The 72,089-nt window shown below is 38.7% G+C and overlaps 1 protein-coding gene and 2 pseudogenes across 1 annotated transcript; 2 read left to right on the plus strand and 1 right to left on the minus strand.

The window, feature by feature from the left end:
* The first annotated feature begins 3,067 nt into the window (after positions 1–3,067).
* LOC143220235 (uncharacterized) lies at positions 3,068–4,504 on the plus strand. The gene is given in 4 exon segments (XM_076445928.1): positions 3,068–3,075; positions 3,986–4,066; positions 4,068–4,470; positions 4,472–4,504. Coding segments are annotated over 4 exon segments (525 nt in total).
* Positions 4,505–6,043: 1,539 nt separating this feature from the next.
* LOC143220236 (activin receptor type-1-like) lies at positions 6,044–8,064 on the plus strand (annotated as a pseudogene).
* A 1,508-nt stretch (positions 8,065–9,572) lies between these two features.
* On the minus strand, positions 9,573–28,333 carry LOC143220237 (phenoloxidase 1-like; annotated as a pseudogene).
* Positions 28,334–72,089: the final 43,756 nt, after the last annotated feature.

Consider the following 72,089-nt stretch of genomic DNA (forward strand, 5'->3'; position numbering starts at 1 on the left):
TGGAGAATCTGGAATTTTTCGCGATATAACATTGCAACACAGAATCTTTTAAAAAAGTCGAAAGATTTAGAAAAAGTAAAGTCGCTAAAGTAAACATTAACCGAAACTAGAAAATAACATGCAAAAAACGTAAAATTGTCTTGAAATGATATTCAAAAAAGATGAAAACTTTTCTGTTACAATGGCATTCTACATATTGTAAAAGATCATGATGAAAATCTCTCTACATATTTATACTGTCTGCTATCGTTCGACAATTATATCAAGTGTAATTCTATATATGCGTATCATAAACATCGATTACTATTAATATTCTAAGTACTTGTGGTTTTACCTTACAATTAGTACACAAACACTACAATATTTTGTACAATATATGAAAACAAAAGAAACAAATAAATATATTAATTACTTACGCTGTTTCAAATGCTACGAACGGTGGTTGCCAATGTTTGTGAGAAATGCCAGATATATTTACAAGCGCCATATTTATATCACGATGTTTCTATCGATATGAATTGTTTCGTCACGTGATAAAATACAAATTAATTAAATAATATCCTGCAAAAAGTTATGAAAATATTTTATTAACAAGTGATATAGCAGAAATTTAATAAAAATTGAAAATATGAGAAACATAATACAGAAAAATGGATCTACTGCTTATTAATATTCTAATAATCGTAAGGTACAAGAATGTATGTACAAACTGTAAAAATATTAATTCGTATATTGAATCTCTTTGTATACATAGAATATATATTAGAATATAACGTTTTAATATTACCTATTACAGCTTACACACGATTTCCCTCTATTACTCTCACTCGCCCGCTCATTCCCGCGTTTTTCCCCCACCATTCTTCTTTTCAATCATACCAACTTAATATCCCTTACGCAAAAATATATCCTTAAATTTCATGAAATCATAAAAAATCATATATATATAAGATTAATTTAAAAATTACTACTTTAATTTTCTCGTTATTCTTATTGAGTTCGCCATACTGTAATTTTGTATAATATGATATTGTATTGCAACAACTTAATACAATTAGTTGCATTATTTAGACTATTTGTATTATTATATAATGTATAATACATACAATATTACAACAGAAAATGTGTACTTACAGTGTTGTCCCTTCGACGTTCTGGAATTAATTCAATTATACCCTCTAATCGATATCCAGTATAATTATCTCGATATACTTATTGTAATTACGTTAGTTTCCATCTATGTAGTTTACGTATAGCAAACTAAACTAGATAAACAAAATCAATAAAACATGCACTTAACTTTCGTCGGTTATAAAGATCGTATCCATGAAACAATAAACTACCACAGGAATTTTCACCTTATACAGTTTCCGTGCCAAATTCAAAAGGTGGTCAATGAATTGGATAAAAATATCTCATTACACGTGAATTGAAGAAAAAAGAAAAAAGGAGAAAAAATCCTATTTAATATATTCAAATAAAAAGGAAATATATCAAATATAAATATAATCTCAAAAGTACACAGTTTTCAATGATATTTTTAAGAAAGAGAAATTATACATAATTTTCATGTTTGTGAATATTTATGAGTTAATCTTAGAAACCTGAACAAAATAAAATATATATGAAATTGCAAAGTAAAATAGTGGAAAATGCTTTATTCAAATTATTAATTTTATTATATTTGTTAAGTATGATAGTTATAGTTATCGAATTATTATTAACAATAATAGTCATATCTACAAATAATCACTTCTTATGATGAAATCACGATTAGCAGTTAGTAATAATTAATAATAAGATTACGATTAGCAAGCAATTTGAATGCGTGAGCCTTTCAAATAAGTATCTTTATAGATATCTTTAGATAGCCAGGATATTAACTTAAATAAAACGTAACTTAATTGGATGATATAGAGTACTCACGTAGTTATATTATAGTTGGCTTACTTGTCAATAGACGTCAAGCGGAGAACTGCATGCAAACTAGAGCGAGTGCAATATTTAAAAAACTCCAGTTAGGTTTGAATATTAGATTCACCCCTTATGCAAAGGGCTCTATTTTGATCGATATAACGAAATATTTCCGAAATTGCTGAGTAAACTCGTTCTAGGTAGGCGCATGATGGACACGAAAGGCAACTTTATTTTTTTTATTGAAATATAATATAATATAATATAAATAGAAGAATTAAGTTACGAGTTCATTAATTTAAGGCTGTCTTAATTATCTATCTCGAATTTTTTAAATTCCTCTTCATAGCAGATTGATAATTTGGGTTCCCTTCTAAACGACCCTGTTTAAAATTTTCTTTTTCAGTGAAATCAGATCACCAAAAAATAGCCATTTTCTATTAACCCATGCTCTCTACCACTTTGCTCTTTATTAATTTGTAATCTTTCTTCAAGTCTTTCCGCAATTTATCCTATCGTTGTAAGATGCCGGCTGTGGCAGAGCTATCTGTATTTTGATGATCCATTACTTTTGCGAACAGTACTTCCTGCTTCAGATTATTTTATCAGAATTTTACATTTACACTAAAGAGATTTTATTATGAAAACTGCATTAGCGTAATAGGAGTGAAAATGAGGAATCTTTGATTTAAAATATCGTAAGTGAAAGAAGTTGTGAAAGACAAGTGAAAAATTTGAATGTGTAAGTTCGATATCTAAATAAGGGATATATGGTCAGCCAAGATTTTATAAATGCAAAGAAAATAATTTAAAGAGAAAAACATGGCATATGATACGAACTATGTTTGAGTATTGATATAGGGGGTAATCTCCTGAGACAAAAATGCATATGTAGTAAATTACTTGTCAAATTTTCGAGGTATCATACAATGATTTAGCGCATATCGTATTGTCAAGAAATAACAATACATAGAAATGGGTTTATTGAATAAAATTAATAAATACGCGATGAATACCATCGTATATCGTAAGAAAAGTAAGGCACAATAGTCCAAGTCAAATCTGAATATTTATCGTGACCTGGAAACCTTTACTTCATTATCTGTTTTTTTCAATGAATTCGTTGGAATTTAGTTTGTTATCCTGCTCCACAATGGTCAGGTATGTAACTTGATATTAGTCGTTAATTCCTTATCGAATATATTCTTCCCTCTTCTTTCATTCTATTTATTCGTGTAGTTTTGTTTTATTTATAGTGTATTATTCTGATATGTCGCATAAAAGGTATGTATTACGGTACGTATTACATAAGAAATAATAATAATATTAATTTACGTATATTCATTTTGTACGTCATTATTTGATTTTTGTGATTGTCAGCTAATATCATTGGATTTTTAGGACTTTCGATCTATGCAGGAATAATATTCTACGTAATTTTATATTTTTTTTTACGACAAATATATTTTTATCTTGATATAATTACTATCATCTACGTTAAACCTTATATAAAATATTAATAAAATAAATCATTGACGATTGTGCTAATAGTCGTTCCTAAATGTCAATCTATTTGAATAGTATTTCTAGATGAAGATAATTATAATAGAAGTTCATAATGTGCGACTTGTATTTTATCGTGCTACGAAGCTATGGTAAATCGTAAAATACTTTTTAAACATATTATGTCCAAAGGCAACTTGAAACTATAGTTTTAGAGATTAAAAAAACATACCAGAGATTTAAAATTAGCGCTATTTACAGTGATATTATTTTGATGAATATTCCATCCATTCTCTGATTTTCATTATATACTTTTATAATAATATACATATATGTGTACTATGGACGTTCTTTTGATTTCGTTTGACTCTTTGATGCACAAAATCTACTAATTTGATAAAGAAAAAAACGGAGTACTTTGATGCAATTTGTCAAAACCGTATAACACTAATTTCCAGTTAAAACATTCATACTATAAACTACAATTCGCATATACACGATACATTGCTTTCAAACGTTACACGTTTCTGTTGTTCTCGTTATGTATCTTAAGTCTCGTCCATTTTAGGTCAAATCTGAGGAAATTGCCTAAAAACTATGTTTCTGGATCTAGCAATGCTTCTATTTTCAATATCATGGAACGATTTATTCGATTTAACCGTAGGCGACTCGGAAGACAGACTTGGGCTTCACTTGGAAGGCATACGCGGTTCTATTGTGAAAGCAACTATCGACAACACCGATTTATATCGGCTTTATAAGATGATTAGTCAAATGAAAAGCAAATTGCTATGGTCACAGGATCATATGAAAAGTTTTCAATACGAAAACGAGGATTTCGAGTCATCGGAGAGATTTAGGCACAATAAAAGTTCGAGTAGTATGCGAAGTAGTATCTATATTTCCTCTAATTCAGAATCCAACATTACGATTGAAAATTATTCCGAAACGGACGATGAAGATGCCGCTAGCCTTGCTGTGCGGTCTTTTAAAAGACATTTGCACGGATTATATTATAATGTTGAAAAGATGACATTGGCCGCTGAATATTTAAACACTTCGATATCAGAATGACATTGACGCTTAAATATAACTATTTATTGACCGACTAAAAGTATATAGTAGTAAACACGTTATGAATTATATTTATTATTATATTTAAAAAAAGTATTTGAGTTAAATAAATTGTATTTATAGCGTTTCGTCAATTTTTGTTTCTTCTATCTTCTTGATATCACATATTATAGAATGTCTGCTGTTACGCTTTTTAAGGCTAAAAGTTTATATTAATGTTATATTATGAAAAAGCAAATGATTGTCAACAAGCAATTTTAAAATCTAACTTGTAAAAGAAATACATGTAAACAACGTGCAACCATATTAATTGGATGTAACGATAGTAGCGACATCTTTAGATATTTCTTTTTTTAATATGAAAATAAAATACCGTCAATTCAATGTTGATCGCATGTATATTTAATTTTTCATTGATATTGTAGAAGTGGAAGTTACTCTTGATTTCATTGTACATAGGTACACATAAGAAGAAATTTTAAAATAGTGACGATTTAATTTTAGCTCCTCAATGTTTTGACGTGCGTGGCAATGACGGATTTTATGTTTATCACATATTTTATATTATCGTTGACGCTCGAGTTATGTCCAGGTGGGCAATATATTTTTTAATTAAACATATACCCTACTTTAATGATAATTTAATAATTCAAAAACAAAATCTCTATTGTTTTTCTTCTTGACATTCTGTGCTAACCTTTAACATTTATTACTATTCTTTCAATTTAATTTTTTCTGATTTTTTTGTTGTTGATTGGGTACTACTATTTAATTTCGTGTATATATTATTAAATAACTGCATACATGTATGCATATGCATTAATTATAAATAATACTTCATAATGTCTTGAAATATATTTCAATGGTTAACAGGACTCATTTTTAGAAGAGGAAGAGAAATTTACCTTATTAGAACATGATTTTTCTGTTGAAAGAGAGGCACCACAAATCTATAGATATCATGGTTTTTAATGGTAGTTCAATTGGACAACATTTTAAATGTCACATTTGTGATGGATCAGATTGTTTATATTCGGGAATCTGTTATAATTCAGTTACTGTAATATCTCTTATATTATTATACAAAAGACATTACATTAAAGGATATTAGAAGAAGTTAAATATCTTTCTTAATATTCAATAGTGCTGGAAGTCTAAAGTAAGACAATTAGACGGTACGGAAAGTGTAAGCAGAGGATTTACTTCATCGATAGGTCAAATGTTATTGATATGCAATAGACAGATGTCCCTATGTGTCGTACAAAGTAATAATAAAAAAAGACACGTGAGTGGGTCTTTATGAAGTGCATAATATTATGTTGAATGTTGTCAAACAGATTTTTGTAATGGCGGAACATTTCCAATACTACATTATTTTAATGGAGGTAGATATATATCATGCATATATAAATATATGCATACACACGTATACACATTCACATACCCCTATATATATTTACATTTTTATCTTCTTCAATAAAATTATATTTTAATTTTTAGATATGTTGAAGAGGACTATGTAGTTAAATTAACGTTAGCAATTTTTGGTCCTATGGTTGGATTTTGTATTATTGCTGGAATAGTACTATTTTATTTATTGGTATGTAGGACTTGTAGAAAAAGGACTTTGACTGCAAGACGTAATAAACTTGTTATAGGTTCAGAAATGGAGCCATCTATCCTACATTTCTCATTTTCTTCTTCAATATCCACTACTACGTATCATTCTCATTAGCTAAAAGCAACTGCAGCTAGTGATAGTACATTAAAGGTATATAATAAAATATTACTTACAGTAATTGCTTATATTTAAATTACTCTGCCTTAATACAAGAGTTTATTATAGGTAAATGTTCTGATTTAGACAAACTTTTATTATATATAGTTAGATCCAAATATATTAATATAAGATTTCTTTTATTACCCTACATGATAAATCTATCTATTATCTAAATTTTCTGTTTCTGTATGTAATTAAATATCATATTTATATAGCCGTTAAAAAATTATTGTATTCCAGAGATATGAAATTTTCCATTTTTATTATATTTATTCATTCTTTTTTTTTGTATTACTCTTTTTGGTTTGTTTTACAACTTTATATTTCATATAAATGGTATATTCAAATAGGAATAATTGGATGGATTAAGCTTAACAAGTGGATCAGGATCTGGTTTACCACTATTGGTACAAAGAACTCTGGCTAAACAAGTAGCATTAGTGGAATGTCTTGGTAGTGGTGGTAATGTGGATTTGGTGGAGAAGTTTGGAGAGGAATATGGCACAGTGAAAATATTACTGTATAAATATATTTTTCACGAGATGAAGTTTACAGAACTTCACAGAAGTTTATTCTCAATTATTACCATCAAGACATGATAATATATTGGACTATGTTGGAAGTAATACGACAAGTAGAGCAAGTTGCATTCAACTTTGGCTAGTGACACATTATCATCCAGTGGGCTCACTCTTTGATTATTTAAATTGAACACTACATTCATTGACACATCATCAAACAGTCAGTATGTGGTTGAGTATTGTAAATGGATTGCTTTATTTATATACAGAAATTCATGGAACTAGAGGAAAGTCAGCTATGGCACATCATAATCTAAAATCTGAAAATATTCTTGTTAAAACTAATGGTAGTTGTGTGATTGCTGATTTTTCATTAGCGGTTACGCAAGAACGTTTGACTACAGATAGAATTGATTTCAAACAAGGTATAAAACTATTATATATATGAGTCTAGAAATTCTTGAACAAACGTATGTAATATATCATCTCTTAATTTATCTTTTAGAATTAAATATATTTAAATTACTTAATTAATAATGCCAATTATTGAAATTATATATTATTATGCAGTATAATCTGTTACATATGCAATACTGATAAACACAAAAACAATTTTGCCGTTTTGCTTGTTACAATAATAAAACTAACATTATTACACCTACAAATATTTTGATTTATATTAGCAAAAATAAATCATCAAAGCTTAAATTAAAAATTAAAACAGTATTTCGTATGGTTTTAGGATAAACATTGAATGTTTGGAAAACTTCCAACGAGCAGATATATAGTTTAGGATTGATATTGTGGAAAGTTTGCAGGATGGGTATAAGTAATGGTGTTGTACTAGAATATGTAGCTCCATATTCTGAATGGCTATCTAACAACCAAGAACCCTCTATTGAAGAAATGAGAAAATTAGTATGTTTGGATCAACATAGACCACCTCTTCCTAATAGATCGCACTCTGATTCAGTAAATATCTATTCTGTTTATTACACACACACACATATATATATAGCAACAAATTTCTTATTTTTGCAACCCATATTGTTATCTGCTACATTAGTACTTTCTATTGTACAAGAATTAAATGTTTAAATAGATATGTATTAAATAGTAATATATATTTTACAGACATTGGCTGGTTTGGGAAAATTAATGAAAGAATGCTGGCATGGAAAACCTGCAACGCGTCTACCAGTTCTTGGAGTAAAGAAAGAACTTGTTCAACTGGCAGCTAATAATACACGCGTTCATTTGTCTCTTGCTTAAGTAGCATCTATGGATATGTATTTTCTTATGCAAATATTTATTAGTATGAAGAAAATAAGCAGTGTGGCTTGTTCTGTAAATTTATTTCTTCTTTGCAAAAATATGAAAGACAATTATCTCAAGTTTCTTCTGTTCATTTATTTTATTATTCATATATTTATAAATATTTTGAGTTGAAAAATGATACTTGATACAAAATGAAAAAGTATGAGTTTTTGTTTAATATGATTTTAGTATGATCACTATGATTCATAGGGTAATATTTGCATAGTATATTCTGTGTTCTTGTATAGTGTATTTAGTAGTTTAATTTGTAAAAATAGTTTTTCTTCGCAAAAACAGTAAAGTTACTATGTCTCAGATAGTCTGACTAAGTTGATGAAAATTATGTTCATCACTTCTTGAAATCAATGACTGTCTATTTGTATTCGATACGTTAATCGGGTGAATGAGTTACCACTCTGTGATGAAAAAAATGAAATTCTGATAATTTTCATTTTAATTGATTGAGAGAGAATTTTTAGGTATTCTGATATGATCATCTACCGTGGTTGATGATTAAACACTACTGATGTGTTCGTTATAACTAACGTGCGTAACTTGATTATTCTTGTAATTAACTTGACAATTATGACAGTAATTGATAACTGAATTCATACAAGACATGCGTTCTTGCTGGACAAATCATATATCATGTCATTTTATATCATTAATTATCATTGTAGTAGCAATTATAAATATAATTGGTGATACAAATTTTACAAAAATAACAATAGTTCTTTTACATTATGTGAGTACGTATCGCTAGAAAATGTCTTGCATTACGTAACGGCCGTATTGGAAACATTAATAAGCAAACAAGATTACTAGTGTATCTTTTCTGCATAATATTATTTTTATATGACATGTATGAATGTTAACAAAATGTGTAATAAAAATCATGGTTAGTATCGTTATTTATACGAAGAGAGATTTTATTCATAAAATTCATCAGTATTTAGATTGTAATAATTTTTAGTATTCTATTTTTGAAAACAATCTATTTTTTTCGTTTAAGATAAATTAGTACGTTCATATTTATCGGCATTATATTTTTTGTATTTTATTAATTTTGTAAATTAAAAATATTTTGCAGTGTACTTAATTATAAATGTAATATTTAAATAATTAATTAAAAAATTACAATTAAATAAATTTTATGCAATTTTTAAATTAAAAATATTTGGTAACAAATTTATATTTTTTAATGTTAATATAGTATCTTATACTAAATAAATTGAAATTAAGAAGTCTCTGGTGAATTGTTACACATGTGTACATAAAAGAAAATGATAAATTATCGTTAGCTCGGTAATGCTGTCGTTCAAAAACCATTATTACCACGATTATGGTATCTTTGATAGATGTACATATGTACATCGCGTACGTATTCGTATTGTTTTATTCATTTTGAAAAAATTCAATGTACGTATTAGATCGATTTTTAAGCAATTGTGAATTCATTACCATTACCTAATGGTTAAAGCGTTGCTCATGCTTTCAGATTGAGGGTCTCGATAAAACGGTGGCGGAAAATCGGACTGTTATTTTGGTTACCGCCATATTTCCGGTAAGAAATTCGATTAAAGTTTCGGCTCCTGGACGATGTTTACGATCAAACGGATATCCCATGGCACGTGCATCCGGATATTTTCTATCTCTGAATCCGCAGTAACTCGCAGCATCTTTGCAACCAGTTACTTCAGCTTGTTCAACCTGCGTTAATAACAGGAAGATGTTTATTAGTTTTATAAATTCGCGTTTATAAAATTAAGGATTATTTGAATAGTACTCAGAACGTCGCCGGTGTAGTCGGACACCATAAAGAAGAATTTCATCGGAAAGCCTTCATTGCTTTCCTTTGGTACCAGCAGATGTTGCGGCCAACCGCAACCGCAAAAATCAAATCTTTGCAAACTCCCCCCCCCCCCCCCCTCCCCCCGGCTGGTCTCTCATCTAAACTACGGAATGTTCTTTCGAATGGTATAGTCACCGAAGATTCGGTCGATTTACGTTCAATTACGTCCTTTCCTGGAGAAAAACTGCAATCAAATATACGATTGCGAATTGTGCAATTGTAATTGGAAAGATAAATAAATTAATTCTTTTGCTACGATGGGCCTCGCCGCGGAAAAAAGCCGCGTCGTGTCAAGGGTGGAGAAATATTATGCGAACCAAGTCTTTAACATTCGAGACCAATTTTTTTGAAAAAAAAGAGATCGGAAAGGTAAATCATCGCGATACTACTTGCAACTCCTGGCAAAGAGAGCTAAACGTTTGCAATTCTTTGCGATGGGAACTAAACGCTTACGATTCTTTTCAAAGAGAGCTAAATGCTTGCAATTCTTTACGAAGAAAACTAAGCAGAACGATAACACATGTTTTAATTTCTGGAACCATTTTGATAGTTGATGATCACCCATAGTAGCGAATGGGTTAATAATTGACACCGTTTTATGAGTATGAATCACTAGTTATATCTCCGAGTATGAAAGATTGCTATATTCTTAGAAGACAAATCTTCAAACGTTTATCAATAAAAATGGGTATTCAAAATCCAAGCTCGACCAAGCTCAAAAATATTTCGATTCCTCTACTCTACTCTGATATTAATTCTATTATTAACCATTATTTTAATCTTTCCGTTACAATGAATTATTATTTTTCACTAAAGTATAAAACACTCTGAGATTTACTCGATGCGATACACGCGTGTCCTTATTAATAAGTATTTTCGAATCAATTTTAATATCGATGAAAAAAAGAAAAAACGCATAACGATAAACTTGTCCATTTCAATCATCAAATTCTTTTATTGCCTGTAAGTAAACGGTAGCCCACGCTCGTCCTCGGCAGGACCAATGAAGATACGAACGGTGCCTTTTCGTGTTGCATTGTTACGATTATTAACGACAATTTTGTATGTAAAATCAGCGTGATTCAAGCGCGTGAATCTGACTAAAACAACTCCACGAGGAGTGAAATCCAGTTCATGTAATATATCCACGTCGTTTTTTCTCCAAAAAGTGTGTAGGATATTGTGATGGTTATTGGTGATCAGCTTGATATACGCTATTTCGATGCCAGGGAAGTCTAACTGTAACCAAAAAGAAATATTTTGTACTCAGTTGCAAGCTTGCTTTACTAAGAATTTAATTCCTATTCGAAAAACTATCGGTTCTTACAAAATGAACTTTCCCGTGTTATGCGTATTTAATTTAATTTTATATTTAAGTGACAAACTTTCAAATATCGTTCGTGTACCTATTTGATTTATTGACATTTATTTCTATTACCTTTATGTTAGTTTCGTAATTATATCTAGCGTAAACGTATTTATTTTTAAATGTCATTAATTTTTTTTCTCATGTTTTTGTGTGCATCTTATATACAATCTATATACCAAAATAGATTTAAGAATATTTAAATATCTAACCTGCTGTTCTATATACGGTGGCAACGTGTTTTTATGTTCCTGGAAGACGTCGTCAACAAAAGCATGCCATCTGTAGAATATTGGATCCCTCATGTCGGTTGCCATGTCTCCCATGATACCGAAGCTTTCCTGAAAATGAAAACGAATAAAAAAGTAACGATTATTTAATTATTGGGTTGTTCGGAAAATAATTTCGTCTCTTCCTAAGAGAAAAACACGGCCACGTGAATCGTCTTGGCCTAAAAATCGTGTTTCATTTTCACCGAAAGAAACGAAATGGCTTTCCGAAAAACCCAATATTTTATTTGAATATTCGGAATTTATATCTCGAAATTTTATTTTATTTTATTATCGTCGCATGTATGCTTAGCTCTGGATCATGAACGTAAGTAATAGCGATGTGCTCATAGTTATGAAGATCTCCGTACATGGTTCGATTGGGAGTTAGGATACTGGCCTCAAATATGTTCCCAAGCACGCTTGACCATTGGTAGCGATCACAAATCCCGTATGAATCGCTTCGTAGATGCGGTCACGCCATCTTTCCAAATCTTGGATGTCGAAGAGACCAATTCGTCTATCGGTCGGTTGAGCTTTTACTATTTACCTAGCTATGATCTGTTCGTGCATGTAGTAGAAGAGCTCGCCTCGTCGATCCTTGTTGACGATTTTAAAGCTACCCTCGAACGGATATACCAGATCCCAATGCCAATGACGAAGATTGATACCGATATCATCTCTCCAATAAGCGACACGAGAAGTTCCTTGTCGAGGTCCGATGCAGTATAATTTCTTGGGATTTCGATTGGTATCTATGAATTGGAATAGATGCGATATTAAAATCTTTGTTATAACTTTTTTAACCTAACGGTGTAATTCGATGGAAATGCCAATAATAATAATTTCGTATGTATCGTATGATACAAAGATTTATGATACTTTTCTGCTAGTATATGGTATGTATATGGTGATTTTTTAAACGTGCAAGTTACAAAATGTTTTTACGCACTCTGGCACCTTCAGGTACGATATTAGCCTCTTCCTTAACTCTAGAAAATATCCCGCTATCCATGAATCTGTCCGGAAATACTTCTGTCACTAGTGGTATTTCCAAATTTTTCGTGTTATCTTAACTGACAAGGTTAGTCTAAACATGCAAAGTTATCTTAAACTTCGTGCCTTTCTCAAGCTGTTGTAAATCTGTTAATCTTCGTGCAAATTTAATGTGTTGGAATGAACAGAGAGAAAGCCTGATTACGTCCAAGCTGCAATGGAATATTAATATCCGGAAAAGTGATTTTCTTCACTGAAAGCTTCGATTCTGTGTCATCGTCGAAACGATTAAGAGGCTGAGGTCCATTGATTTATACCTCTCGGGCTGAACAGACAATCAAAGATGTTTAAAATCGTTAAATACGAGGGAAGATCGACATACAATAAAACAGTCGTGTTTCCTCGAAGCAAATAAATAAATAGCCACATCGTTAATCCAAGTGATGTAATTAAACGAAGACTTCCCAGATAATCAAATGGAATGTCAAGAACGACTTTTTTATTTCCTCTAGGAACGTAAACCGGTTCAGAAAGTCAGTCAAACAGGTACAAAATGCCTGACTTGTCACTCGCCATTTTTATCCGTAATTGTAAAATTTAACAATAGAAAAAAGTAACAAATATATACGATCGATGACGGGCTCTATTAACTTGTTATGTAACGAGTACACTGAGAAACGTGGTACTTCGATTACGATTTACAGTTGAATTGAAAATTAATATAACGAAAAGTATCGAAATGCAAACCGGTGATATCGTTGTATTAAAGACAAACAGACAGCAACCGTAATTTTATATACAAACTCGGCAGGATATGATTGTGTCCATAAAACCACAGAATCCGCTAAGAAGATCTAAAATAAGAAGGAAAGAAGCTTAATACGATGCCACCCGGAATTACATTTAATGTACTGTCTTTCCTGTTTTCAAAGGATTTGCATCGCGATTAATTGTTAATAATTACATTGGAAATATTTATTTTCGATTTCGTACAATGTAAATACACGTTACCTTCGATTTATTTTCGAATACATGTGCCACTCGAAAGTGTTTAATTTATTCACGCACTTGTTACAAAATCCAAATATTCCGTTAGAATATTTTGTTATATTTTGCTTTTGAAGATAGGTGTAGCTTTTGTACCAAAATGGAATTTGATAGGAACATTTTCCTCCTGAGAATCCAATAAAGATATTATAGTTTAACAATATACTTGAATTCCGCAAAATAGAAAACAGAAAATAGAAATAATTTGTCACAAGTATATATTTAAATTGTACAATTTGTAAAGTAAACATCATAGCGTAAATATCTTTAAATTACAACATTTATATGTAATTCTAAATTTCAAATTAAAATTACATACTATAAGATGTTAAAAATTGTGTCAGATTTGAAAATGATTCTTTTCTATTGGGATTGCGTTTACCGTGTGATTTCTTTCTTTCTACCTAAATACAGATTCTGCCATTTGAGATATTTGTCATGAATCAAATTGCTTTGGGACTACGGATTGCAATACCAGGATACCGAATACCTGTATTTCAAGCGATTTCACAATTTCGTAATACCGGTATTCACAGGTTCAAATACCGGTTCTGGTATGTGGAAGTGCTGAAATCTAAATTAGAAAAACATGGATTATCCCTGAAGGAAGATATCGTATCCATAACGACAGATGGAGCAACTGTTATGAAAAAGGTTGGAAAGTTGATTGGTGCAAATTACAATTGTGCTAATGCTCATGGAATTCGATTAGGAGTAATAGGCGTATTATACCGAAAAAAATAAAGGACAAAAGAACCAAAATACTGTGGATATAGAAACTTCTGATTTCGACTTTGAGGGAGAATGATACTGATAATGCCTTTGTTGAAGAAGATATTGCAATGGAGATAAAATATTAAGTCATCAAGAATTGTTTTCTGTAATTAATAAAATTCGGAAAATTGTTAAGATATTTAAACGTTCCCCTACAAAAAATGTCTTATTACAGAAATAGATACAAACTGAAAATGTGAAAATGTTAATATTGGATTCTAAAACACGTTGGAACAGTTTACTCCCAATAATGGAACGATTTTTGAAACTGGAAAATCCAATCCAATAAGCAATTATCGACTCAAACCTGCAAATTAATTTTTCTAATAGTGAATATGATTTAATATCTAGAACTGTTTCAGCTCTTCTTCCACTTAAACTGGCTGTGGGACTATTATGTCGGACAGATTCTAATTTTTTAGCAGCTAATGCGACAATAAATTTCATGTTGCAGTCACTAAAAGAACAGCATACATCGCTATGTGAAGAATTATCATATTACTTTGAAAAATCGCACAGAAGTAAGACATACCAAAATAGAGGATGTCTTGCGGTATCTATATAATTATAGTGATTTTAAAAATGAAAATGAAAAAGAAAACAAAAGAAAGAAGAAAGCATAAGAAGATATATTATTGAAAAGTCCAATACTTATAAAGAAACATTCTAGAAGTAAGAGATCTAATCAAGACATGCTATTTCAGAAATTAAAGAAAAGCAAGTGTCCACTTAAACAAAATTATTATGAAGAAACGGAATGTACATCTGTTGCAGAAATGGCAAAAAGATTGAAAGTTAGCACATCGCATAATATAAATAATATATTAGTACAAAATAACAATAAACAGCCACAACCAATGCCTCTTTTAGATAAACAATTAGCTGATAGTACAATTCATAAAAAGTACAAGGATTCTGGTTTTTTAAAACCATGTGTATCAAATATATCTAAGGAAAATATAGAAATAAGGTTAAAAAATTCTAACAGATCTATAGAAGAGGATATAATGGAATGTAATCCAAGTTTAAAAATAAAAAAATATAAAACGAAAAAATAAAAGTTCTAACAAAGATTCTAAACAAACAAATCATATTAATCTTGATCTGTTTATGCCTGTACATACAAAAAGATCAATCACTTTTAGTTACAGGATTAGAAATACATAATTTTTCACCATTAGTAAATACAGAAGATAACATAAATGTATCAACTTCAATAAATGAAGTTAAGAAGAGAGAACTACAAGAAGATACTATTTCAGCAGAAGGGAAGGAATATCCTGAATCATCCAGACAATCACTTGATACTAATTCAACATTTAATGATGAAACATTTTGTCTTTTTGCAGAGAAATTGAAAACAATATCTGCTCATGATACAAATGAGATAGAAAATATTAAACATAATATATCGGAAAACAAAATGTCACCAAAACTTACTTCTATAAAGAAAAGTTTTATAAATAATTTTGATGTATAAGTAATATATAATGTAAGTTGTAAAAGTCTATGTATTTCATACTAGATAAAAACATTTAAAAAATACTGTAGTGATTCAGCGAAGAATCAAGACACCGAGAGACTATGTTTGAGAGAATGCAGTTATATATTACCAATTTTAACATTTTTTGTTCCAAAATATTATTAAGTGTCGTTGAAATACGTACAAATAGATCTTGTCAATTTGACTACAAAAGGTATACTTTCTTTGCAAAAGATTTCCTAAAAAAGTTGGAAAGATGGATTTCACGCTAGAAAATCCTCTTAAGAAAATATTTCGAGAATAGAAGCTAAGTTTTCAGGAAAGAAGAATTTGCGAATAACTATCTCGTGGTACAGTAATGGCAATATCTGTTATAATAATACTAGAATAATATGAATTTAAAATTAATTTCACAAAATTTCCTATGTGGAATTATCAACATCCTCGCTTCCACGAAACAGGCAGTGATACCAACTTTTTAGTCACCGTTATACCTAATAATACAAAAACATTGTGTTACACTGCAAACTGGTCTAGTCAAGTAAAAATCTGGATCCAAATAGTTTCGAAAAATATTTTTCCATTTCTACCCGTCCTTGTTTAATTTTCCAGAAGAGAGTACATTGAATTAAAGTTTCAATTTCGGTAATTTGATTTTGCCAACTGGAGCGATCAAATTTGCCTGTGGGTCTATCGAAAGGGTCTGGTTATATGGTGGGGACTAGAACCTTCGATTTCACTTTGCGCAATACGTGCCTTGGTTTTCCTCTTGCGTAAACAAGTTCCTCCGTTGTTGGGACGTTAAACACATACTGTAAACGTACAGCGCCGCTCTCGTTCAATGTCTCAGCATATCCACGATAACGGGAAGAATACTTAGCATTTGTTATGCATGGTAATGGCGTCTCACACGAGACATTTGCTAAAAGGCAACTTGCCTCCGTGAAAAGAGGAACGGGATTCGTCGGGCATACACTTTTCTTGTTAGAAGCAAAAACGTGCGGCAAAATAGAATCATCGGAAGGAGAAGACCATTTTGACGCGGTTCTTTCAGAAGATTGGCTTTGCTTCAGCCGTTTGCGCCTTAGTTGATTAAACATTCGGTATAATTAAAGCGTTTGGTATACTAGAAGCACGAATTTTTCATCGGAGTATCCGCTACTTGGCAAAGAAGAAATGGAATTAATTAATTTCGCTTTTTAAAGATACGGTAATACATTTTTCAAATGTTCTAAAAACGGAGGTAGAATTCGAGGAGATTTTATTGTAAAAAATGATTTACATTGGCATGATGAATGAAAATTTTGTAGCGAGAAATTTACAAATTATAGTCAGAATTATACGTGTAAAACTTGAACCTTGATTTTCAGCGTATATGATGAATTTATGACAGCTAATTTAAAATAATTTCACAAGCTAATTTGAAATAATGTCACAACCTAATGTATTCTGATATATGAAAGAAAAAATGTCGTTGAATATTAAGCTCTGATAATACATTTTGAGCTTTTTAGGATAAGTATCACTGTAATATGTTGTTTAATGCTTTTCGCCGAGCATATTTCGTTCACAGCAAGTTTTTCAATACTTAACTCCTGTTAGAATGACACGTACTTCAACGAAATTAGAAGCTCGATCACGAGTCTTGAGAAAATCTCTTCTAAATCGAAACTTTTACATACCACGGATAACTAAGCGGCCGTTCGTTTCTCTGCTTTTTAAACCGATTCATAAAGAACGTAAGAATAGGTTAAACGAACCTCTAGACTCCTGAAAAATAGTTTAACTTTTTTCACTCTGTATTCTATTTCAATTTTTCTTACCAGCAACTTCCAACGCATTCAAGTGTTGTGATTACATTATTGTTATATTTTGTAATTCTCTCGAAATAATTTCCTGATGTCAAATCACATTCTACATAGGAGTGCAAAAGGTTAAATTCAATTAAATTTCAAAGCCTAACTTAGAAAACAGTATGTCGAGGCATCGGACCAAGTCATCGCCTTTCGAGTGCAAAGGATTAAATAAAAATTCATTAAAATTGAAATCTATGTATCAAGTCATACCGTTGAATATATTTTAAAATATCTAATAAGACACGAAAAAAATCACTTTCCAATTTATCCATTCCTAATCCTCCAGACACCTCAAGAATCCGAGAGACACCTCAAAGAGAAAAACGAAGTATACTCACGACACAGCTGAAAAGCACCGATGACGATTACTCTTCCCGTGCAAAGCTCTAGCCAAGAATAAAATAGGGCAAAAGATAGCAGCACCGAAGCCGACGATGTATCGTGATTGTCGACGATGCGTTATCGAGTCCTCCATCGCCGGTGGGTGGTATACGAAGCGGCTAATTTTCGCGAGATGCATCCATTAACTCGATGACTGAGAAATTGGCCCGCGGAAGATGGCACTGTCTCATGGGTAAAGCTCGCAAGTTCGCTAGGCAGTGGCAAGAAGCGTACCGGTGTATCTTCGCCGCGAACGTGCAGCCAATTACCGGTACCCGGGCATGAAATAACTGCATTATCTTTGTGGAAGCGGTTGCTACCGCCCTCCCCCAACCCCGCTGAGAAAGTACACCAACCTACGCCCTACCTTCTATCTCGTCTCGTCTTACATTCTGCTTTTAACTCTGCGTTTCCTTCGATTTCTCGTTTTCCCTCCGCCGGCTCGCCCATTCGAATTACGTTGGCCCAAAATTTTGATAAAACGAAATTCGGCTCGAGCCGACATTAGATTGAATTTGTGGAGTTATAATCCTCGAGGACGGAAAGAAGAAACTTTTCGGACGGAAGAACGGTTAGCTTTAGGATCCACGGCGACCTAACGTTGCCACGTGTGTTCTCTCTACCAGAAAGAGAGAGAGAGAGAGAGAGAGAGATATTTGTGAACATATCGATATTTCCTGCGATCTGAATTGCTTTTTAAATATCCGTTCCGCGTAAATTCTGCCCGCGATAGGGTTTCCAACTCGTGCAACCTTCGTCCATGTGTTAAAATGCATAGTAATCACGGCAAATATCTCCTGTAAAAATAATCGCGCGAGAAAATAGTCGAAATCGATAGAAAATTCGCTGTGTCCCGCGAAACGGCTTTTAAATCTATATAAACCATTTTCGTTGCCTTTCGGTGCCTAAAATATTTTCTATCTAACGTAGAATGTAACAGACACCTGCCATTTTATCGCAATCAATAAAGAGAAAGGAATTGCCATTGTCATTCTTTCTCTCCATAAATCATAACGCTTTTAAATACGTGACATGACTGAGTCACAGTTATAATTATCTTCACATTTCCACTTCGACTTCGACTTTCGCTTGGCTTTTCTCTCATCCATCGCATTTTCTTTCTAATATTTCTATAGCGAAACTAACAAACATCCGATTGTCCATCATGTCTACCTCCTTCTATATATAATTATCCGAACTTTTCCAATATTTATATGCACTTTTTATCCTCTGATACTAATATTTTATATCTCCTAACCATGCTAATATCAGCATTGCCTTCTCTTCCAATTTACAAGTTTTGTTTTTCTTCTTCCTTTCAAATTCTTCACAATTTCCTGAATTTTTCCCAATGTCGTGAAATCTTTGTCAAAACTTACTTTAAAATTCTACATTCATTCTCATTTCATTCGCTCCTCTCATTTCTTATAAATACTTATATGGACCGTATATTTAAAAAGTGGTATAAGTCATTTTTAAAGAAAAATGAGGTATGACGTAATTTGTGCTTAAGTTAGGGTAAACTTTTTGTTTATAACTAATTAGTATTTAATATCTTAAAAAATGCCAGTGCTTTGTTCGATTCAAAATTGACCTGTAAAAGAAATTGCGTAACCATTGATTAAGAAAGTGGTGTAAATCCAATTTCCATAGACAGGTGGTGGGGTTAGTGGCCACCGGTGCCAAAAGTTACAATCTTAGGTTACTTATTTTATTTTCCTCCAACAATTTTACGACAATATTATTTTATGACAAGTGAAAATATTTATTTTATTTTAAATAAATTTACACAGAAATAAGATCCATAAATATAAACAAAACAATAATCTTAGAATCGGAGGATGAAGATAATTCCACTATGAAAAACAAAATAATGAGGCGTAAAACGAAAAGATGAATTATAGAAATAGAATCTTCATCAGAAGAGGATATTGTTACTGAGAACTTGGTTTCTGTAGAAGGAAATAAACGAAATTCACGCATCGAATAAAGAAAATTAAGCGAAATGCCGGACAAGAGTACTTTACGAAAAAGGGAAAATTCATTATAGACCGCGTGCGTTGCGAAACTAAAGGTATTATATATTCAATCAATTAAAACCGAATTAAGTTGCATTTATCAACATTATTGGTTTATTTATATGCAGGAGAACTATTCGTACAATAACAGATAGTGTCATCGCGAGGTACTGCACAAGGTCGAATACATCTAAACGTACATAAATGAAAAGAAAAGATACAAGAAATAAGGAAAGGTATAATAATATAAAATATACGAAAATGTGGAAAAAAAATATAGTCGTGTAGTAAATACAACATTTCTCAAATGTTCAGTTTTTTTTTCAGTTTCAGTTTTATCGATGCAAGTAAATAATTGAAATTAATTATACGAATATTCGAGAAATTTTGTTGTTTACTCGTACCGAATTACTCACTATTGTCTAAAATTGTATGCAAAATATTTTAATGGTAATGTAAAATTATAAATATATCGTTTCAAGAATGCACAACGAGTATTTATATTTTACAGAACGATTTAACGTATCGTTATGTATATTAAATGAAACGAAAGGATATGACACACGATATAAATATAATTTTACAACGTAATGGAAGGAACGTAAGGGAAAGTATAGAAAAAAGAAAACTTATCGGTGACCAACCGCTGCGGTCATCTTCGTATGTAGTTGCCAATTCTGCGAAGTAGTTCACTTCGCGCAGCCAAAAGGGGACAAAATGTGCAGCAACCAAGTCAAAAGAAAAAAACGCACAACACTTCGAGTTTCTCCGTACATTTCAATACGCGACTGCGTTATAATAACGTTAAAAGAAAGAAAGGAAACTTAAATATGTTCTCGATGAAACGAACACTAGATTATCCACAGACGCTGCGACACTGAATGCCTCGGCAGCGACTAGGAAGAACGTTTGACGGGTTACGGCCGCCCCTCCAAGGCGACCAACCAAGTGCACCACTGCTCTTCCCGCCGCTCTTATTGCCTTCATATTATACCTGGATCCAGCTTCAGGATTAAACACGAAACTCTTCACGAGAATACTAAACGAATGACGCGCAAATTTCTCGAAAATTATCGAAAGAACCATTCTTGAGCGAGGTAATGTTGTAATAATTGCTCTTTCTTGTTAACCTCTGAGCGCATTGGACAATATAACGAGGGACAAAATGCAATAGTAATTCAATAAACTCAAATTAAAATTAATAAATTTAAATGAATTCTAAGAAGTTTATTAACATTTAGTATTGTTCCATTATAAACACGTATTATATATATGGTACTATTTATGCCGTAACGGGGGAAATTATTCTGGCTCAATTCTCCACGGTTTTAACGTAATATTTATTTTTAATGCGTACGAGGATTAATTTTATTACGAAGGTTTATATGACTTTAAAGACTACCAAGGAAATTCGCACAGAATTATATCATTTTATAAATCGAACGAGGAGCAGAACTAAATTATTCAACAATAAAAAAACAATGCCTCGCCATAACTTACGCCACAAACTCCTTCCGACGTTACATTTGCAGACAAAATTTTTATCTAATAACAGACCATAAACCCTTAGTATATATCACGTCGGTAAAGGAAATTAGAATAATTCGACAGTAGAATAATAAACCGATTTTATAAACCGGGGGAAAGTAACAATAACGCAGACGCTCTTTCACGAGAACTAGCACCATCTACGCTTATCGATAACAAACGACCACGCTGATACCTCTATCACCTAAGAACCAAGTACCATAAACACATCCAAAAAATCCGACCCTCAACTTCCCAACATGATCCTATTTCTCCATCATTACACACCCTGGGCCAAACAAGCACAAGTAAAATACCTATATACCGAACAACGAAGATTCTAACGCGTAATAATATTGCGATCGACTAGCGATGATTAAAACATACATATTTGTAAGCAAAAGAGAAGTAACATTGGAATCCCGATCGTTAAAACCGAAGGTCATAAGCGTTATGATCGCGCAAGGAACCGCAGATAAACGACCGCCGCGTACCGAGAAACCCAGCAAAAAGGCAATTCCCCCCCTAGATATAAAAACCGAGATTCTGATTGCCGCCAGAGCAGTCCAGCCATCAGTATGACCATATACCCCAAATAGAGCAGAGTTTTAAATCTCTTGTTTCCATACTATTATGGTTATACAGATTCGATCGATTCATATTTTCATTACAATTTTTCGCTATGAATGTTCAGGATTTTATAATTCCTTGCCGTCCCATCGCGGGACATAACCCAGACTTAGAAGTCCCAATACTGTCTTCTGTCAGTCAGACCATAAATGCTGTTTTAGTTCACACTAAGAACTTTCAAATGGGATGTTGATTTACGTTTAGCATTCTCTACAGTCATGTTTCTCGGGTTACCGGCGCTAGCATTTCCTTTCTTCTAAGCTTAGGCTCCAGGCAATGGCACTTAGGATTTGGCTAATAATAGGGCCATGCCATAGAATCAGGCCATGTGTGCTTGATGACACGACTTTCGAAGCCATAAATTTAAGGGGACCTCATCGGTCACCCCTCAAGAAGCCCACCCACGTGCGGGTGACCCCCAAAGGATTTCGCCCTGTAGAATGAATTTCCTCCACCAGCGACTTTGTCGTAAAGGACCATCTTCCAACCGATTAAAACGTTTCTAACCGGATTTGAGAGCTTAGACACGATAAAATGATTTATCTGCTTCTCGCAGTCTATATTGGGTTAGCGTGAGTAAAGATCTAAAATTTTGATGCATGTTGGGGCAAAACTGTCGCAGTGTGGCTTAGTAAGTGCATGTAATTTATTACCGAAGTACTCTGCCTTTTTCATTAAAGAAAAGGTATTGTCCCTATACAAATTTTATCCTTTGTATATTATATACAAGCTACTGCTGAATAGAATTTATTTTAATCGAAGAAGGAGGTAACATTTATATCGTAACCATTGCGATCATTCCCTTTTTTTTTAACAAGCAAAATTATCAAATTCTTTAATTTTTTAAGTCTTGGAGAACCGTGTTGCCGAACTATTTGTCACGAAACGTAGAAATTGTTGCGAGAAAAATAGACAGAATTTACCGTATATTAGTATTTAATATATTTCGACTCGATATTAGCTTTGTCGAGTTCGAATTTTTTCTTGCAATTTCATTCAGTTTCACGTGACGTGAACTTTTACTAAAGCTAAGGCCATTACAATTTTTGCATTTACATATTCTATATTTCCATGGTTTTGCAAATATCGATTTTAGGGCACCTTTCCAATAATTATTTTATGACAAGAATAAGACATTTTGCTTTATGAATAATTTTCTACAACTGTCAATATCAATGTCAAATATCAATACTAGTAATCGACATGTTCGGAAACGAGTCCCTAGCAAATATTCTCCTCTTTACTTGATTTTCATAAGGTATGTTCTTTCAAAATATCCTTCGAAAGAAAAAGAAACTCGATGAAAAGCATAAAATATCAGATTTTGGAGATGTTTCAAATTTTGTGTTTTTTACAAAATGTAACACAGATGTATATAATATTTGTAATATTGGTAATTGTAAGATCTATGAACCAAGTACGATACAGAGGTTATCGAAGACGAATAAGTTTCAGATTATATTAAAATCAACTGTCAATGTTTTGTTTATTGTCATAGTAAACGTAAACAATTTTCAAAATTCTAATGTATTCTTTCCAATTATAAAGATTCGCGAATCACAATTTTATACTTTTACGTATTTTGTCTGTATAAATTGAAACGTTACGTATAAATGTACTGCCCTCGTTGCTTTAATCGTTTTTGATTTCGAACCTTTCTTTCCGTTATGAGGAAAAGCCCACAATAATCTATACCGGCGTTTCTAATGGGCCGCGATTGCTCCACTCGTATAGCTGAAAAATTTCCTATTGTATACCGAGGTGTTTTTGGATTAACTTTACGACCATGAACGCATTAGAATATTATTTTTCGGGTAATGCCTTTACCGATTATCGGCCAATATTGATTGTCTGACCTCGTGCTAGATAGTCTGCATACCTGCATGCCATTGTTGTACGTGTTGAATTCTAATATGAAATTCTGTTATGTGACGTCTATGCGGCAATAAAATCGGAAGTTTCTGCGCGTAACTGTGGGGTTAGTTTTTTAGTCACCCTCTGCACCTGAGGATACCGAATGCCTCAATAAATGGATTTAAACAAGCTAATTTGCCCTTGCTTAGTGGCATACCTTTCTTCGATTTATTTATTTAAAGAAATCTATAGGTACTAGCAAAACTGATTATATATAACACTGTAAATTACGGAAAATAAAGAGCGAGGAAGTTTAAGTAATTAAGAAAACTGAACGAATTATTATGTTTTCTTAATAATTTATTATATATTTATATATTTCTTATTTATTACATTTATTTGTAAATGTCTACTGAACTTTCTTCTAGACCGCGTTACACGCATCTGTATATATTCCGCAAAAAAATCTTATTTGTAATACATATGTTACACACATATTTTAATTGTTTTCCAACGTTATAATTCATTATAATAGTTACATCATAATTATTCGTCGAGTATAAAGAAAGGGTGCATTTTTGTCTTTATTTTTATTTTTAAACGAGACATTAATTTTGTTATTCGAACGTTACTAAATAGGAATGTAAATTGTAAACCAAATGGTCCGTCTCGTTTCGCGAATTATTTCTGCCGGTTAAAAAAAGATTAGAAGAACCATTTCCATCACTACGTATTAGGCAGCCTGAAAAGAATCCGAAGTTCCTAGCTTTTAATCGGTATCTCTTCATACAATAGAAAGTAGTTAGAAAGTATTTCATCCCTTTCTTACAGCTTCTTTCCATCTTTTCAGTAGCTTTATTATGTTACGTTTATGACTTTCCTGGTTGAAAAGTTCGTCATCATTTTCAAATGTAACTCATTTACTTTGAAACATTTTTCTCCGCTTTTTCTTAATTAATTTTACTTTTTCTTATGAAATGTTTCAGTGTTCAGCCTGCTGAAGATTCTACGATGGTAACAATGCGTGAATCAGCAGAATCGTGTCGTCATCTGTAGTCCTCTACATTTAGTAAGTCTTTTTTCTCTTTTTGTTCTTTTCTTTTTTATTTACGAGTTTATTTTCCTAAAAATTTACATAAATAATTCGTTAAAACTAATTTCTTACTGTATTTGATGTATAAAAGATCAATTCTTTATCACGTTCACTGCCGCGTCAGTCCTATACGGGTGACGTCATAAATCCTGATTGGCCGCGTCATACCCGTATTCGGGTGACGCTAATCTCATTGCTTACAAGGTAGATTGGTAGGTATTTCGAAAGTTATATCACAAAATATGAAACCAATTAATTGTTATAAACGTTTGTTAAAAAAATTATTGCAATGGAATGTTTTAAAACAGTACATACAAGGTTGAGGATGATCAGCGCAATCTTGGAAAAAAGTTGTGGTTTTTTAAATATTAGCTCGTTCCTTTGATCGGTCCGTGTGGAGTCTTTTATTTTTATAGCTTATTTTGCAAGCCCGTCTAATGCTTTGCCCAGAAGAATTTTTTCGGATAGCAATATTACGCTGACTACGTTAACTCGTGGATTTGGTTTTCTCGTCAGTTTGTCCTAATAATTTCAAAGCTAACAACTCTCTAAATTTTCTAATATTTAATGTTTTCCCCAGGCGCGAACGTTTCTTTCTGATATTTTTTTCTGAAATTTATCGAAAAGCTGAAGTATTTTTCCAGATCGATTTTCAGGGGCAGTAGACATATTATCAGCGAAATGAAAGTTTTAAAGTCGTAATTCAAATCTGTATCGCGACATAAGAGTACGAGGCAAAGGAAAATTATATAATGGGCTTTTCGACCAATAATTAGATGCAGGGTTTGCTTTCACAAATCCCATCCATAACATCGATCCCAAAGATTTTTTTATTTCTTCAGAATTAATGGGTGTCCATTTATGTATCCGTGAGGATGGGGTTAACTCGAATTTATTTAACTTTCGTTCGGCGTATCTATTTGCTTTTAATATAAGCAGGTCTATTACTCGGTCATCAACGAACAAAGCAAAATTTGAATTATTCACCGCTTCTGAAAAATATTTGAAAACGAAGAAATGACTTTCAAATCTCGCACACTTTCATAGATAGTTGATTCTTGAAGAAAGAACTAATGCCTATTACAAACTTTCCTCCCGTTCACGACCGGATCTTGTTCCGTCGCGGAACTATACCATCTGGAAGACACCTGTGTCTTAGTTTATAAGCTAATTTACTGACATTAGGCTCCGGCACTGAGGACTTGGCTAACAATGGGTCAGTGGGGGATCCAGGTGCTGTACACTCCTGGGCCTAGTCACCGCGCTCCGGTTCTCCGCCAGTGTCTGGAATCGGCGGACTTTTCCTTTCTTCCAGGTGTCCCATACGATTTCCCCTGTTTGGCCAACTCCACGGTTTTTCAATTTTATTTGAAACGAAGCTTTTAACACGTTGAACGTTCAGTGTAAATCGGTGGAGTTTTCCCCAGGGCCCAAATCCGAAACTGCGCCGTTTAAATGTAACCACAGTTTATTTCGTGATATATTGGAGGATCTTTTTTAGAAGACATGTTTTTGGTAGGTATCATTTTTATTTTTAGAAGAAATTTTTTTAAAGAGTATTAAAAAATAATTTTGCGGAAGATGCTTTCAAAGTATAAAGGGCCTCGAAGTGGGGAATATGATAAGCGTTCCGAAAAAAAAGATCACTATGAGATATCTAATTGCATTTATACCAAACTTTCATATTTTTAACATTTTTATCTATTTCTTGATCCTTAAAATGTTTGTTAGACAGCGCAAAAGTGTAGATGAAAGTTAGAAATATTATCGTATCGAATTAACTAATAAAATGTTATAATATTTTAAAAGCAAATTTAAATGGAGGTATATTTTTAACGTTTCATCTAGTTTACTTTATAGTTTATTGTCAATTTCTGTTGTCTATACTCGTCATAATTGTTACAAACAAAATTACTACAAATTACCTCAAAAATCCTATCCTAATTAGTCGAAGAATAATGTCACCCGTTTACGGGCGACGGGCCCCTGTGGAAACATAGCCATTACTGGATCTCGTTACGTTTAACGTGTTAAAAACACTTTCCGACCCGGACAATGTGACACGCGACTGTCTGCTGCTGGGCCGGGGTTTGGGGAAAGACCCGGCAGCATTTCGCGGCACACTAATTTTTACAAAAAGAGAGAACCAAAACGTACATAAGGTTTACAAAAGAAAACTTAGCTTACGAGATCGATGGTTCCAGCGTGGAGCACTTGCGATCTTAGAAATAAACTTATGCAATCGCGCTTATCGCTATAGGATAATATTAACTTAGAAGCTATCTTATTTTAGTGGCGAGTTTGCCTACGTATAGAAACGCACCGAAAACTATACGATTTATAGCTTTAGATGGGCAAGGGGAAAGGGGTATGACTAGAAAGAATAAATAAATAAATAAATAAATAGATAGGAGGGAAGGGGGACGGGAGGAGGAGGAGGAGTGGGTATATATCTTTATTCTTACAAGAGTACAGTGTATAAAACTTATGCTATATACGCAATCTGAAAAATTACGGAAGAAATGTGGTTATAATAGTACAACTAAGGGTGGGGAAAATTGTTTATTTCTACATGAATGTTTACAAATGTTGCTTAACATTATATACAAGTTGCTTTTAACGCGGATCGAGCCACCAATATTTGTTTACGTTCTTGCGATGTGAATCTTCGCGATCTATTTTTGATAGTTTTGTGTTAACCTTCGACACATTGTTGAGACTGCCGTCTGTGTTATACAGAATTGCTGTGCTGTTCGCTTTTCTGGGCATGTAGTAGATCAAGGGTACGTTTTCCTCGTTCTGGATGTACCCTTGACCGTCCGGATGTACAAAAGCTTCTGAGGGCGTGTATCCCGTTAGGCGGGCTCTCTCGAAATATCCGGTGTTCGGGTATACCGAGCTATTTATTAGGCTATTGCTCTTTGTGTTTCTAATGTTCGCCCAATGATTACGAATTAATTTGAGCATGAACAAATCTATTCTCACTACTTCCGCGTATTCGTAGAGTTTATAGTTACTGATGAGTAACTCTCGAAAAGCCTCAGCTTCTCTATTGTACTTGCCGTTACATTGAACCATATGGGGCAATCATATGTGAGTATCGGTCTTACAAGTGCTCAGCAATTTTGAATAAAACAGACGTTTGTGATTGGCGAATGCCCTCTGAGCTTTCTCGATCTGCGTTTCGATATGATTGATAAAGCTCAACCCAAAGTCCAGATGTACACCCAAGTATCGAACCACATTTTTATTCGCAATTTTTACCCGAACATCTTTTCGGTCGTGCAGGTGAAAGTATTTATAGATATTTTCATTTACGTCTTATTACAACACCTAAAATATTGTTTTTCAGGTGGATACAGTTCGTGGGATCTGTTGCTACATTAATATAAGATAAGTACTATGTATATAGTATGTATTAAATTGATAGTATTATTAGTATTAATTAATCACGCGATGAAGCATATATATGTACGGGAAAATCCGGCAGCATCGATGAAAGTTAGTTTTTACTTCTCACACTAGACGTTAGCAATTTTACTGCAAATTTAAATAAATATAATAAACACGTGTCTCGTGGTTTGATCCGATTTCGTTCATCCATTGTTTTTCGAGTTTATGAAACGTTGCGTAACCACTTCGCAATCAGTTGAAAAATTTTGTTCAGTGTCAACATTTTTTTTTCTAGGTATGTAAATGATTTTTTTTTCGTGCAGTAGATACGTCTATTTATAATCAGAGAACACTCTAATTGTACTATGTTTCGTGCACATTATCTATTGTCCTGTAAAAGAGTTAGGACTGCACGTACAGATGTCGATGAAGCGTTTGGAATCTATACATTCTCTGATAGGTAAATCAAAATATTTTAATCGATAATTCTTCTGGCCTTTCTCGCGGAGAAATGTCTCAAATCTTAAAGGAAACAAAATAAAATTGGAGTGAAAACAAATATTGTGCTCAAGTTACTTTTTGCAAATAGTATCTCAAATACGATGAACGTACAGATCGATAAAATATCGATTTTTTATCCCGCAGTGCAAGGACGCGAGACAATTCGAAACGTGGGGTACCCGAGCAGTCGGATAGAGTCGAGAAAATTCGAGTGGGCTCGGCCGGGTTCGGTCGAGGGTCCTACACGTGCGAATGCTCGATTAGTGGAAATCGCTGGATTACGAGTTCGTCGGAGTTGGCCCGATTTTCATCGATCGGATACGAGCCCGTAACCTCGGATTACTGCAAACTTCCTCTGGGGTATATATAGGTTTAAATAAAGTTTGAATATTATTGCAACATTAAAATGCCTCCTCACTAACATAACTATTTGAGAGGTCTGTTCTGATCCTTACACAGAGACAATTTTCGTTTTTCGTAGGTTAATTATTCACGCTTATTTTTAAATTTTACAAGAACATTTTCTTTTTGTAATTATGCATTGTTTTTACTACAAATTGTTTTGTTAAATTTAAACTCCATTTGAACCTTCACATTTAAATTCCAGTAATTCTATCATAAGACATAACTAGTAACAACGAAGGAAAAATAAGGTATTCGTTTAACTAAAAAATTGTTTCATTAGATTTTTCGTTTACACGTTCAAAAACACGTACATCGACACTTGTGCCATCGTTCGTGCTCGCGCATTGCACGTTCACATTTTTTAAAACCAAATTCACACTCTCTCACCATTTATTTATTTTCTAATACACATAATCATTGCACACACCTATTTCAGTTAATATTTCATCCGTCCAAACGCGTAAAAAATTTCTTTTATTTCATCTAACATCGAATCCAATTCACTTTCGATTGTTGATTGTTCTTAATTCTCCAATGAATTAGATCACCATTTCGGTAGAGAAGCAGTCCGCTAAATGATTTTGCGTCTCTAGTACTATCCCACGAAGCATCCGTTTCGCATCTTATCTTCTTCTCCGAACTTGCTTTTCCATATTCAATCCTATAGTTCATCGTTCTTTTTAAATATCTTAAAATACGCCTCAGTGCTCCCAAATGCATTAATTTTGGACACTTGGACTCAATTTTGGACGTACAAACACATCGATCTTCCCAACATCTCCTGGCATATTTTTTCATCGCTCATCTGACTCTCTTGTTCTTTGTCAGACCTTTGTGATTAGTATCCATTGGAGCACTTACCTCTTTAACATTAATCGTCCCGTAAAATTTTAATAAATTGTTCATATAACCTGTTTGACTAATAAACACTTTCCCTTCCTGTTGCCCTACTTATATCCCGGGAACACGTTTAGCCTCACGCCTAGTTCCTTTACTTCGATATATCTCATCAATTCTTCCACGTATCTTTTCACGAGATAGTTCGTGCTACTCATCACGATCGTGTGTCATCCACGTGTACTCCGCAATACGAAAAATGTTTTTCTCGATTAACATAAAATAAACATGGGCCATATGTACATTGCTTTAAACCAATTTGAGAAAGAATGTCGTGTAGATACTTATTCCTGCAACTGAATGCTAAATAGTATTATCAGATAAAACGTGGATTTAAAAGTGAACTTTTTTTTAAATCGAGTATCAGTTCAACGTATTGGAGATTTTGTTGAAATACATTAACTTTTAAAAATATTTTCACATATGCGAAATAGTAGTTCTTACTATCGTCTACGTCAGGAACGAATAACTATGAAAGGTTTGAGATAGTTGTCACATTTTTGAAAACCGCAAACAAATGCGAGGAGAACTGATTGTCGTAAAAGTGGGACAGTAGAGATAGCTGAAGTAGCACGAAATGATAATTATCACGGTAGATGTCGCGAAAAGGGTATACCTATGTAAATATCATTTGAAAATGATATCACGACTGGTATTTCCCAAGAGGAGTACAATGGAAGTTAGGAAGCACTAATTGACGTGAAAGCAAAACAAACGTTACGTTCTCGCGTTATAGTCGTACCAGCAAAGTGCTGTTCAAACGGAAAGGAAAGAAGGCGATGGAAATAGGTAGAGAAAGGGCCCTTCTTTGCTGAAATGTCCAATGTTTCTTGTGTCCTATGACGACCGTGAAAAGAATCTAATTAACCCGTTTCCAGCTAATTACGTACCTGTCATGCCGAACGAAGAATTTCGTGCCTGCCTGTCGTATCCGTGTCACGCGACATCTACGTGCGCCGATCTGCCCAGCGCGACGTTCGTTTGCATCTGTCGTCCAAATTACACTGGTCTATTATGCAATCTGGAGATGACAAAAAGGATTACAAGGTGCCGTCGTTCGACGGCAAAGGCTACGTCAGACAATGCTGACAACGGGATTGTACCTTACAACCAACAGAAGAGCGACGGCATCGGGGATTTCGTCTCGTCAGCCATCGTCGACGGGTCTGATAGTTGTTATCTTTTGAATTAGTATCATTGGCGCGGAGTTAGTTTCGCCGGTATAACATTTTGTTGGGTTATTCAGAAAGTTCAAGCGGTTGCGGTGCAATGATTCGTTTCGAATGTTTTTGGACATGCAAAATAAAGACCTTTGCGTTATGTCGATCGAGTGTAGATGCCGGATAGATAGAAGATATGTCGAAACCGGATGGGATTATAATAGGGAATTAGAGCACTAAAATTTACTGTAGGAAAATCGAAGGTTTTCTTAATTGAATGACACAGGGAAGAAATTTTATTCGGAGTTTGTCAGAAGTATGTTAGATCGAGCACTAGTCGCGTTAGCAAAAAAATTTGGCAAGTATAAAGGAAAAATTCATATTTTATATTTTCATTGCAGGTGCATACAGTCTCGATATAATTTAGGAAATGGTCCTGTAAATTACTCCTCTCCTGAGAGGAGACTTTCCTACGAAGACTTTCCTCCGTGTAGCAACCAAGAGGTATCACAAGGATGGTGTTTTAATTTGCAACGATGGAGAGAACGTCGCGGGTCAGAGTCAAGGAATGTTGAAATCTCTTGACCTAAGCCAAGATACATTCGTTGGAAATATGCCTACGAACTACTCCAAGTAAGTATTCCCTTTATATTCTTGACGACACGAACACCGATCATTTTCTAGCTTTAACAATTTCTAAAATCTTCGTACTTCCCTTCACCTCCTCGCTTCTAACTCAAAGTGCGTTAATATCGAATTTTCACATTTTCTCAGGATTTACGACAATATTGGCCCCAGTCACGGTTTCCGCGGTTGCATACGAAAACTGAAGATCAATCGAAATTTCATCGATCTCCACATAGGACGCGACAAAGAGATCAGGACGGCGGAACTAGCCGCCAACCCATCTTCGAAGAAGACCTCTGCAACAGTCGCGAATGCAGTAGAATCCAGAAACGAGGGAAGGATAAGAACGAGAACGGTATGAACGTCGTAGGGTGCAAGCGACTGCAATGCACCACGATCGATCAACGAAGATGGAACATCAGCGATTACGTTGTCGATTTCGAAGACAATTACGAACATGGAAATTACGCAGTGGAAAAGAACGACTCTCCTGATTACAGGTGCATTTGTCCGCCTCGGTTTACAGGCAGGAGCTGCGTGTAATATTTAGATCCTTGTATATGCGAATCTTGTCAATACGGAGCCACTTGCGATATTGCTTCACAGGGTGGTTACGTTTGAATGTATCCACCTGGCAGGACTGGGAAACATTGTGAAACCGTGAGTAACGGTTTTTCTCTATTTTTCAATACAAGTACTGTCTATCTGTGGTAATCTTACTTCCTCGCCTGGCACACAAATATTATTCGTCATCCAATGACCTTATATTGAATTTGATTATAGTTGCCGCTGAAGTGGCGGAGCTATTTATGCCCGAAATGTCTGGAGACGGTGTCTTGGAACTTCCTAGCCTGGAAGGAGTGGCGAATACATTTTTCATCAAGTTGTGGATCGTCGCACACGCGAATGACGGTTTGCTTCATTACAATGGCCAATTGAACAACAGACGTGGTGTTTTCATTAGCCTGAATCTGGTCCACGGCAAACAGTAATTCAGATTTAATCTTGGAAATGGTATCGCCAATATTATCTCTCCAGATCCAGTTACACTCGATACGTCAAATTGTTTTCGTATCAACAGGCTAAGCAGAGAAGTTTCTTCAGTTGGACAACGGAATTGCCAGAAGACTATCCGGAAGTCCTTTAACGGGACTGAGCTTGGAAATGCCTCTTTAGGTTGGCGGTGTCAAGTAAGTTAAGGCGAGTCTAATTTCAATGGACAAATTTACACGAGATTTAGTTCGTGCAAAAGGAAATACATCTTGTGGTAAATTGCAGAGACTGACGCGAAGTTCATCGAGAGGCTGGAGCATGGACTAGATTGGTAGGCGTGATACAAAGATTGACGATGAAAAGAAAAACCTACCAGAATCTGGCCGTCAACGATACTCGACATAACAAGGAAATCTACGATGGCCTACCGTGTCCTAGCAGCGAAAACTCCTGACACAATGGTGGAGTGTGTCTACCTCTGTTAAATAACTACACGCGCAAGTGTGATTATAGTTACAATGGCCTCCATTGCGAATTTTGCAAGGATTCCTATTTTCATAGACATTACTAGTACAAATGTATCTTACAGAACAGAATTAGTATAGAATTTATTTTTTCCTCCCACTACTTTTAGTCATGGGCTACGATGTATCTATAGAAATATCCGAAAGACCAGTTCGCATCGAGGGCGACAATTTCCTTGAGACATCGATTCAGACATCGAAATGGACGGAAGTATACATAACGTGGACATCGACCCACGCCGCTTGCCACGAATCGCCGGGTGTTTCTGAATACCGACATTTTTTATTATAACGTTCGTTTACTAGCGAGGTACACGCGCTTATAAAACGTTGATTACAAAACCGATACTGCCCCTGACATAATTTTAACGTTTCTCCCTTCATATCCGTCGATCTATCGAGATCAGTTTGCGAGCAAAATCCGAAGGAATGCGTTCGGTCTCAAATAATTAAGCCTTGGCTATATACGAAAATTGTTGCCCCTTAATTAGAATTCGATTCGATAGCGAGCAATGTCGTCACATATCCTCCCTCTTAAAGTGTGATTCTTTGTATTCTTCCAACGAATATCGTCGCTTAACATATTGAAACGAAATTGCAGCCAGTAATGTGCCTTCTTAGAGAACAAAGGAAAAGAAGGGTAACGTTTCGTTGTGATGAACAGGCTTCGCCTGTATTATGCCAGTGTTGCTCATGCCGAAAATAAAGAGGAATAATCTGCTTCGATCATCAACGTTGCTTTTACGAATATACTGTGTAGATAATACTATATATATATAAATAAATAAAACATATAATATTTTTATCGAATATATTTCAATTTGTAAGCGTTAAGGATGAAATTCGTATATTTCAGTTATATCATACGTATAAGTTGATTATTAAATTTCGATTGTATTCGTTTTGTTGCTACATCGAAGGCGTCACATCGTGAAAAGATATGTCGTAATATCGGAAACAAAGAGATCAGGAATATTCATTAAATTTCGATTTAATTGCATTGTAAATTGTTCCCATTGTCGATCTTACTCCTTAAATCGCCACATTATATTTTGTAGATTGTCTGACCAGTGTGGCCGATATTAACGGAAGTATGTTATCGTAAAACCTGCGGAGTTCAATGTGTAATCGACGGAAGGTACAACGATATAAACCAATAAAGATGCCACATGACTCACTCGAAAAATCGTTCGATGCATAGGAAATTCGCGATGTTCGCATAGAGTTTAAGAACGTAAAGGAGCGAGGAAAAAATTCAATTCATACCTGAAAATTACTGCCTATCTAGATAGAGATCACAGGACCGATGTTTACCCCTTTAAAACTTCCCTTGTCCCAGTGAAATTAATCTTCAGTTAAACATTTCGAAACGGATTGAAATCGATTGTATCCCTATAATAGTGATCAGAGAGGAAATGATTTTTCGAGACTTCCGTTGTGCATGTAACACCGTTCAACGTTGCGTGTTTCTCACGATGGACACCCATTGCGGTGGGCGATCATTTAAATTAGTTTTTATTTACTTTGGTACCATCTTTACTGCGACCATTCGCCGTTCGCTGGCCTAGAATAATTGTGAGCTACACTGTATAACAAAAATTACGCGCTGTTATTATATTGAGAGTAGTGTTTCACTTTTGTCCATCATATATATATATATATATATATATATATATATATATATATATATATATGTATATGCAAAGGCCATGTATAATAAGTCCTCGGGCAATGTAAATTGTTCAATTTTTCTCATTTTCCTTTCTTTCCTTTATTCCAATTAATTAAAAAAAAATTTTTATTTCCCTCTTTGGATTTCTTTTTTTCTTGTATATGTATTTATGTACGCGAATGCGTTTATAAGAGCGGATGTATCTTGCTTCTCTATGAATGTATGCACCTTTGCAAACTACCTACGTTTGTAGTATGTCATGCACAAATCTTTCCTGTCGATTTTATATATATTGATAAAGAAGGGAGTAGATATCAGAATAAAGATTCTGAAACAACGGCAAAAAGAAAATAATATTTTATAGCGTGCATCAGTTCTGAACGCGTTGCTAACAAAGAAGCAATTAATCAAACTTCTGCATTTAAAGTTCCAGCAATAGAGCGCGAAGGTAAAATAATTATACCTGAAAAAGGTAGAAAGAATATTTATTCTATATATTCACTTTTAAATCTTTTATTACTCATGCAAGGTATATATCTCTTTGAGTGTCTCCTCAGAAAGAAAAAAGAAGAGCGTACATGATGCAGCCCTGCTAAACCTTCAGTTTTAATCTAATGTTTATATAAACAACTCTTCTCGAAATTTAGAGCTTATATACCTATAAATTTATTCACTGCTCACATCCTAGATAGATTTATCGAGATTACATGTTAATATTGCAGGAAAAGTTTCGAGTTTGCGCGAATAATTGATATATTCGCTATTTTTGAATTAAAGTTAATCGATTTCAGCGTTAGACATATGACGGCTAGAACACCGCCACTACACATTTGGCAGATGGCCGTATAAATCAAGGCTGAAGAATTTCCATTTGTTCTTTTCTTAACGTACCACAGGTAACTTCAGGCATACAGGAGTGACAGTCATTGTTCTATGGATTGCGATGGATATCGTGGATGTTACGTCAAGAATTAGACTGGGGCTTGACAGTTGCTTTCCGTCAACACGACTTTCCCGCGCGCGAATTGGCAGTATTTTTCTCCCCCAAGGAAACCGCTGCCCTTTCCTTCTCCGCGAACCCGATAGCCTTTACAAGGCCTAGGAGCAGAAGAGCTTCAAGATGTCAAAAAATTGAAAGCTGCATCGTGCCGCACTCCTAATGAAACGTATTATAAATGTTATAAATATTCAAATCGGTATAACTAAACAAGGATTGAAAAAAATATTTGAATCTCTCTCAATTTAAGAGTGTACTAGATAGATTTCACTGTACCATTCATCGTTCAATTATAATGAACATTTGTAAAAGGGGATTGTAGTTTCTCGTAATTTTGAACACGTCTCATTTAGTGTCGTATAGTAATATTAAAAATGGACAAATGTTTTAGAAATGGTACTATCATGCTTCATAGTCCAGATCAACTATCGGAGAAAAGACTTCATATTAAAACCAACTTTTCTGAAATGATTTTTTACTGCGTTTTGGAGTATTGACCGCACAATGCGCTGTTGATACCTCTGTTTGTAGCGCGTCCTTCATCCTGTTCAAGTATGCGTTCGCCCCAAGTTGGCACAGCGAGTTCTCATTTTGACTGTCTGATTCCGCTGACACACTCTCGATTATAGGGTCCCGGCTTATAATTTAAAAGATGATGAAAAGAACTTCTCTAAACATTCGTAGAAAAGATTAGACTTTGAACAGCTTATGAGACAAGATCGAAACGACAGCAGTAGCTATACGTCCTCGCTATTCGCAAAAATAATTGCGCACAAATTTCAATCATTCGAGAGATTCCATAGACACGCAGATATTCTATGATCATTCCAATAGAAGGACAAGTTCTAAATCGTTCGTGAAAACTTCAGGTTAATTTCTAACATCCAACAGCAACTATGATTCTAATCATTGATGAAGGCAATATAATCGGGATTGTCTGAGCCATAGTGCGCTACACGCGTATTTAATCGAATTATATGTTAGATATTAACATATAAACGTACTAAATGACTGTTTCGAAATTCGAAACACTTGCAGTTGTACTTCGTTAAGCTTGTTTCGTTGCTATAAGTATTATCGGTTCTACCACCTATACTCGTGAGTTAAGATTTTATACGATAGTAAATATCGTCTAATATGTTACATACATTTGCTTCTAATTGATATTATCAACATTACTGAACACATGTTTTCAGCTGATATCTTGATGGTCGTACCGACTTACACTGCGGACTGCATTAATTTTGGGATTGCAATTAAAAAGGAAAGACAAAGAGGTCTGAAGGTAAATTTAAAGGAAAACAAATTTACGATTTAAGTTATCTATACTTTCATAGTCGATGCATTTCTGGATACAATTCATAGACGGATATACATAATATAGTTGGTTAACACTCTGTATACGGTTCATCAGATATCTCGTATATAACAGACAGAGCTCCGTGTTAGTCATAAGAGATATCCCGTTTTCATGTTTTTTCGATTTAATTGGCAACTCCAGGAATTAATCATAGTTCTTGTTACGTTACCAAAGCAATATCGTATGACAATTGGTAGCGAAATAAACGAATGTCATATTTTCGAGTGAGTGGAAAATAATCGGTCAGTGTAGCCATTGCATGGGTAGACCTATTTCGATCGTGCATACCACCTTATATTGTCTTTTATCGTTGTATAACATTTTATGATTCAAAAGCTTGCGTTTTCAATTGTCGAGGACCAGTTTCTCACTTATTTGACGAAAATGGCTCTACTTCTAAAAAGGATGCAAAATTTCTCAAATAAATGAAGGAAAACAAAAATCAAAATGAAATATTATTTGATAATTTGTCGAAAGCACCAAATAACACTTCAGATGAAAATGAAAATAGTGACAATAGCAGCATTTCTGAATTAATACACAATATTTCAAGCGAAAGTGAAGATTCAAAAATGAAAGCTGATGTGTCGAACAATGGACGGAATAGGATATTATTTCCAATTTGGAACTTTTCAAAGGAATTTCTGGCACGTCTAAATTATGATAAAAAGAAAAAAAAATGCAATGTGAAGGAAACAGTCGATTTCATATTTGGCAATGGACTTATTAAATTATTAGCGAGAAGATAAATCGTTGTCACTCACAAAATTTGCATAAATATAAGTCTAATTCGAAACAAGGAAAATGGAAGAATGTTTCATATACGGGAATAAAGAAATTGCATGGAATATTTATTTAATGGAGCAAGTAAGTACGAAAGTGTAGGGTAAAAGGATACTTATCCGTAGATCCATAATTGACAACGCCTATCTTTTCAAAACAGACAGAGAGGAGCAGGTATAAATGCGTCACGAAATATTACATTTTAAGCATAACATGAAAATTAATGAAAATAGTGACAGACTGTACAAAGTAGAATCTGTGTATAGTTATCTAAGAGAAAAATTTTAGACTGTTTATAGCCTTCGTTGAAGGAATCCTGTCGCTAAATGAGGTCATGATCCCTTGGTATGGAAAATTAAAATTTAATACGTAGATTCACGAAAGCTTGCCGAATATTAACCAAACTGGTTATACTGGGTGTCCCACGAATCGTTCGCCACGATTTCTCAAATGCTTACGATAATCTGAGAAACAAATGTTTTCAACCAAAGTTACTATGTTTTCCGTGTTTTATATAATTCCGAAAAAGAAACTAAAGAAATATACTTCTATCCAAAAATTTGGAAGTACTAATCCAACATCGTCCTATACTTATATCTGGTCGAATTTAACAGCCTAATATACCATGACCTTTGCATGATTTTGGTGGCAAAAGAATGAAAATTTGAGGAAACTGCTGATCGCTCTCGCAGCTTTCGGGAGCCAGCTTTTTACATCTAGGTGCTCGATCGTCTAATTGCTAGGGGCACGTGCCACAGACGTTTCTCGAGGGTTCTGAGTTGTATAGAACCGCGGTCGCGACACGTGCACCCCACCATGGCCTGTGTACAGCCGATCGTCGTTTTGTCGCGCCGAGGAATATTCCGGATGGCGATGGTACCTGATAGGGCGCCCGCGGCACGCACACTCGCACGATTCGCTACTGGCCATACTTTATATATCTAATGTATGACATTTTCTCTTTCTTTTCGGGACACATTAAAAAAAAAAGAAAAAAAAAGTGCAGACCTTAGAAGTGCGTCCGTACTCAATCTGTTAATTTATATAAGAATAGTTATATACCTCATTGAAACGTAGAAGTAATAATATACTGCAATTAATTACGAATTTATCCTTATATTTCGTTATTGGTTATTAAAAATAACTACATGTAGTCTACGTAACCACCTTTTGAAAACTTGGTACAAAATTATTATAACGTAAGCTAGATTGTGCTATTGCAAAATTAAAATTTGCTACTACTATGTAATAACTTTTATTTATAATGATTTAAAGCGAAAATAAAATATTATGCAAGTATAGTTATTAAATAATTTGTCAAACTTCGTATATCTCCAAACCTCGAAATATATATTCTTTGAAAGTGAATCTTTACATTAACGTCTTTATGACATATGCAACGTTTTATTGATAAAAAGGCATGTAGAATAACTCGATATACATGAATATTTTAAAGAACAATAAAGTCCGTGTCAAAAAAGATTTATTCGAATAATCAAAGTTAAAAGCTTTATAAAATAGTAATTCTGATGAAATTATTACATTTTCGCGTATTATGTATTCCATTCGACAGTTACATTTTGTCTTTCATAAATGTAAGTATAACGATCTTGTTACAGTGCTATAGACTATTGGATGAGAAGTGGATGAGAAGCGGTGGGAGGTGGACATTCCACCTCACGCAGGTGCTCTCCGGACACGGATGTTTCGGAGAGTACCTGAACAGGATCGGGCGTGAGGTAACGCCAGGGTGTCACCACTGTGACGCGGAAATGGATTCCGCACAGCACACCCTGGAGGAGTGTCCGGCCTGGACAAACGAATGGCGAACGCTGCAGAGCGACGTAGGGCGGAACCTCTCGCTCTTAGCCATCGTGCCTAGCTTGGTGGAGAGCGAGTGGAATTGGCGAGACATGGCCTCCATTTGTGAGCAGATGATGCTCAAAAAGGAGGCGGCGGAGTGGGTCCGAGAAAAAGCGTGTCAGGTCCACTCACGCGAAGGAAGGCGTTTTCCGCGAGCGCACCGCAGACTCGCCGATGCGCCTGCCGAACGTTGGTCCGACGGTGTGACTCGGGTAATGTCCGGCGAAGAGCCCCTGGCGGCGAGGCCAGTTGCCGACCCACTGTCAATGGGGACCGCGGCCAGTCGGGTGGGCCCGGTTAACAGTGGAGCGCGGCTCGGAGTGGATAACGTCGCGTCGTGGTTGCGCGGCGTCGTTGACAAGCAAAGAGGGTAAGCCCGGCAAGGACGAAGACGGGCTCGATGGTGATTGAACGAGCCGCAGGGGGGCACTGGCATCTTAGGTGAGTTCATTCGACACCAGATTTCACGGTGCCCCCCCCCCCCCCTTGGATTATGAGATTGACCACCGTGGGGGGTTTAGTCGGTACAAATCCGATCCTCCCCCTGAGGAGGACATGGTATCTTGTTGAAGATTCCCCCCCGCATCAGAAAAAAAAAAAGTGCTATAGACTATTATTCACTCAAAGTTTTTATATTATCGTTTAATTATCATACTTCAATTAACTCTCTACCTGTTCTAATAATATTGTAATTTTGCTATATACATTGTCAAAAGCGTCGAATTATGTACATTTTTGTTAAAAATTACGAACGGCTCGTGCTTAACACATTGACAGCCGGCGGAATGTGAGACATTTAAAGCATGAGCGCGGCAATGTATCGACCACGTAAAACCCAAACGCCGGTTTTATTCGCATTTTCGTAAAATAGTATATTTCGATTATGTATTCGTCATATACAATTTAATAGAAAAGAAAAATAGAAACAAAATTGAAATTATCGCGGTGTCGACGCTCAGGCGACAGACATAGAAATCCGCGTTTTCACGGGGCCGGCTGTCAACGTGTTAACACTTTGCCGGCCGCTGTCACGCTGGCGAGACTTTTTTTTCTCCAGCAGTGATGCTTAATTTCTATGTTTGTGTAGGGAGACACAATGTTGCAGAGCTATGTTTGACAAATAGGGAACCGTGGTTTCAACTGTTTTACCCTCCCAATTTACTAGATTGTGTTTTATTGAAATCTTTAAATACTTTGCTTATGTTGCGAATGATTGCATAAATACCATCGTTGGAGAGTAATAGGACTTGGGTGAATCTCATCGGTGGCAGCGCAATAGCGATTCGAGAAATGTGCGGCAGGCAAAGTGTTAAAATGCTCTGTATTATTTTATTTACTATATACCTTTCGCATATATTGTGAAATTACGTTCTATTACGATATAAATTTCGAATTACGAATTAGTGAGGTGAACGAAGACTATAGTATACCAAAAGAGAAGTTGGCTGTCGCCCGTAAGCGTGGTCTAACCGAAATGATATTTGTTATTAAAATAGCTGGTCCATTAGCAGAACTAGGATTACAACTTGAAGAGGGCATGACAGGCTGTACAAGTCGTTTTGTAAAAAGTAGCTACTTATGCGGTGAGATTGACTGCTTATGCAGTACCAGGTTTGTATTCAAATATTTATTATATCTGTTATCTTACTTAACTGGGAGAAACTACAGGTTTAAAACGATTTGATGCATAAAAATGTCTTTTTGCAAAGTTCAATGCAATTAATTTCTATATACGACAAGAGAATAATTTTTATCGCTTTGAATACCTCCATTATTTATATGAATATAGACAAATTTTTAGTCGATGGATAATTTTTTGAGATTTTAGGATCACTTCTAACTTTTAAAAGCCATGTTAAATTTTTTTATATGTAAAAAAGGATCGTGTAACGCTATCCAACATATTTAACTTTCTCTCAAATCTGTAATATCTATAACGTAACTTTCGTAGAGTTTACTTTTCTGGATACGAATCTGCAATCGAAATATCTCTACACCGCCTACATTAAAAAAAATATGAGTTTTTGGAAAAATGCACCATTTTAGGTAAAACGGAGGATTACACGAACCTTGAAATGTCAGGCAAGTATTTCCCGAATTTATATTTATAATCTAAATATGTATAATTTCCCGAATTTATAATTACGATCATTTGTGCTTTTGAATAATTGCAATTGGTCATCGAAATTTAAAAGTAAACCACCGGGCATATTTAAAGTATACCACCCTGTATATTTTCATTTTACTTTTACATTTTTTTATGTATCAGTAAATGTATCACGTAAAAGGTGCAATAACAACTTCCCTTTTCTAAATGTAACCTTATATTATTTCTATCGTATATATTATATATATACTCATACAGGAAGGTATTCAAATACCTGTGACGTTTAATAAGTGGTTGTTTTACGAGCGCGAGACAGTGAGGTGTGAGTGTGAATGCATATAATTGAATTAGCGATAACATAAATATATTTAATTTCTCGTTGCTTACGATCAGTTGTTGAACTAAATGCTGAACTTATATCTTCCAGTTAATATTTTAGACCTTAGCCGACTGTCATCTCATAAAATTCCTGATCACTGCTTGGATACGAATTGGTTAATCAATTTGTTGTCATGAAGTAAGATTCGTTGATTCGCTCAGAATTATATACATCAGGAAAACGAGATTCATTGACATAAAAATATTGATTTATTTCTCTCTTTTCCATGTATCCCTGACATTCCAAAATTGTGTTCCTTTATTTCATGTCTTGTTTATTTCATGTTTCGAAATGTGTCTTATCTCTTACTTATTTCCGTTATGGGCTGTTAGGAATAATTCTTTGATTTGGACCTTCCTTAGGTGAATCTCGATTAAAATTTGAACCTTCATAATTTATTGGTAAATACATCGACAAATATCGCGACGAAAAGAAGAACAAATACCTAGTTTCAAATGCATCAATATAACTGAGTGTCAAATATTTTGTGTCAGGCCCCATGTTTGAACTAGCAGAAGACGAAATGAAAGTGGTAATAGGAATTCATGGAGACACTGGGTACGAAAAAATGAAATTGAAATCCTCGAGCGAAATAATTTCATTTATGCTGGAACATGTATGTAAGGCCTTGTGTTTGCCGAATGGAGACTCAATTACAGCTATTATTAACCATTTTGGGGCATTCAGCCAGTTGGAACAAAAGTCTCCGGGTAGTGCCGCAATAATCTCGGCTATTAATCTGCTCGGAGCAAAGGGATCGCGCGATAAAGCATCTGCAAACGCGCGCGCCGTTTTAAAAAACAACATTTTTATTTATCGGCAGCACGGTGTATCGACCTTGTCGACGACGTGGAAACGTTGAAAATTCCGCGCTTTTTATTGGCCCGCTGATTTATTTCAAGAACTCTGGACCGCCGCCTCTCCTCTCCTCTCGCTCTCCGTCCACTCGATGAGCCACTTCGGTTGAAACGCCGCCAGTAGAATTGAATAGCCGTTGGCTCGCCTCTGGGAAATTAAGTGTGTACACAGGAAAACGTGCGAAACCAAAAATGTCGCGCCCATCAACACGGCGCGCAGCGGCCCGCCGCGACCCGGGCCCCTTGCTTTCCACCCCAAACGCTTTAATGGATCCGAAATCTCTCCATCTCTCTAGCGATCGCCGCGAAAGCCCGGACCAAACGCCGGCCAACATTTACGCGTCGTCCGTTCACCGTGGAAAAACCCAATCCATGCATAGGTTAATCCGTGGTCTGAGCTGTTCGCCATATCGACGCTTTATTTCCCAATTTACGCCCCGCGTTTTCCCGCCGACTTTTCATTCCGCTTCGCTTACGTCCGACATTGCTTCCGTCTTCTTGCTTATGTCCGAATCTCTGTTCTCATCTCTTTATCCTTATTCTCGTGGAAAAACACAATCCATGCATAGGTTAAATCCATGGTCCGAGCTGTTCGCCATATCGACGCTTTATTTCCCAATTTACACCCCGCGTTCTCCTCCCGTCGACTTTTCATTCCACCTTGCGTTCCTTCAATTTCGACCGACATTGTTTTCGTCTTCTTGCTTACGTTCCAATCTCCGTTCCCATCTCTTCATTCTTATTCTCGTGGAATATAGTTGTACTCTGGATTATTGCGATTAAATCGCCTCTGTGGATAAGGGTTGGGAAGGTTTGAGGGTTTGAGAATTAACGTTTCTTTGATAACGAGGGTTTCATTTAAATCGAAAGATTCACGATACTCGTGAAACTCTCGCTTGGAAATTTGTCATTTTAATTCCTAATCTTTAGGAATATAACTAGACATTCTCTCCCACGAGTTTCCCTTCCTCTTTCACCCAGTCACTTTGGTCTCATGCACTCGTTCTTTTATTACCGTGTCTCACTCACTCTGGTAGTTTGCGGCAGAGAGAATTGCCGATGACGTAATTCTTCCGTGATAACGACAATCCATATTCGGCGAAAAACGAGAAGCAGAGATTACGCAGAGCATAAAACGTCGTCAATCGAGGTCTCGTTTACCGAGTCACTTGCTAAAAAGTTTCACCTACACCTAATCGCTGCTTCAGCGATGTTGAAAACTTTCCACCGAATTAACCACGTGTAAGGAAAACGTTAACGTCCGTGTAATAATGAAATACGGAACATGAATGATCAATCTCTGCCTCGAGTGTCGCGAAAAAGAACAAAATTTGGCATCAAGGAGAAAGAGACAAACTTTCTTTCTCTCTCGGTTTTCTACTTATGTTACCCGTCTAACCGCCAATTGGGTCTGTTAACGGAGATCCTACGACCAATTGTGTTCGCAATTTCTCGGAGTTTGCGTCCAGGTGAGCCTTTTCGAGATAAATTTGCATAGACGGGTCGATTTGGAGTCGGGGTTGGAATTGGACGCGGAATCGGGAGAAATGGGAAAAAGAGGATCGGGTAAGCAGGTCGGTTTAATCGGCTGGACCGGAACGACGAGAGATTCGGTCGGTATTTTCCCTTTTTCGCCGGCAGATCAGCAGTTATTATCGATGCAGAGGGGAATTAACATCTGGCTGGCAACGACCGCGGCAGCAATTATCGTTATTAAACGATACGGGCCGGCGGACTCGATTTAAATCGCTATTCCCGCGACATTGCTCATTAAGCGGAGTTGTAGGCACGTGAAAACGCAATTGGTCCGGTGAAGTTGGAAATGAAAACGCTCGGAAGAAAGAGAGCGCGGCGGCGTAGGTCCGGAATAGAGGTCGCTGTCTGCGAATTAAACCGCGCAGCATCGCGTCGCGACGCGGTTCCGGTTCCCGGCTACACTCTGATTCAAACATCGCGGCGGGCTTGTTGACTGTGAAATAACGCGACGGGATGAAAAATTGACCCGAGCTTCTAATCTCCCGGGTGATTACCTGTCCGTGTATCTGCTTTTGTTATTTTTAATTACACAATAGTTATGTATGGAATTTTGTTCTATAATTCCAGAATCTGATGTTGATTCCCACGTTTTGCAATTTTTTTTGGATTAGTGTTTTAATATATTTTATGTATTTTAATATGCTTGATAATAATTTACGGATGTTATTGATTCGAAGTAACTGAGCTCGAGAAATAAAAGGTGCCGTAATTACACACGCGGACATAGATTTATTTGTGATTTCAGAAAAATGTAGAAAAGTCCATTTTACGGATAATTGCTGTTTAATTAACACCGTGGACGGTAACGGTGAAAAATGCAACAAAATGTAGTAGAGTTTCTTTAAAGTCACGGCGTAGAATTTCATAGCTGTCTATCACGCGACTGGGATTATAATTTATCGCCTGCAAATGGTCGATACTCGAATTTTTGTTTATCGGATATTTATTCGATATTTTTATTCGTTACCAAGGAATCTCGGAAAAAATCTGAATATTTAGGTTCCCCGGTTTTCGCCTGTTCCTCCGTGTCATATGTTCGGCGAGAATAATTGCAAGTAATCGACGCCATTACTCTAAATTTCTTTCTGAAACAAACTCCTTTCTCTTAATCCGAATTTTTACAGTCATCTCTCGTATTTTTCGCATTTCTGTCACTCAAATTTATTTATATTCCTCGCTGTTTCTTTTATCCGAGCGAATGGAGCATCATGGAGGAGAGAAATCGAGATACAGATAAAAGCTTTCTTAGTTTTTTAACGTTACGCGGCAGAATCGCACAACTGATTTCGCGCAGTCGGTTTCGAATAGCGAATTTCCTGCTTCGAGATTGACAAAGAATTTCCAGCCGCGTGCATTTCGAATTTCAGCAAAATACACCGTATATTTTCCGCTTGTACCGCAAGAAACGAAATTCGCGTTTACTCATGCGTGGCTCCTCGAGACAGGAATCGATGAGTCGCACACGCGAATCATTCACGGGGCAAACTAATTAAATCCGTCCGTTCAGTTCCTTCGAATTCCGGCGTTGCTCGCCTCATTCTATGTAAAAGAAATTTCTATTCCCGCTGTGAAATAAAACAATGGGTCATACGTGACGGTGGGCCTATAATGAAAATTGGCGCGTTACCGAGGCGAGCCGTTCGCGGAACAAAACGATTAACTCGGTCCTTTGAATTTAAAAAAAATCCCCGTTACCGCGGAGTTGATATTTAACCCTGTATATTTAAAAGGAAATTCTATTTTTACGAAGCAAAGCGACCCGTAGCGTTAAATGGCAAGTCATTCGTAACGTTGCACGTTTCCCGGTTTTACCGTTCCCAGCTTCTTTAAATATACTCTTTCTTGTTATTCCCGGCGAAATATCAATGATGCAGTTTTCCAAAGATCGCGGTTCTGCCAGCAAATATCCTTCCTCGCAGTTAAGATCAGGATACCCGATCCGGAAACAAAATCGTACGTTTTCCCGGGCTCTCTGCTGTATTCTCGTTCGGGAATTGCCACGGGGATTCGCTTATCGCGCGCTAGAAAAATCCGCGTTTTTCCGCAGCGCGATTTTCGAGTCGTTCCGTGGCCTCGCCACGGCGATAAATAAATTTTATCATTTAATCGCGACGGCCGCGCGAAATGAGCGAATCGCCGAATAAATTTAATCGTAGCCGCGAGTACGCGTATGGCGGCTATCGATTACGTTAACTGGCATAATTTGCGATCTGTCGGGGGTGAGTAGACTTTACCCTTTATCTGGACAGTGAAAGTTCGTTGGCTGGGCCTCGATTAACCTTCGTTTCTCTTTTCCCCCCTTTTCCTGTCTTTTTTTCTTTTTTTTTTTACGCTTTCAATGGTATTATTTATGGCAACGAGTTATTCGAAAGTTTGCGTCGATATTGTTACTTTTGTCATATCGCGCGTGCTTTGGTTTTTGCGTTAATATTAAATCTACCATGGTCTACATCGCTGTTTTCCAAATTTTCGTTAAAAATTCCGCGGCTAACTTTACCATTCTCATGGCTCGTCTTTGCAATTTTTCTTTCGATACACGTATAATTATTTTCTCGACGTTATTCTATTTTCTGAAGCTTCCGCTACTTTTTCATTCACCGGTCATTTCAACGTGGTAGGTTTAACATCAAAAACGTAACGGTTGACGTTGTTAGATGTCGAATTTTGATTTTTGAGCTCCTTGATGACGAGTTTCTATACACGGCAATAATCGAAATACGTTGGTATTCGATATGCGGCAGCCCTCGATATATGCGAGCGTCGTGTTTAGAATTATATGCACACGAATACGTATTGATTTCTATTTACCTTGCGCAAAGCAACTACTTACCCTGCTCAAATGTTATTTACATTCATTGTTCGCGAGATATCGTATAATTATTTTATTTACCGCGATGGTTCGCCCGGCCGTCCGGTGAATTTCAACAGTTTACCGTTACGATAAAATTCCAGATTCGAGACAGACATCGACAGGAAATGTATTAAATGACGATATTCTGTTAGATATTAAAATCTTTCAACTAGAGGGTGTAATATTTTATACGTTTTCGAAACTGTGCCCGGGTACACCGTTTTATGCCATTTTATCGGTATCAGGATTAAAGTGGTCTACGACTAAGAAGTAGCATTAAACCTGATGATTGCTCAAGGATCTCATCTCTCCTGTTCGATAGCTGTACCCTTGTCCTAGCTTTCACGAACATGGCCGCCATGTGTGACTGCTCATTACCAGTTACATACGTACAGACAGAACGTATTCTCGTTCTCCTTTGAAATATCCATAGCGAATTTCGATACCCTAACTTTGCAGCATATAAAGATCAAATTTTACATATATACGCGTAGCATATAAAATATTTCCCGTTCGAATTAAGGCTCCGGATAAAACTAGCACACTCGGCATATAACATACTCGGTTTCATGTCGCGTGTGTGAATTTCTGGAGGTTCTCATAAATTACATACAAATTTATATCGCACAATTCATATTCGCAACTCTCCATTAACCTTTTCGCTGTTCAACCTTGCGAGCTATGATTTCATTCCGAGAAACGATGCATTAGAACAATACTTTCTATTCTAATTAACACTTATACTCCTGTCGAATAAAATTCCACAAAAATTTTGCAATTTCTTCAAATTCGATGCGCGTTAAAGTGCGACACATACTCGTTACTATAGCGCAAGACGTCGATAAAATTGGAATACGAGGACCTACCAATGTTCTGATCCTTCGATCCAGTCAAATTCGTTATAAAATTGATAAAGAGATACGATTTACGGTGTAAGCGAATTTTCTAAATTAATTTCCAATTAAAATTTTTGCCATCGGTGGCTCTGAAAGACGTAGCAGCCAGTCTTCTAATCCTACGACCTAATACGTTCCAGCAAATTTGCTTAAGCGGCGTTTAATTAAGCGAACAATTTGTTCATCGAGGAACTTAGCAAGAATTTGGCGACGATAACACGCGAGAGGATCCTGCGCGAGGGTGTTAAACGCTTCATCCCCTGGCAAGTCCCGGCAAGTCGTGCCGCGTGTCTCCGACCTCTTAATCCCAGATGTTCCGAAAAACATGCGTCGCGATCGCAGAACTCGCGCTTTCGGAAAATATCGGACTCTGATACGGCTAAAAAAGATGGCCGGAAAAACATTACGCGATTATTCCGAAGTCATTCATGATTTTCGTTACCAGACGTCTGCAAATCACTTGTTAAGGGTCATGTCGTAAATTACATCGTCTGATGGACCTTAGCAGCGGCCCGAGGCCCACCACGAGTCTCACTCGGCCCTTCCACACAATTTTTCTTTCTGTGCTTATTGAAAAAGTCAACCCGATTTAAGCGCTATTCTTTTTCCCCTACCCTGTCCGCTAAATACCACAAAGAAGAGTCACAGAGGACCTAAATCAACTCGGAATCTCGAGAGAAAGGCAAAGTACTATGCTTTAAGTCCGCTGTTTCGATAGAAGTGGTCCTCACTTTACTATGACACTACCCAAATCGTTATCTTCAGGTTCGGTATCTTAAAGCGTCAGAATAGATGCGAGATATTCGTAAACTTCTCATACTCGAATAATACATTGGAAGTCTGAGAATGAGAGTAATACCGCACGAACAACCCATGATTATTCTCGTTTATATTTCATAAATTTCGAACGAGTATTTAACACGTACGAGATATACGTATAGTTAAATTAAATTAGAAATGTTAGCATTCATCGGAAGAATGGGAAGTTAATGCCTCAGGCTTTTGCATCTATTTCTGGCGTCTGTCTCGCTTTTCCTCGATCTTTCGTTCTCTTTCTTTGTCACACGATGCCGTAAGATCAGTCCAATAGGAAGGAGTAATTTCTGTCAATAAGGAAAACGGATTCGCTCTACTTCTGCCATCGCGTTCGAATGGGTGGATTGGCAAGGGTTGCTGGGGATTCGGTGCTACACTTTTCTAAACGGACTTCAAGCGAGCAACGCATAGTGTTAGATCGTTCGGAAAGTCATTTCGTTTTTCAAATTTAGGGGACCTAATTGTATTTGTTCAAGCCAACTTCAGCCACATGAAAAAAAAAAAAAAATAAAACGAAATGACTTTTTGAACGACTCGATATATCCTTTTCTATTGCAACGGCTCGATACGCGAATATTTGCCTACTTTCGCGATATTTTTTCGAATAATTGGCGAGCATGAACGGAAGCCGTGGACGGAGTATCCTGCGGCGGATATCGCGAGCGGAAACCGAGAGGCGGAACGCATTCGCGGCGCAAGGACCGCGTTAAATCGCGCGCCGTTCTCAAAGCGCAGCTTTTTTCGCCTCCTTTCGCCCGGTGTTTCCAATCTCGCGGAGGAACTTGGACGCGATTCATCCGGATCCTCTGGCAAACGAGCGGAAACCGGGAAAATAGAAGAGGGCGAAGAACTGGACGAGCTGTAACTCTCTCGGCGCTTGGCAGCGCCGCGGCGTTGCACAATGGCCGACGAATTTGCGCAGTTTTATCAGCGAACGGAACATCGGTTGTCAAAAAGTTGGGATTTACGGCGCTGTCCGCGCAGAAACAAGAAACTGTTGGTTCGTTCGCTCGTCTACGTTAATCTTGCGGCTCTCCCGGCCATCCCCAGATCGTTGTTACGCTTCTGGAACGATCCTAGGGAGAAATCGGCGCGAGATTTCTTCCCAATCCCCAGTGACGCGAGAGAGAAGGAGGGAGAGAGAGAACATACCAGCAAGTATTCGAAACTCGCCACTTCTTCAGAGACACTCAGGTAGTTCCTTCGATTCCGAGGATCCTTGGAAATTCTATGGATCGCCGCCAGTTTCTCGGATTTCCCGCGAATTCCACGACACTCTCCCCGGATCTCTCCGAGCTCCTCTTATCTCGCCGGGTCTTCCCGGGCAATGCGAGTTCCACGGATCTCCCGGGATTTTGCGGCCAATCCGTGGATCTCTCGAGATTCCTCTCCGTAATCTCGAACCCTTTGGATCTCTTTGAGATCCGTCACGGCAAACCGCTCAGGACAAACCCGTGGCCGAATTTCAACCATTTCTGCCGCGTTGAGGTTCTACAGCGTACTCGTCAAATCTATTTACATACCTTTGCGAATTATCTTTCCTTTTGTTTCGTTTCTTCTTCGCTTACTCCTTCTTTACCAAAGCACCGTAAAATCGGGTATTTTTTAAAAGAGTAAGAAATTTTATTTCAGTTATATATATCGTTATTTATCGATACACAGCGATATACAACAAGGCGACGTATCGATGGTTTCCTTTCGTTTTTTCCTCATTTACTCCTTTACCGAAACACCATGAAATCGAGTATTTCTTAAAACAGTAAGAAATTTTATTTTACTTCGATATATCGCATTAAACGATACACAGCGATATACAGCGACGCAATGTATCGGTTGTTAAAATTGCGTGGCTCGATTGTACGAGTTTTAATGAGCGCGGTTAATGGCTTTTTTAAACGTTCCGATTTTTCCGGAACAGAGAGATTCGTTTCGATCGCGCGTTACTCCCATTCCGATGCTTATGGCAATGATAACTCGCCCGGGGATGGTTTACGCCGTTATGTACGCGTATTATTATAATAATAACGCGGCATAGTAAATATAACGATAAAGAGTGATACAGTCGGACAACGAGGACGGGTATTATTTTTATTAACATTATCATCGCCGTTATTATTATTATCGCTGCGGTTACTCGCAATTAGAGGCTCGTCAGTCAACTGTGACACCTACCCCGGGGTTCCTGCCAACGTTTCCGTCGCGGAAAGGTAACCGTGATATTTTTCAATTCTGCATGAATGATTTCGGAGCGATGCCACTCTGTTCGTCACTGTTCCCTGCTTCCATATTCTTTTCATCTCTCCTGTCAGTCGCGTATATTTTCCCATTTCCTTTGCAAATTTTGTTTTTATGTTACGTTATGACCACTGGATACGGCTATGCTCGTATATGCCAATAACGCTCATGGTCCTATTTATTTTACCCGTACCTGGCAAGTCTATAGCATGGAGTATCCTCGATATATTATATTTTATATCCTCGTCTATCGTTATTTTCGCCATACTTTTCGTATTCGCGAAATTCTACGTGCGCTACCGTCGATAACGCGTAGGAAGTACAAAGCTACGATGCCATCCTCGGTGAGAAACCGTTGATGGCAGAATTTTTGGACCTTATATCTTGATACTGCGTCAGAGAACGCTGAAACGTCTCTGCTTGACCAATCCCGGCATTGTGCGGTCGCCGGACAATCCTGCGAATTATTGTAACCGTAAAAATTCCCGTTTCTTTCATTTCGTTTCGTCCCACTCCTTGCTCTTTTTATCATGCCGCGGTGTAATTCCGATAACGTAATACGACGACATACTATGCCGTATTAAATAGAAGGACAAAGGCAGGGACAATGGCGGCGGCTGTTGCTGGATCCCGATATTATTATTATTATTATTTTCATAAAATCCGGCGGCGACGTCGGCGACGCGTTAATAATTGTCAGGTGGAAAAGCCACCTTTCCGATGGCTTGGCGAGAAATTAGGGGGAAGGCGAGTTAGGACGTATAGACGTCTGTATTAGAATGGCACCGGCCAGGATGCTCGTACGCGGAACACGTGAGTTGTGGTTATGCGGTATGCGGGCATGCGAATAACCCCGGGGAAGATTGGCTCGCGAGGCTGCCATCGAACCGAACGTTTGTTAAAACGATCATGCGAAATGAACCGACCGAGTCCTCCACTTGCAAGTCAAAGTCGTAACCAACTAATCTGACTCGAACCGTACTGTTGTCCCTGTTATATCGGCGTTCGTCGCCTTTTTCTCCCCGGTAATTCCGTGGTCAGTTCGAACCATTCTCCTCTCCTTCGTCTGCCTTCGGTCTTTCATCTGTGCCAAATTAGATTACACTATCTGTCATTCGGCGTGCCGCGCGCGATTACCACAAACAAAATAACACACAGTTTATAAATATAATGATTATGAAGCATCCTTCTGTAACATTATTACACTCTTTTATCAAAACCACTTGTAAAATAATTTTGCCACTAGATTTATAGGGTGTTTCGTTTTAATGTATTAAGCGTTTCGTGAAGGGAATTGCAGAAATTCGTCCGTAGGCACATTGTAAACTAAAAACTATATAATATGCGCTTTAATTTGTTTTTTAAACAAATTGTGTCTAATTTTAGAATATGTGATTTTACAATTGTACTAGATTTCCAATATTTCTACGACATAAATATATCTAAGGCAAGCAAAAAATAAAAGTATATACACGAAAAATATACTAATAAAAAAAACGTAACTTTAATTATAGTGTTTGCTTAGTGTTTCAAGTATGTCGATTTAATTGTGTCATTATTTACTGTGCCATATTATTACATATAACAATAGAAGACATTGAAAATAAAATAAACAATAAGCGACATTAATAACCTATAATAATTTAACGTATTGTAGATATGCTAATTAACTGAAGTAAGATAAGAGTAGAACTGTATTTGTATAGTACGCTATAGAGCGATTAAGATATTCCAAATACTATTTTTAAAAAAATTTTGCGCAGAAGAAAGATAACCTTATTTTCTGTTAAAAATGATCATGATGAACAAATAAATTAGATATTGGGACTGTTATGTTTAGTCTCTCAAAACTGTGGTCAATCGTATGAAACAAGTATAGTATAAAAAAGAAACTGACCAACTGGTTTGCCAAAGTCAATGTTAAGTTCTGATTCAGATTTAACGCCAATGTTACACGTTGAGTGCGACGTCAGTCCCAAGGGACTGACAGTGAACTTTCCATTCAAATGGCGTCAGTCCCCTAGGACTGACAGTAGACTTCGTTTGGACGGCACGGATTCTAGGCACTGACAGCGAACTTCTCGTTTGGTCAACATCAGTGCATGAGACCGGTATTTTGACCATATTAATGACAATTGAAAAATTTAGTGAAGTTTATTATAATTTTTCTCTTTTTTTTTTTTAAAGGTTTTAGCTTCTCGTGCTTCGAAACATTTTATTTGCCGAAATCAAGTTCTAACACCAAGGACTTGGCTGACAATGGGTTAGTGGTGGGTCCACGTACTCTACATTCGTGGACGTTCCCAGGCCCTAGCACGGGCCATATATATCGACTGGCCCCAAAGACGGCAAATTTTCCGATCACCGCGCCGTGGTGACATCGTGTAATTTATTAGTATACCTCACCGTCAAAGAGGGGGTCTTCTCCACTACCGACTCGTGTGGGAGGACTTTTCCTTCCTTCAAGGTGACACATACGGGGACCAAGGGAACTGGTCTCAAGAAACTGATAGGGAAGAATTAGATATCTTTGAGACAACTCACGGAAGCGGAACTGAAGGTGCAACGATCTCTTTAGAAGTTTTCCATCCCAGATTGATACTTGAACAAACGGTCAAATCCACTCAAGCTAATAAATGTCACACCGATAGAGTCTCGTTCACCAACCTGCGACTCGGATGGACTCTGCTATAAATATAACATCTTTCACTTCATTAGGTAGATATTAATATTCTTTATCTATAAACATAAAACATTGTAAACCCCTCAATTTGAAACGGTAACGGTAAATTTCTCGAAAAATTTATTCATAAACGATATTTATTAAGGTAGATAGCCATTAACAAGATATAACACATTTGTAACAATTATGTGACAGTATGAACCATGTTAACCATATTTTCTGGAGGAAATCTTTACAGAAATGTTTTAGAAACTATTGAACTCTAAAGACAAACGCGATCGTGCTTCGCTATTCGATCGCAATTGTTGCTGCATCATGATTCAGACAGACAGACTCTTATTGGGAAATCGAAGTTCTTTTGACAGTAAAAGTATTGGTTGAATTTTATGGAAATCAGCGGGATTCGAGTTTCTTCGTAGAAAGTGAGATATTATTAAGGCACTCCGCTTTTCTTAGGAAATAAGTCATTTAGAGAAATAAATTAGGATACGCACATTTCACACATTCACACGCACCCTTGTCACTCCGCATGTATAATGCAAATTATAAATTTTCAAAATTGTTAATTACTAAGCTTACACTTATGTAATATAGTAACAAAATGATAAATCAAAACAATTTGAATATTTTTAAATGTTCTGTTTACATTTCATGCCGACTCAATGTACAATAAGAATCTTTACCCACTACGGTATATTATGTTGCTGCGGAATTATGTCAAATGTCTTATATTCCTATGTCTATTTCAGACTCATCGGCTGAGCGAAAAACAAGGAAAGAGGTTTCAGCGAGAATCAAAGAAGATAGTCGAACACAATGTCAACTAAAATCACCAGACACAAAATTCAAGAGAACTGCACCAACGTCTTCAGCTAAAAGTAAAGTATTCTACACCAGTATTCCAGTGGTTAAGCTTCCAAAAAATATCTGCAAAACTTTTCCCAAAATATCGCCTTGCAGAAAAATTCAGAACATAAACATCGTCTTTCTGCCGGATTCGAGAATTGAGTTTTCCAGGGACCTTATGGACGATTATTATATATATTTATTGATATAGTCGACCCTCTCCGACCCCCTTGCTCACTGAAAAATAACTATTGTCATTAGTACTTCATGTTGGAGCCATCGATCGAGTGGTTTAAGTCATCACATGTATCCTTTTCGTACACTTGGTTTTTATATGTACTTATTGTATCTATTTCCTGGTACATTAAATGTACGTTAAGGAAAAAGAAAATTGATTCTCATCCGATAACGACAGTTAATCAGCGTTAGGCGAGAATACCACATAGAAGTGTGCGCCGCTTGGGAACTCTCAGCGTGTTGTTGGCATCATTCTTTTTTTTTCTACTTTCCTAATACTTAGTCTGCAGTTCTTCGTATTCAATTCTCTGGTCAGGTATGTCAGGATAGAGCAGAAGAAATATAATACAATTATAAAACGGATGCGATCCGTCCAATTTCTGCAATGAGACTGGACACCGAGAGTCAAATGAGAAGATGGTCCCGTTGCCATTCTCAAATGTTCATATGAACTTCACTATCGTCAGGATTCCAACATGTCGGAAATGCAACACGACAACGTATAATGTTGTCCTTTAACGGCGTCTCAGGATTTGAGTTGGCCACCCTCGGAACCTGTGCACCAGCCTTACTGGTCATACTTTTCATGAAGACATCTCACTTCCCTAACGAGGTTCTTGAACACCTCGACTTGGTATGACAGAAGATGACAGTGAGATAGAAGATAATTTAATGGGTATAAATTTTATAACGTCAGATTTGTTACGGGAAGAAGCGTTATCGAATGAGAAATGTGGTACGTATTTGAAAACATGGAAACATGGAAATCACCCGCGTGCTGATGACCTTATTAAAAACGACCGCAAATGAGAAATATCTGTTTTTGACCTCTTGGACCGCCGAATGCAAAGGAACCACGCACATCCTCTCCGAAGGTATGTTGCAATAACTGAGAGGGTATCGTCGCTAGAATTAGACGTATGCATGAAGACTACCGAATATCAATTTTAAATTTGGAGACAACTATAAAGTTGAGAAGGTCAACGACGATATTCGCTTGGTAGTCCCGAAGTCTATGTAAATGTAAATGCAAGCTTGTCTTGTTTATTCCACCCCCACACTCCCCCAAAAAAGTTGACTACTCGAAACTCTATTTTATCACCCCGCCATACTTACCACTTTTTGTTAGCTAACTGCGCTCGCGACAACCAGCTCAATGTTATTCACCGAGCGTTTCTGACATGATACGCATACTAATCCTAGTTAATTACAAGATACAAAGAAAATATAAAGATGACCTTAACCGGTTAATTGTTTACGATGCTAATAATTTTTTATTGCACATAGTTTATATAAAATGTGAAATTAAAGATAAATTACAAATATACAATAAATTACATGAAATTAGGTGAACAGGTAAAGATTGTACGGAGTCCGGAATATACAAACATATATATTATAATAATTGTCCCGGGGGAGAATTCAGTAAACTAAAAATGTGTTTTATTTGTTCTTATCAACTAATATCTGGTACACGTCTATTTGGGAGTCAGAATATTGATCTGAATTTAAGAAATGTTGACTCTGCCTTGCCGGTGCCGCTGATTTCAGCCCTGCCTTAATGTTTAGAAAGATATATATACTATTCTGACCACCTTCCTGGGTATTCTCCAATTCCTTATGCATTTCTGTTTTCGCACATACCTTAGGACTCTACATTTTCACCGTCTGGGACCCTACCGTGGACCGTGGTACTGATTAACGCTGGTTTAACGCGTGTACACGGCGAGATTTCGGCCAGGGACGTAAAGTGCTTCTCGTCCGATTGCTCCGATCGTTGTGGAATGTAGCTATTATGCCTAGTCGTAATTAGCGAAATTATACGCAGCCGGTTTTCGTTTTCGGTTCTAATTAACTCGGCTTCCGGTAGAATCGAGAAATCTGCTGCCGCTAATGGGACACTTTAGGTTAACGTCGGTGCGAAAGGAAATCGCTGCCATTGTGCAATTACCGTAACTTCTGGCTTCAATATTCGATACAGCCGCGAGTAGACGCGTATACATTTTCATCGTATTGTCCCAGCAGGCCAAAGAAACTTGTCTTCCAGCTTCTACCAGTTGTACCCGCTTCTACCAGCTTCGAGTGCCATGTTCAAAGGAACATGTTCGTTTCGCGAGCACCTATAACGTTTTTTACTGTTTTCAAACGCGCTCCCAGTGTCTGATGTTCTCTGTTTTCGATAGCTCGATGGCTGCGCGCGGCATTTTGTTTCAACGATTTAACAATTCATGGGAACACGGTCTCGCTCGATTATTTTCACTCTACTTTTCCCTCGGTTCTTTCCGGTTTTCCCGATTGCGAAAGACAATGGCTTGGGAAACGCGAAAAGAATAATTTATTTGTTCCTCGCTTAGCCGCGCTCTGTTTAACCCTTTCCGCGAATCGCTTATGGTCTACTTTTGACTCGTTTTGTTCCGTGCGTATAGCCTTTGCAGCTTTTTCGCAAAGGTCATCTGCCTTTCGCGCGAGCGATCAAAGCGATGAGCGATCAAAGCCCCAAAAAGGAGCAGAAAGCAACGGTGAATTCTTCGTTACTAGAGGATCGTGCAGATTTGCACGGTGATTCTACCTGAATCAACGATTCCATTCTCGAGTAAACGATTTTCCTGTGATTTTTGAATACATTAGGAAACAGTTGGTCAATTAAAGATTATTCTATGTCTGCCGGTTTCTTTTCACTTCGTCGTCTGTCTTGCTTGATCTGGAGGGACTCTATGCGCGATATAGACTGGTAAACATTCCACGAAATCCACCTGAAACCTTAAGAGCCATCTTATTCCACGCCTAATCTCAGACACAAGCTCCACTTCTAGCAGCTCAAACAGACTTCTTTATACATTCGCGCGAAATTTCTTCCTCTTACCGTAAGAACCGTAAAACTAGTCAAAACCACTGATTACAAACTTTTATCCATCATAGCCACTAAAAGTACGAAGCTGCTCCCGGCGAAGTTAACGTTAATTTTTACTCGCAGGTAGACAGAATCCAATTCGTTTCTACCTTATCGCTTTCATCTCGGCCAGAGTGTTTTGCCTTAGTCAAATGACCATCGAAGTAGTCAGAAGGTCAGATTTGTGGTAAGATATCTTGCTAATAATATTCACCATAGACAAATATCCAACCATTACACTGTCTGACAAATTTTTAGGTGATTCTCGTAAAGCTTACTTTCCTGATCACGAATTCGTAATGGAAATTTCTCATCACCCATAGTTTCTTCTCGTTTCCAATGAAACCATACGCGATCCAGCGTTTCCTATCCGTCCAGGGTAACGCGAAATCTCGGTCGCGCGCGCGCTATGCTGTTTGCTGAACTAACATGCATTCGGGAGGAAAACTCGACGAGAGGGAAACATTACGAACGCGCGAGCTCTCCCGGAGGAAGACCCACTCGAACGAGCCGCGAATCGGAGAGCCGGCAAACAAGGCGCATTATATTGCCGCTATAAATTGCAGCGCTATACTTAATTTACGCGACGCGCGGAGAGAAAGCGAGAGAGTGGAAGAGGGTGGAGAAGAAGAGAGAGAAGGTCAGAGGGTGATGGCGCGTTCTCCTTCCCTTCTCGAAACTTTACCAGTTAGCAGTTATCGATAATTATCCGCGCCGCTTTCTTTCACGGGGCGCGAAATTATAACGCTCCGCTGCTCCCGACGAAAAGCTCGCGGCCTCGAAACTTTTCATCGCCGATCGCCTCCCGCCAACCTCCCTCAATCCTTGCCTTTTCATCCCGTGTAAAAAATCACCACCCTCGTATCCCCGCATCGGGGTGAAATCCGGAAACCCAGACGACGATATTCCTGTATCATTTTCGCCACGGAGTTTGAAAAACTGGAGAACCGACTTCCGTGTCTGACTGCTGCCACTTCGCTCGACGAAATACGCGATCTCGCGGTGTAAAATATCGCCAAGTGTCGGATTTTCGACAGATAGCGATCGGTAATTTCTTTACGATTACGATAGCGAAGCTTGGAATTTTAAAGCGGTTCGATTCGTCGTCGGCTAACCTTTCTGCGAGCCAGCGAAGACACAAACAGAAGACGCGGTCATCGAGGCGGGGTAGCAGAAAATACGAAACGCGTTTGACCGCGGTCCAATGGCTGACAGAAGAAATTCGTGCCCCCGTTAAATTTCGACGCTGATAGAGGAGGAGACACGAGAAGGAAACTGGTTCGAAAAAAGAGCGGAGAGCTAGGAAAAAAGGGAGAAGAAAATGGGGAAAGAGGGGGAAGAAGATTCTCGTTTGCTGTTGTCGCGGCATGAGAACTTCTGCCCTAGGCCTCGACGACGCAACAATGGGCATTCAACTTGCGCTGAAATTTTGTATTCGCACCTCGTTGAAACCCATTGTTGTTCTTTTGAGTCCAGACCATTGTCGAGGAAGTAAAAGACACGTCCACGTTTGGCTATGTCGGTGGACGTGCAAATCGAGACGTCTTTCAATCGTTCACTCGTTCGCCCATAGATTTTCATGGATTTTGTGTGCGATGACAGATAGCTTTATTTCAACGCGAATAATGCTAGACGTCGAACTAAGTCGCTTTACATAAACAATTACCGAGTAATGAAATTACCGAAAAACAGTGTAAAGAGTATGACGTGTTGTTCGTTTAACTGTGATTCGTTTTTCATCGACAAATAAAAATAGAGTGAATCTATTAACCGTAAAGGAGATTAGCCGAAATCTTCCGAAAGAAGAACGAATTCTACAAGAAACGTTGAGGACCATATATAGATAATACTTATGTCCCGAAAAAGTTACGAAAGATGCTGTACAATCCATAGAAAAGCGGTGAAAATGAATAGGTAGACGAAAAAGTAAGCCGAGGCGTCGGTAATAAATCGACAAGACGTAACAAATCCAGGTATCGAAGCTGTCGGGAATAGCGTTCGACTTTTATTCCGAATTTTATTTCACGACGACGCGGAAGCTTGTGCATACACGCACGAACCCTCGCAAACACTGCGAGCCGTAGCGCGGCGGGAAACAAGCGCGAAGACGCGAAATTTCAATTTCGAGCAGAATTCACCGAACGAATCCGGCGAAATGGATTCCGTGGGCTGGTGATCGATGCCTCTATTACGCGACATCCAATTGACCCGGAGAAATCCGCTAATATATTTATAGGGGTGGCACGTAGCAGCGATATTTCGATAAAAACTTGCATCGTCAGGATTGCGTTTGCGACAATGGTTCCTCGTCCGAGCCAGCAGGGAGACAGAAAGCTCGGCATGCTAAAACGGCGAGATCCACGAGATTCGCTCTTCAAATTCTTCCATTCTGAATTCCGATTACACGCGGTTTAAAGCACCCGCTTGGCCGATAATTATAAATATTGGTCGAAATCAGATTTGCATCCAAGATTCACGGCGACGCTGCTTCGCTTGGTATACAGGGATATATCGAATAGAGAACGAGGTTTATCCAGATTTAAATTTCTCGTTCGACGAGAAATACGTAAAGACTTAATTTATTTTCATCGAAAGTCCGCCACTTTATTCACTTTTTTCCCTACACTCTTGGGATTTCAAGACTTCTTTTATCGTCATCTCGTTCTCGCGCAAATTTCGTCATTATACCATCGATCTCGCAATTTGTAACTCCTTTCTCGTCTCTACCATAAGCAGCTAGTCCATCAGCAATAATTCTTTCAATTAGCTTGCGATTACATCCAAGAACCTGTTATTTTATCCATCACCTAAACAATTCTTACAATCTCTCGCTCTGACAGCTCATCACAGAGAAACTTGACAACTTCGCCGACCATAAGCTACATCCACAGATCCACAGCATCTACCGGAAGAAGGGAAAGTGAGAGACGAAGAAAGCTGGTAGCTAAATCGACGAAAGTGGAGGAAAGTCATCGGCGAGTAGACGGCGCGAGGCTGCAGTGAGGAGCTACGCTAAATTCGCCATACTTATGGCTGGTTAAATATGCAGCGGAATATCAGAGTGCGTCCGGGATGACCGTATCCTTGGTAATATAGTGCGATACTTGCAAGGTATCCCGCATAACTCGAAGTGGCCGACGGGAGGAGGACGAACAGGCGGCGTGTGCGCGGCGAAATAATATTCCTCGGCCATAATTTCGTGCCACCTCGCCCTCGCGTACTTCTCCTGGCGTATTTCACCTTGGGATACGGTATCCATAATGCATCCAGAAAATGTAACTCCAGTCGGCGAACGCCGCCGAGTCCGATATAAATGCAGACGCCGAAGGAGAACCGGACGTTTCCGATCGAATCGTCGTTACGTTTCAAGACGAGAAAGAAGAGACACGGAAAAGCTAACCGTCGCTACCGTCCTGGACAATGGGAACGCTGAAACGGGCTTCGAAGATGTGCATAAGCTCGTTCGCGAACTCCGAATTGTTCCGCTCTAGATAACTCTGCGGGGGTGGATAATTTTATAATATCGGTGCACTTTTACGTCAAATGTCCGCGTATTAATAACAGAGACTTTGTATCCGGCCGAGTACGATGCACGTGTAAGTATGGTGACACGAATCCATCAACGAGATTCGGATAGAACTAATGCACCTACGGAAGTACTATTTTAAAGAGTCACACAGGCTGGTGGCATCCGTCCAAAGTAAACTTTCGCGGGGAATGCGTCGCGCGGACGAACAAATCTCCCAGAGATAAAAGTAATAAGCATAAACAGACTCGACGGAATTCGACTCTGCGTAATTCGAAACGCGGGAAAGATGCAGTGAGAAATACACCGGGCTGTACCGAATCACGCGAAATTTCTAGATTACACAGATGCGATACAGTATTAGCGATTTATAGGAGAAATCGGAATCGTATCGATATATCGGAGAAAAATAGAGACGATCGTGAAAAAGACGAGAGTAGACTAATGGAACGTTCGTCGAGCCCGACGAAAGTCGAGACGCGAATTTTTGCCTATGCAAAGTTTCCTTTCCGTACTTTACGATGTGACAATCGGGTAACGCAAGCAGTATTACGCAACGCCAGTTCATTCGCATAAACAACCGAATTCCTCGAGCTTGGCACGATGAACCACGTCGTCCATGTGCGGTATTTAACACTCACGGGCGACTCGCGAGAAAATTGCAGATCGGCTCGAGCCTCGGGCGTCTGAGCAACGCGCAATGCCTGAAATAGAAAACTATTACCATTCTTGATGCCGATTCCCGATGATTAATCCATTCGCGAAGATGTCCGATCGACGTGGCAATTATAGAAACGAAAAGGAGAAATACAGAACGACGGAAGAAGACGGAAAAAAATAAACGCGCAATAGCTGGTTCTGGATTTCGGTGGATTTCAGGGTTTCCGATGTATTCTGGAAACTCATAGTCTCAAAGTCAATCTCCCGAAGGTTACGCCTTTTTCAAACTTGTCGTCTGCATTTGTCACTGTCACGTGTTCTTGTCATCCTCCCATTCCGACTTTCAATTTCAGTCCGCCGTTATAGTTCGACAGTCTTCCTCGCGGTCGGAAACACGTCGCGCCAGAGCCAAATTCGAAATTGATACGCACCGTGCTCGCTAAAACACGAGACGCTGCCGCGTTTTATCCTCTGCAACTTGACAAATCACCGTTCCTATCCTCGCGGACTTTTACGAAGCAGTTGTCCAACAGCCTCTTCGCGTTTCTAAAAATTTCACGCTCGCGCGAGCTATCTAGCAGTCGCTGGACATTCGCCGCGTTTCAGAAGCCGGAAGCTTGATGTAAAAACAGCACAAACGCGCGTTTCCTCGAGAATTGAGCCACGCGCGGGTTCACTGAATTTTCGCGAGTATCTTAAGAAGGTGTGCGAGAATTTTTCAAAAAATACCGTAATTCGAAACGATCTCGTTCGATCTCGTAATTGAGTGAACGACACGTGACCATCGTGAATATCGGATGGCGCGAAATCTCGGTTAGCAGAGGCAAGGAAGTAACCGGAAGTAGGGCACGGACGAGTTAGGAACTCGCATGAGTCCACGTGTCGAGGTCGCGCGGCAATCCTGCCAAGTTGATCGCGTTCGCGGGTAAATCTCTCAAGATGGGTCGGGTTCGTGACACGGGACGAAGGATTGCGCAGACCGGTTACGTGTCCGGGTGCACGCGGAAATAATTGTTGCATATTTAATGAGGTGTGAGGTAACAGGGTCACGCTGGTCGGGCGTCAATTTTCTGGCGGAAAATTTACCATTTTCACGGGCCGGTCCGTGCCTAAATAATACTCGTCCCGATGCATCCGGGAACGATCGCGGAACGCGCTCGGCTACGCACGGAAATAATTGTTGCATATTTAATGAGGCGGAAGGTAACGGGATCGCCGGACCGAGCTTCCCTCTTGTTCTCCGCTGCACCTGAGTCGATCTTCTCCGGGAAATGGATCAATTTCGAGGATTCTGCAGCGTGCGCAGCGGAGAGGCAGTGGCGCGTAATCATCGGGCAGAATCTCGAATGGTACCCGCCATCTCGGATGATGTAATGGACGCTGAGAACGTTGGAACGTTGCTCAAGAGTTACGATCGCGGCGTGGCCGTTGATCGATTTAGGTCTTTACCTTGGATCAGTCGAATCTCCTGGCCCGAGGGCTTCTGTGAATAACGCGAGAACCGAGTTGCTCGAACGTTCGAATGTCAGGGATTACGAGGAGAATCTTGTGTCGAGAAAAAAAACCACGAGCATCTCGACACCTCGCTTCGTTTATCTCGAACGTTAACGAGAACCGCGGCTCGTCCTCGTCGCTTGCCAATTTTACGCGTCTAATTAATTAAACCCCGTTTCGTAAACAGCGGAAGTGTAAAACGTAGGAAACCTTGGCGTGTCTATTTCCAGAGATTGTCCTGAAACGAAAGCAAAGACGGCGACCATTGCGTATTCCTGCTGCTATTAAACAAACTGAAACGTCGCATTACCGGAACGGCAGGAGCAAGCTGCGGTAACAATTTCTACCGCGAGAGAATAACAAACTCCTTCCTCCGAACGGGGCTCGAGCAAACGCGATACCTGACCTTCATTACAGAGGAATAAAACATTAAAGAAACTCGCGGCTAACGGCTTCGAGTCGCCGGCGCGAGGAAAGTTCTCGCGATCAACGCCGGCTCTCCGCCGGCTTTTAATTAAGAGCCAGGGGAAAACTGCGATCGGAAAACAGCGGGAAAACGATCGGCACGGGGCGCGGCCGTATTGCATTTTCAGCAAACTTAATCGCGGAAATAATTGTAACTCGCGCGCGACTTTACGGGTAATTAATTTAGTTTTGCAATTTCTCCCGCTGAAGGAACGCCGCCGTTCTGCAATTTACGTTCGTCTCGGCCGCCCTCCATCTTTCTTCTCACCCTCTCACTCTTTCTATCTATATTTCTCTCTCGCTTCGCCGGTTCGTTTTTGTACACCGGCAAGTCGTCCTGAGCTTGTTTACCTACGTGCTTTCCGTGGAATTAATCGATCCCGGCACGCGGTAAATATGACGTCGACTCGTTCGAAAACGCGGTCGTGTAACGCTGTTTTCTCGTCCTCCTCGTTGAAGACGAAATACGGCGCACGAAGATACGACCGCGATACCGCCGCCCGATCGGTTGTTTGTTTCGTCTCGATGCCCATGAATAATGCACGCAGGGTAGCTGAATTAATGGACCTCGCGGTGTTATTAAGAGGTGAGTAATAACTCGGCGAGGGTTAATTAATACGGAGTAATTGTAACAACTGATGTAAATCACGCGTGGAAGAAGCTACTGGCCCCGGTTCTACGAGCATCAACCTGCATACGTGGATCACGAATCGATCGGAGAATATTCGGGTTACCAAGTCCTCATACGAGGAAAAAAGAGGATACACGGTGAGATCCATTGAAAACATCGATTTTGACGGATCAGAGATCATCAGCAGAGATCAGTAACGAGTCCGAAAAGAAGACTAGGAATATCGCGCGATCCAGTGGCCGTAGCCCGAAATTTCATCCGTGTACGGAGGTGTACGAGCAGCCATTGTGTTTGCACTGGGAACAAGCTCGAGGAGGGAGGCGGGAAAACGAACGGACGTCGCATGGGCTGTGCAGGCTGAAACATGGAAGCCGGTGGGTGAGGGTCAAGTGGCAAATATTAGTACGAAAACTGGCGTTCATCAACCGGTTCCACCTCCAAAAACCTCTCGTTTCTCTCCGCCACCTACGCCGAGGGAACCAGCCAGCAGCTTTGCAGCCCTCCGAGCTCTCCAACACAATTCCGCCTCGCCGAAGTTCCTCTGCCTTCCACTCGGTGGTTAAAGCTCCAAACGGATCCGTTGTGTGTGCGTGGGCGAGCGAGACACGACGAACGAGAAGAGCGGGCGCGATGGAAGAGAGAGTGAGAGAGAGCGAGGGAGAGGGCGAGGGAGCAGGGGAGAGAGAATTGTAGCAGCGATGCTAGGAATACCAGCCTCACTCGGTAGGATGCACCGGGTAGCGATAATAATAGCGCCGATGTATTCCTTTGAGGGGTGAGAGCGCAGCGGGAAGAAGACTTTTCGCGAATCACGCGCGTATCTGCTTCGTTTACGTCCGTGTATCTACTGGCATAGTTGAATCGTGTTTCCACGAGACTCTTGATGTTGATAAATGGAAACGTCAGGGTTCGGACTTTTTCGGCGGCGCGGGGTTGGGGTTGGTGCGTTTGTTGTTGCCGAGTAGGGTTTGGGGAAATAGACGTTATCGCGATAGGTTTTTGCTCGATGGGAGAATTTTAATCGCCGACTTTATTCCTTCGAATTTTTTCCACCACTTTTTCCGCCCCGGAAGGAAGAGCTGCGCTTTTCCGTACCGGATTCGTTATAATCGATTATTCTCCACGGTATTATTTTCATCTCTTAATATCGCGACTCGTTCCTCGATTTGCAAACTCGTCAAACTTGTCAGCGACAGTGCGTCACGTGAAGTACAGGAATATACACGCGCGATGGTCGATGCGATCGTTCCCGTTGCTTTGCGAATTTACTCGAAAACGAGGACTATTGCAGACGCGTTGGTTCTAAACTAGCAAACGTTACACCCTTTGGTCGGATATGGGCATTAAAAAGCGGAGCGAGCCAGCGCAATTATCCGGGCTCTGGATGTAATGAATTATCAAAGAAAATTGACCGCACGGTGTCTTTTCCTCGACTGTGGCCCCCATTTGGCCGGCGTGTGTTTGCTGGTGGTACGTGCGCGTTTGAATTCATTAAACAGACCACGATGAAGCCCTTTCCACAGATACGTACGCCAGGCATTCTCGTTATATCCGATTACACGGATGCACATACGCGCGCTAGCGCAAGCGAGTCGGCGCGCGCGTTCATGGCCGCCGGCGAATGCGAACTAATTACCGCTCGACCGGAAGTTAAAAAGTGTGTACAAGCTACCGCCGTCATCCGCTTATGCCACCCCCGACCGCTTTCTCACCCCGGACTGGACAATTCCCAGGGAACGAAAGTTTCCTGGCCGCGGTTCCACCGTTCCTCCACTTTCCTACGCCATTGAACCGCTTTATATCCCTGTATCGCGCACGTTATCCCTCTTCCGCTTATTTCGCTGAGTTACGATCGGCCGGCTATCGCGTGTCGTTAAGGATATCGTGCAACTGGAATTGCGCAGTTGCCCCGCAATTGTTGCCCCGTCTCTTACCCTATTCGCGTTCGCAACTGGAGCAATTCGTGCACGATGATCACCGTTTATCACCAAGCGCGTAATAATACGCCCGCGACGGTGATTATTCGCTGCAAAAACTATCTAGCTAGTGGCGCATTTCGGTCGGCCGATGCAAATGGATTAATAACGGCTTCTCCTGCTCGATATGAGGCAAATTTTCGATCAAACCCGGTATATTCGGGTACTAAATAATGGAATCGAGACACGAGCCGGGAAGAGCCTCGGGCCTGTTATTCGTTACCATAATCGCTCCGCTGTACGAGGATTAGATGTAACCAGGAAAATGGAATTAATCGATCCCCGTTCGTTGTTTCTCGATTTCTCTGCGAATTATCGATAAAACGGCGCGTTGAAGAAGACTCGGGAGAAATGCGAAGATTTCGCGCTCGTTGACGCAACCGAGGAGATACGGAGCAGGATAGAATTGCGAAGCATTCGCGAAATTATCCGATCGATTCGTCCCATTTCGTTGCCGCGGAGGAAGCACGCGAACTTTTTCGACTAATACGAAATAATTACTGGCCAGCAGAGAAACGGCCGAAATGCGAACAAGCCTCTTGCGTGATCCGCTTATACTGCGTCCAGCCGGCTCGCTCCGCGTACAAATCCCGCGGAATAAAAGTTCGCTATCGTAGTTGGACCGGATCTCCGCTCCCCATCGCTATTTTAATACCATCTTCTGTGCACCTACGCGTTTTAATCCCTCGTATAATATTTAGAAAGCGTACGACTAAATACCCGATCTGCTGTTCCGAAACGCTGTCCTCGCCGCGGTGTTCACGAGCTACCTGGCTCGTTTGGCTTAGGGGAAAGATGTCTCTGGATAATCGAAAAGCGGAATTTGAAACGTTCCGAAGTACTCGAATTCGTTTGTTCCCGCGGATTCAGCGGTCCGAAGCCAATGCCGATTAAACTCCGAGCCAACGAAAATTCCACGGAGAGGGACGTTGATAGACGTTTTCATATTTCTTTCGGACGTTCTACGAATTCCTCTTGCATTTTCATCCCCCACTCTCGCGTCTGGAAGCCTGCATTTCCTCTCAGTTCATATATTCTCCCAAATGTCACTGCTAGATTCGCGATTCTTTGCTCGCAAAACGTAGTATGACGACGAAATATCGTGATTAAAAGGCTGATCGTGCGCGAGATTCGTCTCGGTCATGTTATTTTCATCGTTTACGATTTAGACCACATTCGCGATCATTGAAACGTAAATCAAATGGTAATTAGAGTCCAAAACGGTTCTCAGCGTCCAAGGAATCGGAGTCGTTAGACTCTAGCGACTTCTATCCGGCATATACCCGCTTCCGGGTACCAGGGGACAGCTTCAAAAATGCGGCTTAACGATCCGCTGTCGCGGAGAAAACGCCGTTGTTCTCTGGCGTTCGCGTTTACACTTCCGCGTTACGTTAATGCGAACTGATACAGAAGGGCGATATCGAATTAACGAGTATCGTTACGGTCTTTAACGCGATACTTCGGCTCGTAGCAAGGCGGAACTGCACGCGAGAGGATTATCGAGAGACTCTTGGAATGGGCTCCTTAAAAATTGCACGAACTCCTGCAAGGTTTCCGGCTAGCTGATGAATCGAAGACGTAACAGTCGGAAAAAGACATGGCCTTGCCGCACTTCAAGCAAAATTGAAAATTATTGCCTTTCGCGAAACGCTCACTGCGCTAAAATTCCCGTTGGTCGAAATATTTCTCGCCACACGGGTCGCGATAAATGCCGAAATTATTTAAGTGGAACGAGAATTTCGAGCTCTCGAATGATGAAACGAAACTTATGTTTAACGAGATTAATAAGATATCGTTGCAAGATTAATAACGCGTGTTTCGAATTCAAATTCGCCACGTCGAATCGAACTCCGCTCCGACTTCCGCGTACTGAACCGCGAGGAAGCCGTTAAAAAAAATTTCACACGCAAAGCCAGTTCCTCGGCACTGTTAACACACATTCCGTCGATACACCGAGGTATCTCGTTTGCCGGAAATATTCCGCCTAAACCGGGAACTCCCTCGACGCCGGAACAGAACGGAACCGATCCGGAGGCGCGCGAGGGCTCGTTATTCGAGCCACCCCGTTTCGCGACCCGAGCGTTGGCAAGTTTCTCTCGGCGAAGGCGGCGCGAAAGAAAGGCGGAAGCTCGCGGCGGAGTTGCAGGCCGAAGCATAACTTTTTCATTTCCTAAAGTCTTCCGGTTCCGCGGCGGGCTTCCTCCCAGCGGTTCCCGGTGGTGGAGAAGCGAGGACGCAGCGAAGGGGATGGCAGCCGTGTCACGTCCTCCTCGCGCGGAATATCTTTTGTACGTGAGCCTCTTGAATAAACGTGCGGCGGCGCGCGTATCGCGGCGAAGGGAGGCCGCGAGAAAGTAGGAGGAAGCGAAAAGGGTGCGGGCGTGAAAGGTGGCGACCGGGCGAGGTCTGTTAAGGGCAAACGATGAAAAATGCCGGCGCGCCGCGCGCCGGAGACCTACGGACACCGACGCGACAAACAGGCCGCAAATATTTTCAACTTAATTAACCGTGCCGCTTCTTAACGGGCCATTCCGCTTTGGAAGCACGCGCCGCGCGAGAAGGTTCGTACTCGCGCCTTGCCGCGCTGGCCGGGATGAAAACTAACTAAAGGGACCGCGCTCCCTTTCGTGACAAAGGGATCCTATTTTTGCCGCGACGATGTGTGTTCCCGGCGTGGAAACGAGATTCCGGCAAAGGAACGGCGAAAGTGATGCGACTTTCAGTGGAAACACCTGAGTTTCCCGAGGCTCGTCGCGTGCGCCACACGATTTTTCTCCACGCTTACATGTCATCAGGCTTACCGCAATTTCTGTTAAATCGTGGAACGCTGCTTTCTCCTTTCTAATAGAAACCTCGTTTTAAACGTTCAACTGTCCAAAATCGAAGGTAGGAGAACGAACGAGGAGGAATACCGAGTGGCGACACCGGAAGATTTTCAGCACGCTTGATAAAACGACTAACCCAACCCAACCGACGAAGCCATCCCCGTAATCCTTATAATTCATCCCTCCCGCATTAACTCTACCTTCTAACCCGCGTTAAACGTTCCGTCTGAGGCAACGGGAACTCGGGACGCTGGTCACACCGCACCATCCACTCTCTGGAAGCTCGCGCGCAACCGAATTTCCCGATAACGAGAGCCCGGAAAACGCAACTCGACCGTTTGTCCCGGCAAACGAATTTGGACGAGCGCGTTCGCCGCGCATTAGACCTGCTTGTCGGGATTTCGATAATTCATCGCGTTAGGGGCCCGAAGACACGGTCGATGCAAACTCGTGGCCGCCGCCGCGGCGTTGCTCGCTCGTGGCGCAATCGTTCATACTTAACGAACCATTTGACGGATTGTACCGAGCACAGGTGGTGAAAAGGGTAGCAGCATGGGGGTGGCTGCGACGGGGACGTAAATGGAGGCTTAGAGCGTGGCAGGTCCGAGTCTCGTAGGTGGGTTAGATCGTCGGTCCTCGTGGACGCTGCATTAGTCACACTCTCGCATCGCTCAACTCCCTCTACTCTGCGTTTTCTTTCCGACCCTCCCCCCCCCCACCCGCGTCACGACTGACCGTCCTTTCCACGACTCGTTGCGTTTTCACGTGGGAATATTTAACTCCGAGGCGGCAAATTACTCTACGGGCCTCCGATCACCGTCGCGAGTACGCTGCGAGCCAAACAGCCTGGCAGCTCGCGCGACACGCCGCCGGGTACCCTCCTACTCGCGACGCGGACTTTACGAGCGATGCCGCTCACGGGAACGGATAAGGCTGCCACCATCACCTGTCTTCTCCAACAACTTCCGAATACCTCTCGCTGTTTACGCGCCGCCGTTTCCGCTTCTTTGCCCGCGTTCCGAAGGATAGTTTCGACAATTTCGACAAGAGCTTGGGAGAGCAAGGACGGAAGAACGTTAAGCGGAATCGAATGGCAGTTCGAAAGGGAAGCGCCGTGTCGATGCCAAGATTCGGGATAGAAATATCGAGGGGACAATGGAATTTACGAGAAGAGAAAGAAAAGTGCGGGCTTCGGGACGATAGACGCATCGCCGCGAAGTGAAACGACGCGAAAGAAGATTGTTTAGACCGAGTGCTGCCTTCTCCCGTCATTTTTCCTCCGCTTCGATTCCATGCCACTGTCTCACAGACTCAACTCCTCGAAATAGCGTAAATATCGCCATTGTGCTAATAGAACAGCTAATGGGCTCTATTCGCGAGAACTAGGCATCTACATAGATCTCGGATTCGCTGGCGAGTCCGAACAACGAGGAGAGTAAGTCTCGAAGGGAAGAAGTTAATAATAACGAGATTCGGCGCGGAAATACCGAGAGCGCGATGGAATTTACGAGAAGAGAGAGAAAAGTGTTTGGATTAGAACGAGTGCTTAGTCTGGAATTATCTAGACATCTCGGTGCGAGATGTTCTGGCCGAGCAGTCCAACTCGTCTCGATAAAGAGAATTCGTCTATGATCTCGAGGACTCTAGGAATCATCTTGTAACCGAAGGCAAAAATCTTTCCGCGTTGAAATATCCCGAAATGACCCGTAGAGATCGAACGCCTTCGGTGCCATCAGCGAACCGCGAGTC

The sequence above is a fragment of the Lasioglossum baleicum genome, unplaced genomic scaffold (assembly GCF_051020765.1).
Source record: "Lasioglossum baleicum unplaced genomic scaffold, iyLasBale1 scaffold0515, whole genome shotgun sequence".
NCBI lineage: Eukaryota > Metazoa > Arthropoda > Insecta > Hymenoptera > Halictidae > Lasioglossum > Lasioglossum baleicum.